Source organism: Syzygium oleosum, unplaced genomic scaffold (genome assembly GCF_021117445.2).
Source record: "Syzygium oleosum isolate NSW1041296 unplaced genomic scaffold, Sole_v2.1 Sole_v2.49, whole genome shotgun sequence".
Lineage (NCBI taxonomy): Eukaryota > Viridiplantae > Streptophyta > Magnoliopsida > Myrtales > Myrtaceae > Syzygium > Syzygium oleosum.
The window spans coordinates 965,341-1,036,460 of record NW_026607533.1 but is presented as its reverse complement, the minus strand read 5'-3'; the positions used below and the strand labels follow the sequence as shown (position 1 = coordinate 1,036,460).

The 71,120-nt window shown below is 39.2% G+C and overlaps 5 protein-coding genes and 1 pseudogene across 5 annotated transcripts; all 6 read left to right on the top strand.

Moving 5' to 3' along the window:
* Positions 1-12,371: 12,371 nt before the first annotated feature.
* On the top strand, positions 12,372-14,577 carry LOC115689571 (uncharacterized). The gene is made up of 6 exons (XM_030615658.2): positions 12,372-12,488; positions 12,696-12,825; positions 13,250-13,419; positions 13,513-13,786; positions 13,886-14,052; positions 14,320-14,577. The coding sequence occupies exons 1-6, from the start codon at positions 12,452-12,454 to the stop codon at positions 14,466-14,468; spliced, it is 927 nt and encodes a 308-aa protein (XP_030471518.2). The 5' UTR covers positions 12,372-12,451; the 3' UTR covers positions 14,469-14,577.
* A 6,447-nt stretch (positions 14,578-21,024) lies between these two features.
* Positions 21,025-23,188, top strand: LOC115662912 (MATH domain and coiled-coil domain-containing protein At3g58370-like; annotated as a pseudogene).
* A 3,176-nt stretch (positions 23,189-26,364) lies between these two features.
* LOC115668915 (uncharacterized) lies at positions 26,365-28,591 on the top strand. Its single transcript, XM_056307082.1, has 6 exons — positions 26,365-26,504; positions 26,710-26,839; positions 27,277-27,446; positions 27,539-27,812; positions 27,912-28,078; positions 28,346-28,591. Exons 1-6 carry the CDS (start codon positions 26,468-26,470, stop codon positions 28,492-28,494), a joined length of 927 nt encoding a protein of 308 aa, XP_056163057.1. The 5' UTR covers positions 26,365-26,467; the 3' UTR covers positions 28,495-28,591.
* A 1,884-nt stretch (positions 28,592-30,475) lies between these two features.
* Positions 30,476-31,999, top strand: LOC115668553 (BTB/POZ and MATH domain-containing protein 2-like). Its single transcript, XM_030589995.2, has 5 exons — positions 30,476-30,497; positions 30,624-30,753; positions 31,380-31,549; positions 31,638-31,784; positions 31,974-31,999. The coding sequence occupies exons 1-5, from the start codon at positions 30,476-30,478 to the stop codon at positions 31,997-31,999; spliced, it is 495 nt and encodes a 164-aa protein (XP_030445855.2).
* Positions 32,000-36,442: 4,443 nt separating this feature from the next.
* On the top strand, positions 36,443-38,247 carry LOC115668348 (uncharacterized). Its single transcript, XM_056307083.1, has 6 exons — positions 36,443-36,653; positions 36,786-36,915; positions 37,020-37,189; positions 37,276-37,552; positions 37,671-37,837; positions 37,950-38,247. The coding sequence occupies exons 1-6, from the start codon at positions 36,632-36,634 to the stop codon at positions 38,093-38,095; spliced, it is 912 nt and encodes a 303-aa protein (XP_056163058.1). The 5' UTR covers positions 36,443-36,631; the 3' UTR covers positions 38,096-38,247.
* A 1,688-nt stretch (positions 38,248-39,935) lies between these two features.
* LOC115665789 (ubiquitin C-terminal hydrolase 12-like) lies at positions 39,936-67,798 on the top strand. The gene is made up of 6 exons (XM_056306990.1): positions 39,936-40,128; positions 40,299-40,428; positions 40,701-40,870; positions 40,955-41,064; positions 47,489-47,667; positions 67,404-67,798. The coding sequence occupies exons 1-5, from the start codon at positions 39,936-39,938 to the stop codon at positions 47,594-47,596; spliced, it is 711 nt and encodes a 236-aa protein (XP_056162965.1). The 3' UTR covers positions 47,597-47,667; positions 67,404-67,798.
* The last annotated feature ends 3,322 nt before the right edge of the window (positions 67,799-71,120 follow it).

Genomic DNA, 71,120 nt, shown 5'->3' with positions numbered 1-71,120 from the left:
GCGTGTTGTTGCTTGTCTTGATGATCGCACGCGTCGCTTGTTACTATGCTTGATGTTATCATCCATGCTTGTTGATTTATAAGAGGATAGGATGTGGTGTTACGAGTTTGGCTCGAGTAGTGACCGTGTCTGTGATGCTCGATGTTTGCATGAATGCTTCTTGTTTTGCTCCATAATCGTGAGTCAAGACACGTACAAGTACGAAACGGGATGTCGTATGGTCTCGTACTCATGTTGTGGCGTCACGGGATGAGTTCGGCTTGGTGCGGATTTACATTGGGAGATGTAGATCCAGGCCAAGTTCGACTCCGAGCCGGCGCTTGGCATGGCGGACCGAACCCGTGCCCTCGACCGTGACCCGCATGTTAGGCAAATGTTCTAGAAATCATGATTACACAAGCACGGCACGCCTTTGGGCTTGATTGCATGGACTAATGAAATCAAGATAATAAACTGGCTTGTGTGACCCATGATGTGTGATCACTAAATAAAAGAAGAAGACCGTCGTCACATAGCATTGGCGGCGATGCCTCGGTAAACTAGCACCGGGATGCCCTAATTGAGCTAGGATGCCTGGGTTGAGCTTGGATGCCTCGGTAAACTAGTGCCCGGATGCCCTCGTTGAGCTAGGATGCCTTGGCTGAGCCCGGATGCCTCGGGTGAGCTAGCCCCGGGATGCCTCGATTGAGCCGAGACGCCTTGGTTGAGCCAAGATGCCTAGCATGAAGCTGGATGCCTCGATTGAGCCGGGATGCCCTTGATGAGCTAGGATAACGATACATGAATTTTTCTATGTATGCCGGTATGTGATAAATGAAGTTTATAGGTGTGCTGGTATGTGTGTTTATTGATAAGCCGAATTTGTGTGACCTGATAAAGGTGAGTTTTCATGTGAATATAGCAAGGGCAAGGTCAAAGCCTTTGCTATTGATTTGCCATCGACATAAGGCGAGGAAAGTATTTGTATGCGTTAGTACGACAGCGAGGCATCATCCTACACTAGTATTAGTGAATTTACTCATTGAGTCTCCCCGACTCATCCCCCGTTGTTTTCCTTTTCAGGTCCGTAAGATGGAGGATGACATAGAGGAGCTAGGATTAACCTCGACCTTCGCTTGTGATATGATTTGTACCTGGAACGGCCCGTGGAAAAAGGGCTTGTAACATATGTTTAAGTAAAATGGCAATAATGTGTCTTGCTTGTTATGCTTTCCCTTATTTCTAGCTGTTATTATATTTGGGAACTGTTTATACACGTTTCCGCATGTGTTTAATAATAAGATGTTACCTACTTGTAACGCCCCCACCTCGGGGTCATTAACGTGACATCTCGTTCATTATTATCTTTTTAATAAGCACAAGCAGAAACGTAAACTCGAGATAATCACATTCAGAACAACAGCAGAATTTAGACAAGCATCATCATGAGCAAACCTTATGTTTACAGTGCATGCAACCATATTTTAACAGGCCCTTCGGGCCATGGCAAACATCACATATTTCACACACATATTCTAGAGGCTCATCTGTTCCTAGCCGACTATGAATAGCAAAACTCGGCTTGAGTGATCCTATCCCCTCTACTTCATCTTCTCACTTCTAACTCCATCCACATCTCCTCCCCGTTTCCCGTATGCATGGCCAATCTACACTCCACCTGTGGCATGCTCCGGAGCCGGCCCGCCTCCACCGCCAAAAGGTCAATTGAACCCACATAGGGGTCCAACCCATTCTCCGTCAGTGTAGCCATGCCACGCTACGTACAGGTGAGGCACCAAGTCCGTTAGGCCCTCATTGACCATCACATATGTCGTGATCCGGTGGTAGGCTCGGCCTTCTCGGGCATCTATCACGGTGAGCACTTCGGCTCTTATTTCCATGAGGTTGCCGAACCGAGTCGGGGGAGACGCCATTCTTCGGACTTGAAAAGGAAACAACGGGGGATGAGTCGAGGAGACTCAGCAAGTAAACCTACTAATATCAAGCGAGGACGAGGGGATCGTCGTTAACATAAGTCGGCTCTTACCGCACCCGCATCAATGGCAGATCAATAGCAAAGTTCATACAAGAGAACACCACGCATGGCTATAACGTGTGCACTTTACTAGCCAAATCTCGGTTCTAGCTCAAGATAAACATCAAACATGAAACATGGTCAAATCAAGGGAATGAACCAACTACGACCAACCAAACGACCGAGAAACGGTCCAAGCAAACTGTGTCACAACGCATCACAACTTCCTTTCCCGATATTAGGAAGTTTACTTACTCAACGGTGATGCACCTAGGGGGACCGGCCGACCCGTTATGCGACTGGACGAATCGGCGGGTTTGAAGTCAACGATATCAGATTGAGCTCAAATTTGATCGGCTGAAGCGAAACGGCGTGCTGATCAATACTCACAGCCTTTGTCTGTGATTAACAATGGATTTTCGCGATTTGAGATTGTTTAGATGGATTTTTCTATTTTTTTAGTATTTTTTTATGGGTTAATTTAGTAGAGGGCAGTTTCGTAATTTTACGTTTTGATGTTTACTAATCCTAGTAGGGTTAGGTTTGGGGATATATAAGCTTGTTTTAGGGTTTCCTTTGAGTAGACTTTGAATATTTTGATTTGATAATCATATTTGGAGGACGAATTGTTCTTCTGTCGAATTTTCTTGTTCAGTCAAATTTTCTATCGCGTTTCGGCATCAAACGGTATAAAACAAGAACTAGAAAACGAAAGGCGTGTGATGGACACGAGGGCCTCGGCGAGTCTCGGGCGGTTCTTGGTGTGTGGCTTGAACACTATCACACGGCCCTTGAACGCGGACTTTATGTGGCCGAACACTAGAGAGGTATGGCGGGTCGGTGCGGTTCTTCCTCTCCCCTTCTCTCTATTTGGCGTGAACAAGAAGCAAGGAAGCAAGAAGCGAGATGGTGATGGCGTGAGAATGAAGAGGAAATGGCATGAGGGAGGAGGGCTTCACGTGAGGCTCTCTCTCTCTCTCTCTCTCTCTCCCTATTTATAGAAGTTTTTCCTTAGTCATCACTCAAGAATTTAATAAAGAATGGACAACGGCCATGATGAAGGGGTCTTCTAAGTCCAACTTCATTTAAGGCTTGTCATCATGAAGGGGGCTTCTAAGTCAAGGGCCATTTAATGAGTCATGATGAAGCTTAATAATGGAAGCTTGGAGGAGAAGTTTTGACCATGTCAAAGCCTTATCTTCTAGCCTCTTCTAAACTTTTCCAGACCGTGGACTCCCTAGAGCCTTCTGGATTTGCTGGTTTCTTGCGTAATTGATTCGGGCCAATCGGGTCATACGAAATAGACTCATTGGCACTAAAATCACAACCCACATCACGCTTAGTTCTCGAGATTTTCCGAGGGTTTTCCGCGACAAAACACGTATAATAATCTCGTTCAACCCGAGGTTTGGCGCGTGAATGTCCTCAAATATCACCAAAAGACATCAAGTTGAGATTCCAACGTTCTTATATAGAAAATGATGAATATTTGAAATCTGACAAAACCGGACAGTTTTGCACTGTTCACGAAATCGGACTTGAAAACATAGTAAATGGACTCCAAAAATTCTCAAATTTTAATGTCATAAACAAGGTCTTAACAAACATTTTTCATGAAGAACACGAAATCTGAATCTTTCTGTAAACACAATTTTTAGTAGCTCAAAGACAGACTAAAAACAGTTCTCAAAATTTTAATTTTGCTGGAACAGAATTCTTGTTTCTCAAAGTAAGCTCTTTCCAGAATCCAAATCATCTCGAAAAATTCCCAAATTTATATATGTTATAGAAAAAGAAGTTCTCAACAACTTTTGTGAAGGCTTGTAGAAAATAAAGAAAGTGTGAACATCACTGAAATACCCATTCTGGGCAGTTTTACACGGTCCGAAAATTAGGCTGTTGTACTACTCATATCAAGTCCAAAAATTCTACAATTAAAGTATGTAAAACTTCAAGATATTTGGAGAAACTTTCAAGAAGAAAGTGTTTGGAAATTCGGATCACAAAAGTCTCTACAAAAATAATAAAACGAAGGGGTACAAAAGATCCGAAACTGGGTTTTCCATAACAAGAGTAAAATTTGGTTCCAATTGAAAAACTACCAAACTTAAACCATAGCCATTTCCCAGGGACTGAAATTGAGGATGTTACACTACTAATACAAGGTTTGCTCATGATGCTTGTCATAACCCCGTTGTTTGTTTTGATTGTGATTGTCCCGAATTAATTGCTTCTGCTTGTGCTTAGTTAAAGATAATAACGAACGGGACGTAGCACTAATAACCCCGAGGTAAGGACGTTACATGTCGAGTGTTGTTTACATTGCCATCGTTGCTCTATTGGTGTCTCTCCTGATGACTAGCGCTGCTGCTCTCTCTTCTCAGCTGAACCTTGACAAGCTGCTATCTCCTGATGAAGCTATCGCTGCCATAGCCCTCTATTACGAGCCCAACAATGACAGTATTCCCTAGTTTGCGTCTGCTCCAATGTTGATGCTGCTCTTTGCACTGGTAGAGGCAATGTTATCCCTTCCTGCCGATGACTAGCCGCTGTTCATGTCATCACTCTTTGTTGAACCAAGAAGCTACCGCCACTAGCCGTGCACGTCTACGAATCTCCACTGTGATGCCGCTGCTGTTTCTTGCTTTCTTGCAAGTTTTCTTATGTCACTACTAGCCAGCCTAAGGCCGCGACTTGTTGCTGCTCCGATTCATGACCCGTCTTCGTCGCTGATCCTGATCGAAAAGCCCTGCTGCCGTTGTCGCATCTGGTCTTGCCCTTCACCGTGAGCTGAGCCACCAACGAGCACCTCACGACCAACCTTGCCATCACCACAAGCCGAGCACCACCAAGCACCCCTTATCGTCGGCTAGCCATCGTCGTTGCTGTGACTAGTCACACCACCGGCCGAGCCATCCCAAGCCTTGTTCAGTGCCGATTCAAATTTTGAAAATAATCTGCGAAATATGTGAGCAGCCTTATCTTGAATCAATTTGAATATTTTATTTCCTATTTCAGATGATTGTTATCTAACGTGAATATTCAAGATTTTAGGCATATCCCCAAAATTAGAAAATTTTCCTAATCCAACAACATGCATAGGTCAACAATCCAATCTTATGCCCGAGATACGATTCTCAACCGCACAAAAAATCGGACAATACAATCCTCATGCAGTTGGATACGATTGTCGGTTTATTTGTTTCCAAATTTAAGTGGATTTGATATCACTTGGTGATTTTTTAATTTGTTTACTATTCGAAAAAATACAAGAAAAAAAAGATTGCTTGTAGATCAGTATAGATTTTTTTCCTAGATAATCTTGCGAATTAGGATAGATTTTAGATAATCTTTCCTTAATAGATAAGATATTCTAGATAACCTTGCATGTTAGGATAAATTTTAGAATAAATTAGAATATATTTAGAGATGATTTCCTTGTTAATTTAGGATAGTTTGGGTAAATTGCATATTTAGATAGATTCTAGAAGATTAGGATAAGTTTTCTATTTAAATTAGGATTTGACTTAGTTTATTTCCTAGTTTAAATTAGATTATATCTTTATCTTGATAGTTTATTTTTAGTAATTTTTAATTATGAATTTAATAAAAAATACCAAAAACATCATATTAGGATAAATTAGATTCCTTTCCTAGATAAGATTGCATGTTTAAATAATTGTAATTTTTAATTTCGAATTTTAATAAAATACTAAAAATATCATATGCATATCATATAATTTTCATGTTAGGTTCATTTAATTAAAGATAACAAGAAAACACAAAAAATAATTGTTTGTTTGGTGTATTTGATTCCATTTTTTCTTGCAATGTATTGCATTGTTTTTCTTAAGTGTTACATTAATGATTGCACACCCGCATGATCACATCACAGGTTGGTGGCTAAGTTAAATTTAATCGAAGTTGCCTGCAAAAATATTTTTTCGAGAATAAAAAAACTAAGGTACCCGAAAGGCATTATAGAAATCTAGTGTAATCAAGTCTCTAAATCCATTTAATCTCTAGTTCGAAAAGTAAAGTACACTCCCTCACTTTACTTGGATTTCTAATCGACCCATAAAAAATTAATTAGTGGCGATTTTAAAAGGAAAATGACATGTTAAATTTTGAACATAAGTTTCGAATTGTTATGGGCTTGGGAGAGCATGGGCTAGGTGTAAACTTAGCAATCCATTAGCCAAGACCCGTAAGTGGTATACCTCACGAGAGGGTGCGATAATGCCAAGCCCTAGGTCTATCGAGGCCAAGCCTGAGACCTCGGCGCCCGGGCCTAAGTCCATAGAGGCTAGGCTCCTAATCCTGGTGCTCGTTCCCAGACCTGGTTGTCAAGGACCCAGGCTGGCTCAGGCGCCAGGGACTAGGCCTAGCCTTGATGGACCCTAGTGACCACTAGGGTACTAGGCCTAAACCCAAGTGCAAGTGTCACGGCCCGACCTTGATCGACATGAGTCTAAGCACCGGGGTCTTGGGTACGAGCTTGGCCTCAATGGACATGGGCCCAGGCGCCAAGGACCTGAGCTCGACCTCGATGGATTCGGGTGCTAAGGATGTGGGCTCGGCCTTAATGGACTTAAGCGTGGGCGTTAAGACCCGAGTGCTGGCATCGGGGTTCTGGGCTTGGTCTCAATGGACCCAGGCATGGTTGTTGTGGACCCAATCTCAAGCCTGACCTTGATGGACCTAGATGCGGGCATCGGGGACCGGACCCCAGCCTCAATGGACTTGGGCATTGGGGTCTTGGGCCCAACCTTGATGAACCAGAGCATAGGTATCGGGGACCAGGGCCCATTAGGCACGGGCACTGAGGTCTCGAGCCTAACCTTGATAGACTCGAGCACGGGCATTGAGGATCAAGGCCTAGCCTCAATGGACTCGGGCTCGGGCGGCCAAGGATTAGGGCCTGACCTCGATGGGCTTACGGTTGGGTATAGGGGAATGGGTCCTAGGCATTGGGCTCTGGGGCATGGCTTTGATGGATCTAGGCCCAAGCGCCGAGGACCTAGGCCCGGCCTCTATAGATCAGGGCCAGGGCATCAAGTTCTCGAGCCCATCTCGATGGACTTAAGACTTGTGCCCGTGCTCGTGCCCGGGAGTTGGGGATACCTTGGTGCCCATGCCGAGTTCTTTGGCTACTCATTCACAAGTTACTAGCGCTTGAATAATGTATATTTATTTAGGAAAATCAAATGAGATTTTCCTTATCAAACGATGGAAAATATTTTTTGATTCATTTTCAAATATTAGACAAACACGTGGAAATATTGTCATTTTCCTTGAAAATTATTTCAAGGAAAACATTTTATAGAAATGTCACATTTTTTGCAAAACAAACGCAAACTTAGAAAACAATATTTTATCATTTTTATTGTATTTTAACGCTAAAAGTTGCTTCACTAATTGGAAGTTGGGGAACTGGGGAAAATCTTTGGGCTCATAGTGTTTATACGGGATCGGTTGTGCATTCAAAGTGGATTGTTGGGAAAAAAACGTGGTTCATCATATCTGTTTTACAAAATCGGTTTTCGGTCATAAATTACAAACGTTAAAAAGGAAAATTACGGCTGATGAGTGAACGACACATAGGTTGTGCAAAGTGCAATGGAAAACTATGATCAGTTAGATATCTCACTAACAATGGCAAAAAAAAATTACTATATTCATGCCGTTAGCGACTCTAACCCAACCCATCAAACGGGTATCTTGTCAACGACACCTGCGCATCAGGGAGGAGGTTTTTGTCATCAAGGACGGAGGCATTGGCGAATGCTTGACATTGAAAGAGAGCACCACATCATCCATGCATCGCAACAAAAGAAATTTGATGTTTCTTCATTTGGTAGATTCAGCTTCTAAGCATAAACTTAACACGAGAGGTTACCCTTTCGGCTAATTATGTAGGGCAATCAGCCGGTGTTGTGCATCATTAGGCTACATGTAACTTCCTTATCTTACAATCACGCGATAACAAAAACCATGCATTTGCATCGCAAGTTAAAAAACTTTGACACGGACTACTTGATTGACGTTTTTCTCTTTCAATTTGTTAACTTATGTGGCACACTAATTTTTTCAATCTACTTATACTGTTCCGGCCATAACAAAGTATTAACCTATTTAGCATTTTCAACTTGAGTCTCCATGTGGCAGACCCAAAAGTGCAAGTTGTTGACAACTCAATTCACTCGCATCATACGATATCATCAGCATATCAAAGAATACAAGGATTAGGCACGCACCCAGTGCATTGCACCCGATGTGGGGTTTCTACAAAAGCCGAAAACTTGTTTACAAATTGAATCAAGCCCAACCAAAACAAACCCTCTATGACAAGTCAAAGTGACTCATTATTCAGTGAAACAACACGCATTGAAGAGACAAAACGGCTGATTTTTGAAAAAGTTATGCAGATGATAGACCTTCATCGAAGACTCCGATTGTTTTGCGAAAAATGAATGATTTGAAAAATATTTTTCTACAAATGATCCCTTGTATCCCTTGAAATAATTAGTTAGCGAAAAATATTTTTATTACCGATAATGATTTATATCTAAACATTTTCGTAAATGATAAAAATATTTATCGTTTATTCATTTGATTATTTTTTGAAAAATATTTTCCAAATCATTATTTTTTGCGAAGCAAACAAAGAATAAGTAATCTCTTCAAACCCAACAATTCAAAACTTTCCAAGCATCTTTAGAACAAACAGGCATAACTCCAAATCCTTGCATGTATTCCCACTCTAACGCCTAATATGTAGAGCCAATCAGAGTTAGCAAATGCATGCATATGTGGAGATTGGTTGAGTTGAGAGATTCGAATATCTTGCAGTTAAAAAAGGATCTTAGTACCAAGTGTCTTCGTAACATTGGTTAACCATACCTAAAGAAACATATTCATTTTATATGCTATGATTGTGCTTCACGTGAGAAAGACAGAGCTTTGAAAATGAGAATTTATTTTTTATTTGAATGTTTAACAAGTGCCTCTAAGCAGTCGCATCTGGTTAAGAATAGCACATCTATAGACTATTGCGACTACTCTATATCTAGTTTCTAAAAATGTAAGCGAAAAAGCAACACACAAATTTTATAATTGTACAGTAATTTTCATTTTATTTTTCCGGTCAAGAGAAAAAATTGGTGGGCAGAAAAGGAATTTGGGTCGCCAGACCCTTCTCTTCTCAATTTCATCACTATATCTCCTTTTCCGAAATTCGGAGCGACCGACCGACTCTTGGTAAAAGAAGAAGAAAGCTCTTTACATGTATTTCTTCTTCCATGTAGTACGGAACACCACTGATCAGAAACCATCAAGAATCATCAAAAGTCAAAGTTGAAGCAGCTAGAACTATCACCTAGAGGGGTTGAATGGTGATTTTAAAGAACTTGACAAATAAATGTGGAATTAAAAGTGTCAAGTAAATATGAATGTGACAGTGAAGAAACATAATGTTAATTTGATTAGGTTCCGATTATATCTAAAAGTGCAATCATGAATATGATCAGGGATAGAGAACAGTGTACTCAGAAGTGGTTCAGCTTAATTCAAGCTTACTTCCACTCTCTCAGTTAACAATTTACTGGCTAGATTCCACTAATCAATCGTTGAGAAGTTACAACTGTAAATGCTGCTTATAGCACTTCTTTTCAAAGTAGATGCTGCTTCTATCAAAGCAGAGAGAACTCACTATCTTACACCTAAGCACAAACTTTCACTTTGCCAACACTTCTCAAAGATTACAAATTTAAAGCGCTTAAAAGACAATCAAAATAATGTGAAGCTTTCTTGAAAAATGGAATTTTTAATTCTCGATCTCTCTTTTTCTTCGATGCCTTGGTCTTATTTTATACTCCTCAGCAGTCAAACTTTCTATTGGACAATCTTCAAGAGCATCAAACTCCAATCTAGCCGTTGTACAATTGTTGAGAAGGTTAGGTAGCCATTAAAGTCGATCAATTAAAATCCCCTTAGATATGGTCGCCCATATAATAATATCTTGGTTTCTGAATGGAGTAGCTTCAGTTATGGAAAGAAACTTGCCTTCGGGATGATTGACAATCAATCAAGATATCTCGCATGATCGAGCGTAGATAATCTTGGTCAATCAAAGTTATCTAAATAAGGAATTCATACTAGATCACAAGCTGTCAAATGATAAATTATCTCAAGATAATGTTCTTGATATTCATGAAAAAAAACAAGTTGTCATTGTAGGTTTACAAGTGCGCTGCTCATATTCACAGTCATCGCCTATATGTAGCTGATGTTGTCCAATGTATACTTTGCTGATATTAACTCAGTAATTTGCTTATATCCATGCAGTGCTCAGCTCATTTCCACACAGTACTCTGTTGATATTCATGCGATACTTGGTTTATGCCCATGCAATATTCTGTTGATATTCAAGCGATAAATATACATGGCTTCCTAGACATATTCAATTGTTCTGCTAGAGATACTTTGATTAAGATACTAATATAGATTATGTAGACTCAACACTTTGGTATATCCAATATTGAGTGTGCTCCACATGGATTCTTCAAGTCAATCAAAATCTTTTTACCAATTATATCAAAGTTCTTCAACACGAATACATCTTATCTATATTTTCTTATTTAGAATTAGATTTGCGTAAAAACATATGTAAAGATATGATTACGAGTATATGTCCGTGCAAAGCGCCGAGATATAATGTTCGCTTATGTGCTCGCATAAGACATTTTACTTTGCATCTGTGATTGCCATGTGGCAAGACACATGGCGTAGAGACGAATATGAGATGAGCAAAGATTTGGATAATGAAGCCTTTATGGTAGGATTGAACCTTCAAATTTTGGCCTTTTATACGAACACGGATTTGGATTTTCGAAAGGTTTCCTTCTGTTTTTGAAGGAGCAAGAATTTTGATTTGGATTTTCGATCATGAATTTCGTACTTTCTTTCTTTTTTTATTTTGGCTTTAAAGAGAATTTTCTTCTTCTTCTTCTTCTTCTTCTTATTATTATTATAAATAAATTTGGGTCCACTCTTGTAGATCATGGTACGAAGAAAAGGGGCAAAAGAACACTACAAGTGCCATAACTTGTGTACGGCGCTCACTTTAGTGCCATAAGTTTTTTTTGGATCACTTTAGTGCTAAAATTTTTGAAAAACGATCACTTAAGTGCTAAAATTTTTGAAAAACGATCACTTAAGTGCCAACTCCAGTGCCGTACACAATTTTTCGCCGGAAATCCGACGTGGCATTTTTTTTATTAATTTCTGAAGCTGACGTGTCTCGCCGGAGGCTCGCCGGAGATTGGCACTTAAGTGATCGTTTTTCAAAAATTTTAGCACTTAAATGATCGTTTTTAAAAGATTTCAGCACTTAAGTGATCGTTTTTCAAAAATTTTAGCACTGAAGTGATCCAAAAAAAACTTATGACACTTAAGTGATCGTTTTTCCTCCGACTTGGCACCAAAGTGATTCGAAAAAAAGTTATGGCACCAAAGTGATCTCCGTAGAAGTAAAGAATTTTGATTTGGATTTTCGATCATGAATTTCGTACTTTCTTTCTTTTTTTTATTTTGGCTTTAAAGAGAAGTTTCTTCTTCTTCTTCTTCTTATTATTATAAATAAATTTGGGTCCACTCTTGTAGATCACGGTACGAATAGAAAAGGGTTGATTGCTCTTTAGGTTGGACCGACGAAAAACTTTAGTGGAAAAATTGCCATGGAAAATAAGAAGGGAAAATTTTAGTGGTATGGACATAGAAATTCAGAGTAAAAAGCATGGCAAGCAGCTTTAATTTCTTTTTCTCCTAGTCTCGTGAGTAAATTTTGGGGGCCCGCCAATGAATAATCATCCTTACATATCAGGATTTTCTTTGATAGATAGTTAAATTGACGATCTTATAATTGATAATTTTCCTTAAACGAGCATGAGTTCCCATCTTTTCTACAAAATCACTTGCCCGTTGAAATTAATTCTCTCTTAATCTAACGGCTAAGATTGAACGGGACCGCCTTTTCCATACTGGACCATAGAATTTCCCTGCATAAGTACATCGAACTTTACTCGTATATACTTGCCTTTTTATCAAATATATATTAAAAGTCACAAGCCAAAAAGTTTCGTACTTCTATGTTTCTCTGGCCAGGTAAGAATCCAAGAATCTAGTGAATTGATACAGATGGAAAAAGCAAAGAATTTGGATAGAGTCAGACCGTTCTTCCCCTTGCCCTTCTCAACTCCCAAATGGTACCATTTCAGAATAAAGCAACCTGCAAAAAGCAAGAGAATGAAGCAACTGTACCTTGGAAACGAAGAACGAAAGCTGCCATTATAAATAATCTTCGTTGATTACCTCTAAAACCATCATTCAATCAACACTCGAAACTTCGGATCGAGTTGAAAATCTCGAACTTTGAAAATGACTTCTTCCGAGATACAAAGAGAAGCTGACCTCGGTATGTCCCCTCAAACATAACCCCATATAGTTCATGTGTTGCATGAGTTTCTCTCTTATTTGTGGTAAGAAGAATGTCAATGTAAATGGAAATTTTCAACAGCAACATGAATATAACTTGGAGTCTTGGATATAGTTTGCACTCGGTCTTGAATTAACTATAAGAACTCGTCGGTTGATTGGCTTTTTCTGGTTTTGGTCGACGCAGTAACGACGAAGGAGATTAGAGATGTTGCACCGGCGCATTATGTGCTCAAGATCGAGTCTTTCTCTTTGTTCGCAAAGAACAACAAGGAGAAGTATGAATCGAATGAGTTCGAAGCAGGATGCTATAAATGGTTCATTGCTCCTCTCTAGTCTCCCCCTCACCCTCTCACGTTCAGAGGAACTAAAAGACCTACATACAGTGGTTCAACATCGCTGGCCAAAAACATCGGTCAATTAATTTTTGAAGAGATTGTTCCTTATACGGAATCCTATGGCTATGCTCTAATTTTGGGCCTTTCTTCCAGAAGATGGTTTAAATACTTTACAGGCATTAAAAATTTCGGTTACTGCTTAAGAATCTGATGTTTGAACCGTTTGTAGATTTATTAAATCATACAGAATTAAGGTAATCTTGTTTATGATGAAGAGATTGTCACGAAAATAAATGTTGATTCAGCAATCAGAAGCTGTAGCACCTCGCAAATTCTAAGAATAATTATTGTCAATTCACAACTGGAAACTGTTCATGTACGTCCCATGCTCGAATTCCTGCAGGAAACTGATCCTCTATCCCAATGGTGACAAGAGCCGAAATGGAGAAGATCACATCTCTGTATATCTGGCGGTTTCTGGGACGAGTCCTTTCCAACTTGGTGGGGTGACTCACGTGGCCGTCAGGTTCTCTTTGTATGATCAAATCTGCGATAGATATTTAATTAAACAAGGTAAAAAGCTCAGTAATGATAACAAAAGGCAAGATATTGTCGCCTTCTGAAGACTAATATCGAATCGACGAATCTTCGCTTGTGAATATGAAGGGAGAGTCACGAGGTTTCACGCGTTGAGATCCGATTGGGGAGTTCCGAGATACATGCCGTTGAAAATTTTCGCCGACCCGTCAAACGGGTACCTTGTGGACGACACCTGTGTCTTCGGTGTGGAGGTTTTCGTCATCAAGAGTTCGGGAGTTGGCGAATGTGTGAGGACGCTAAAGGAGAGCACATCGTATACTCATGAATGGAAGATATCGAGGCTCGCAGACTGGTCGGAATATCAGTTCTCTGATGTATTCACCGTTGGAGTCTATAAATGGTAGCTCCTACTTACAAACTTCCTTTCAACGATAACTTTTGCTTTGGTTGATTTATTGTTTGTCCCATCTATTTATCACTATTTTCAATCTTTTCGCAGGAAGGTGTGGCTATGCCCGCGTGGTGATTTCGATAACAGGGGCCAAAACCTTTCGATGTATCTCTGGTTATTTGAGGCGGACAAATTGGCTTCTGGTCAGAAAGTGAACGTGAGATTCGTCATTCGGTTGAAAGGCCAAAACAACGTTGTACACCATCAGCCCGAAGGTGAGTGTTTGCTTTTCATAAGTGGACGAGCGCTACAGTTCAAGGGCATTGTAAATAGTATCCCAAACAGAAAGTCCAGAGTAATTCCAATTTCAATCACACGATGAGCTTCCTTCTCACCACAGTACAGCGCTAATTAAATTGCACCTGTCAGTGAGGACCGAATTCGATTTGTTCATGTTGTCCGTATGGTTAGAAACCGCTGAAATCTCTCATGTTTCCCAACTGTAATTTTCTGCACCCTTGCTTGTCTTTGCAATTTTGCAGCTTCTACTAAATGGTTCAGTAGCTCCATCTCGTACTGGGGTTGGCCGTCTTTCATGCCGCTGAAAACGGTTCAAGAACGTGTGAAGGATGATCCATGCGTTATTGAGGCCGAAGTCACAGTGCTCGGCACAACTAGGAAATTGCCATGACAGCGAATATATATGTACTGGATGTGTTCAGAAACAAACAATCACTAGCAATTCTTTCCTTATTACAATAATATATGGATTGGATGTGTTTGTTGACACCCGAATTTTAGTCGACAGATTGAACATGCATCTGTGTAGAAATGAAAAAAAATGATTATATAAATAACATATCGAACATGCATTTATGCACTTATGGCCACTAGAGTTTGCTCCAGTGGCTACCCTTCCTACCTAGGAAGGGGAAGGTGAGGAGTTTGAATCTCTATCTTTTTTGGAGGGGGAGGGAGGGGAGCTAGGGGTGAGGATGTGTAGTTTGAGATGTGGGTTTTACTCCAATGCTTTGCAAGAGGCAGGTTAAAAGTCTTAAAGTGAGTTGTGAGTTAGCGTAGGACAGACCCAAAAAAAAAAAAAAACAAAGGCTCAATTCGGTCTTGGTCCGATTTGCACAGCCCACAAAAGCGGCCTTTAGCCCAATCACAGCCCAGATCCACCAAATCCATCAATTTCAACTCATTGAAGTGTCCAACGCGCCACCCGATTCACATAGCTCGGTTTTGATTTGTTCCAACACTGCCCAGCCCATCAAATTTAAAATCAATCACGGCCCATATCCACCAAACCTTTAGGGTGCGTTTTTATGAGAGAAAGTGTTTTCCCATAATTAGTTTTTCGAACTTTCACCCTTTTAGTTCGCCGAAAATGATTAATCAACCGAAAACACTTTTTGGTCAAAGAAAATATTCAGGCATAAAATTACGAAAGTAAATTTCTAAATCTAAGAAGGTGAAAACACTTTCTAAGTCAGCCCTCGCTAGTGGCTTGTCGCGGCCGTTGCCGAGGCCGGACGACCGGCGGAGGTGGAAAAAAGAAAAAAAAGAAAAGAAAAACAAGAAAAAAGGAAAAGAAAGATAAAAAGAAAAAAAGAAAAAGAAAAGAAAAGAAGTAAATAAAAAATTATCTAAAAATTCAATTTTTTTTTCTTGAGATAAAATCATGAAATTGAAATCATTTTCCAAATGAGATCCAAGCACCACAAAACTTTTTAATCACATATCACAAAATAAAGGAAAACTAACAATCTTCCCGAAAAAAGATTTCACGGAAAATATTTTCATTTATCGTGAAGTTTTCTTCCAAACAAATGCATCCTAACCTTCAGCCATAACTCAGTTTGGTCCAGGGCCCAAACCCATGAGAGAAACCGATCACCAAATGTTTGTAAAAATGCTTGAATGAATTTGCATACACAACTAAGAGGCATCTTCCTGAGCCTGAACCTGAACCTGCTCAAACCACGGTGTAATTGTTGATTTCATCCATTCTATCTCCGGTCACAGCGGTTTAGACTATGGCCGAAACCTACAAATGCTCTGCTTGCCTCGTTTTTCATCTGATCTCATGCGCACAATTTAGTCTTCAACCCTGATTCACTTCGTTCCCTTCTCTGCTGTATATAGATGAAAGTATAAAGCACGAATCTCTTTCATAGACTAATGTTGTGTAACCAAATGAGTTTTTGCGTATTTATGCTAGATTAAAATTTGTGATTGTTGTATGCATCTCAAAAAAAAAAAGAAAAAAAAAACTGAGAAGAGTAGTCGCCGAGGGTGTCGCTCATCATACCTGTTTTTTTGTGGTGATCGAAGGATGGTCGCCGGTGATAAAAATTGGAGAACTGGAGTTCTCAGGTCGCCGGAAAAATCCATGGAAAGCAGAGTGCACATGCTGTATGTATGTCGATGGGTTGAAGATAATGAAAGTGATGGCTGGCTGCGAATGGTCCAAATAAAATCGTTGCAGCTTTGATTAGATTTTGCTCGGATGTTGTTCAATGCTTTCGTAGAGGCATCAGTGAAGGGGAAGCCTGAGAGAGATTAGAGAGTTGAGAAGGCTCATGGATTCTGGGAAAGGAGGACCGAAGAAGAAAGAAGAAAAATAGACAAATAAAAAAAATACTAAGATATGTATGACGATGATGAATGCGGAAAAAAATAATAACAAAAAAATAAATGATTGGAAAAATGCAGGCCTCAATTAGTTAGTTATGTCTTAGGATTAGATTTAGTTGAGCTTCTTTTAATTTATGTTCATATAGTTTAGGAAATTGCATTTCATGATTTTTAGGGCAATTTTAGTTTTAGATGATTTTTCTCTACATGAAACAGATAGTAGGATAAAAAAGTTGTGTTATAAAAGTTTAAAAAAATATAAGGATGAAAAGAAAAAAAATCTAATTAGCGTTTATATTTAAGATTACTTTTAGGGCCTAATAGCCTAAAAAACCTCCAACTTTAGCTATTGTCCAAATTTTACCTTTTGTCTCTTAAAAAACCTCTAACTTTAGATTATGTCCCAATTCTACCATAAACTTTTTTTTATCTCATTAAAGTCCCCTCAACTTTAGGTTTAGTACCAATTCTACCTTAATTTTTTTTGTCTCATTAAAAAGCATCAGCTTTAGGTCTAGTTTCAATTTCACTCTAATTATTTTGTCTTGAAAAAGATCACCAACTTCTTCCTGAGTCCCAAATATGCTCTTTATTAACCTTCCGTCAAAGTCGCCCTTAGGGATTTTGCGCTCGTCAATCTCTCGTTCTTAAGAATGTTCCATTTCTTGCGGTCGGAGAGTTTGTGCTTGGGATGCTCGAATAGCTCGTGCTTGGTAGTTTTTCATTTCTCAGTTGTTAACGAGAAATCTTGGACGGAGTGTTAATAGGGGAAGATTTGTGACTTAAGTAAAAGTTTGTGATTTTTTATAAAACTGTAAAAAATCTTACGATGGACCGTAAAAATTTTACGGTAAAATTGGGACTAGATGATAAAATTCGGATAAGACCTAAAATTGTGGGTTTTTTTTATAGGACAAACAAAAGTTTATGGTAGAATTGAGATATGATATAAAGTTGAGGGTTTTTTATGCGACAAAAAAATTTGTATGGTAAAATTGAGACTTGACCTAAAGTTCGAGGTTTTTTATGAGATAAAAAGTAAAATTGGGACAAAAGCTAAAGGTGGAAATTTTTTAAGATATTGGATCTTACTTCTGGGGATTAGTTCGTTGATTTTCGTCTTTAATATCATTAGCAAGATTTTTAGTAGGAAATTCTTTTATTGTAGTTGAAATTGGTCTTTGATTTCGATTAAGAGAATTAGCTCAGGGGAACATGTCCTGTGGCTCAATAATAAGGTAATGTCTATCATTTGTCCGACTCATATCGGGTTCGATATTGCAATCAGAAATTTTACAACATTTATTGAAACGAATACATCTTATCTATATTTTCTTATTTAGAATTAGATTTGTGTAAAAACATATGTAAAGATATGATTATGAGTATATGTCCGTGCAAAGTGCCGAGAATAATGTTCGCTTATGTGCTTGTGTGACATCTCGAAATTTCGCATAACTGATTAGTGGTGTTATGTGAATTGAGATCAGTGATGGCCAAGGTTTGATTATGCAATTGTTGAAAACATTTAAGAATTTCGGTAAATACGTACTTGGTATACTTGTGATTCGAAAATTTTGGAAATTCATTGGACAATTGAGGAGGTTTATTTTCGGCCATATATGTGTACAATGTACATGTATAGTGATTATTTAAGATGATTAGGGACAATGGCCATTAATATATATTTCATGTGGATATTAGGTGCACTTAAATTATACAAAATAGGTCACAAATTGTGCTCTAACACCCCACGTGCAGCCGGCCAGAATTATTTTGCATGAAAATTAAGTCAATTTTGGGGTATAATCATGGTTGATTTCCCCTCAACCAATAAGATTTCATGCACAATGACAAAACTTGCATGATACTCCTCCTTGGGGCTAATGATAAAGCTTCAATGACACTTCCTCTCCCCCTTAAACTCTCACGGCAGTTCACTCTCTCTCTTTCCCTTCATTTCACATTTTCCCCTCATCTCTCACTCTCTCTCTTGGCAACTCACCCTCTCTCTCGGTAGCTCACTCTCACTCCCTCTTTCTGCCGCTTCTATCTTCATCTTCAGCTCAATTCTCTCCCATTTCCGCGCTTGATGATGGTGGCCAGCGCCCACGTGAGGAGAGTTTCGGTTCTAGCTAGCCTAAGGCAAGGAGATAGGGCTAGTTTCTAAGCCAATTGATCTTCCTATGCCCTTGGTTTTTCTTGTATGGTGCTGTGGGTTGATGTTTTGGGCTTGCATGTGAGATTTTTGATGTCATATGGGCGTGCATGTGGGTGACCAGACCTGGAATGTGTGTGCATGTGTATTTAGTGAGTTGTAGAGTGCATGCATGTGTGTCTTTTAGCCATCGATGGCTTTGCATGTAAGTATTAAACACTTGTATTGACTCGCATGAAAGATGGGTTTTTATTGTTGAATGGAGGTGGAAATGGCTGTTGCATGTCTATTTAGACCTCTGGATTTGAGTTTTGTGGAACAAGGTTTCGTCGGTATCAACTAGGGTTTGAATTCTTGAAGTTTGGTTTTGAAACCCAGATTCGTAGTTACTGTACCTCTTCTGTTTGCTATTTTTGTGGAAGTTTTTGTGAGTAAAATTTGGGGATATGTTCCTCACTAAAGTTGTTCACCACATCTTCAGTATTAATATACTTTAAATCTGGAATTTTTGGAGTTGATTTGGGTTGTACAAAGATCCACTTTCAAACCGGGTTTACACTGCCCAGAACTGCAGATTTTGTGACCCTTACATCTTCTCGATTTTCCATAAATTTTTCCGGTACAATTATTAACAAATTTCTTTCACAAAAGTTTCTGAGGACTTCTTTTTCTATGTCATATAAAAATTTCAAAGCGTTTTGAGAAGGTAGAGGTTGTGAAATGGGTATCTTTTGAGAAGCAAACATTCTGTTCAAGGTGACTGATTTTGGTCTGTCTTTGAGTGACAAAAATACGTGGTTGCAGATTGATCTAGGCTTTGCACTCTGCATGAGAAATATCATTTAAGATCTTTTCTATGACATATTCAAATCTAAGAATTTTTCGAGGTCATTTACTATGGTTTTAGCTCTGATTTCATTTACTGTACAAAACTGCCCAGTTTCGGTCTTCGTGCTTGTGGACGGTCGGCTGGTTGAACCGATCCCCTACCCTGATGGCAGCAGTTCAGACGATGGAGATGATGGAGGGGAGTAGTTATTTAGGGACGACGTAAGTTGATAGGGAGCCATTTCATAGTTTCCACGGTCTCTTCTTTTTGGTCTAAACTACGATGACGGGTTTTGGTGGTAGTGATGGATGTATAGTGTCACTTGGTTGTCGACGGGAAGTTGGGAAGTTTTATATCTTTTTGGTCCTACCAGTTGTAGTTTTTGGTCGGTGCCATCCGTGTACGTAAATAGGATAATGAAATGGAAGTAAGATATCCCCGTTCAACTACATTGTATGTGTTTGCTTATGTTAATTCATGTTATTAATGTTGAACTTAAATGTTATATGTGTTTGCTTATGTTAATTCATGTTATTAATGTTGAACTTAAATGATATCTTCCGCTTGTGCTATAAGTAAAAAGACTAAAAAACGCATGTGACGCTATGGAACGTCACAGCTCACATGTGACATTTTACTTTGCGTATGTGATTGCCATGTGGCAAGACATGTCCAGAGCGTCACAGCTCACATGTGACATTTTACTTTGCGTATCTGATTGCCATGTGGCGCATAGACGAATATGAGATGAGCAAAGATTTGGATGATGAAGCCTTTACGGTAGGATTGAACCTTATAGTTTTCATTTTTTATACGAACACAGATGGGTGATGAAGTGAGTGAAGAGAAAGGTTTCCTTCTGTTTTTGAAGTAGAAAGACTTTTGATTTGGATTTTCGATCTTGAATTTCGTATTTCTTTCTTTTTTTATTATGGCTTTAAAGAGAAGTTTCTTCTTCTTCTTCTTCTCGTATTTCTTTCTTTTTTTTATTTTGGCTTTAAAGAGAAGTTTCTTCTTCTTCTGCTTCTTCTCCTTCTCCTTCTTCTTATTATTATTTTAAATAAATTTGGGGCCACTCTTGTAGATCACGGTACGAAGAAAAGGGTTGATTGCTCTTTAGGTTGGACCGACGAAAAACTTTAATGGAAAAAATAGCCAAGGAAAATAAGAATGGAAAATTTTAGTGGTATGGACATGAAAATTGATAGTAAAAAGCATGGCAAGCAGCTTTAATTCTCTCTTAATCTAACGGCTAAGATTGAACCGGACAGCTGCCGTGCCTTTCCATGCTGGACCCTAGAATTTCCCTGAATAAGGACATGGAACTTTACTCGTATATACTTTCCTTTCTATCAAATATATATTGGAAGTCACGAGCTAAAAAGTTTCGTCCTTCTATGTTTCTCTGGCCAGGTAAGAATCCAAGAATCTAGTGAATTGATAAAGATGGAAAAAGCAAAGAATTTGGATAGAGTCAAGCCGTTCTTCTCCTTGCCCATCTCAACTCCCAAATGGTACAATTTCAGAATAAAGCAACCTGCAAAAAGCAAGAGAATGAAGCAACTGCACCATGGAAACGAAGAACAAAAGCTGTCATTATAAATAATCTTTGTTGATTCCCTCTAAAACCATCATTCAATCAACACTCGAAACTTCGGATCGAGCTGAAAATCTCGAACTTTGAAAATGACTTCTTTCAAGATATACAGAGAAGCCAGCCCCGGTATGTCCCTTCAAATTTAATTCCATATAGTTTCATGCGTTGCATGAGTTTCTCTCTTACTTGTTGTAAGAAGAATGCAGTGTACATGGAAATTTTCAATTGCTACATGAATAACTTGGAGTCTTGGACATAGTTTGCAATCGGGCTCGAAGTAACTATTAGAACTCGTTGGTTGATTGGTTTTTTCTGGTTTTGGTCAATGCAGTTACAACGGAGGAGATAAGAGATGTTGCACCAGCGCATTATGTGCTCAAGATTGAGTCTTTCTCTTTGTTCGCCAAGAACAACGAGGAGAAGTATGAATCGAACGAGTTCGAAGCAGGAGGCTATAAATGGTTCATTTCTCCTCTCTCTAGTATCCCCCTCACACTCTCACTGTAGAGGCATTAAAAGAACTGCGTACGGTGGTTCGACATCGCTGGCCAAAAACATCGGTCAATTAATTTTTAAGAGATTGTTCCTTGTACGGATTCCTATGGCTATGCTCTAAATTTGGACCTTTCTTCCAGAAGATGGTTTAAATACTTTACAGGCATTAAATTTCTCTTACTGCTTAAGAGTCTGATGTTTGAACCCTTTGTAGTCCTGTAAATTAATACAGAATAAGGTAATCTTTTTTATGATGAAGAGATTGTTGTGAAAATAAATGTTGATTCAGCAATCAGAAGCTGTAGCACTTCACAAATTCTAAGAATAATCATTGTCAACTCAAATTGGAAACTTTTCATGTACGTTCCGTGCTCGAATTCACGGAAGCATCTTGATTCTGCAGGAAACTGATCCTCTATCCCGATGGAGACAAGAGCCGAAATGGAGAAGATCACATCTCTGTATATCTGGCGGTTTCTGGGACGAGTCCTTTCCAACTTGGTGGGGCGATTCATGCGACCGTCAGTTTCTCTTTGTATGATCAAATCTGCAATAAATATTTAACTAAACAAGGTAAAAGCTCAGTAATGACAGCAAAAGGTAAGATACTGTCACCTTCTGAACACTAATGTCGAATCAACAAATCTTCGCTTGTGAATTGAAGGGAGAGTCACGATGTTTCACACGTTGAAAGCCGAATGGAGTTCCAAGATACATGCCGCTGACAATTTTCACCGACCCGTCAAATGGGTACCTTGTGGACGACACCTGTGTCTTCGGTGTGGAGGTTCTTGTCATCAAGAGTTCGGGAGTTGGCGAATGTGTGACGCAACCAAAGGTGAGCACATCGTATACTCATGAATGGAAGATATCAAGGCTGTCAAGCTTGGGCGATGAATCTCTTCTCTCTGATGAATTCAATGTCGAAGGCTATAAATGGTAGCTCTCACTTACAAACTCCCTTTCCATGATAACTTTTGTGTTTGTTGATTTATTGTTTTTTTTTGGTAAGGTTTGTTGATTTTATTGTTTGTCCTATCTATTATCACTATTTTCAATCTTTTCGCAGGAGCGTGTTGCTATGCCCGAGGGGTACTTTGGCTAACAGGGGCCAAAACCTTTCAACGTTTCTCTGGTTAAACGAGGCGGACAAATTGGCTTCTGGTCAGAAAGTGAACGTGAGATTCGTCATTCGGTTGAAAGGCCAAAACAACGTTGTACACTATCAGCCCGAAGGTGAGTGTTTTCCTTAAGTGGATGAGCGCTACACTTCAAGGCCATTGTAAACAGAAAGTCCGGAGTAATTCCAATTTCAATTACACGATGAGCTTCCTTCTTACCACAGTACAGCTCTAATTAAATTGCACCTGTTAGCAAGGACCGAATTTGATTTGTTCATGTAGTCCGTATTGTTAGAAACCACTAAAGTCTCATATTTCCTAATTTTCTGCTCTCTTTGCTTTGTCTTTGCTACTTTGCAGCTTATACTGTATGGTTCAGTAGCTCCACCAAGGTTAAAGGTTGGCCATCTTTCATGCCGCTGAAAACGGTTCGGGAACGCGTGAAGGATGATCCATGTGTCATTGAGGCTGAAGTCACGGTGCTTGGCACAACTAGCAAATTGCCATGACAGCAAATATATAGATACACTGGATGTGTTCATAAACAGACAATCACCGGCAATTCTTTCCTCATGACAATAATACATGGATTGGATGTGTTTGTTGACACATGAATTTTAGTCGACAGATCGAATGTACATTTATGTAGACATGAAAATAATGAATAAATAAATAAAGAGTAAAAAGATCCAAGGCTCGACTCGGTCTTGGTCCGAATACTATGCCTGCCTCGTTTTCATCTAATCTCACGAGCACATTTAGTCTTCGATCCGGATTCACTTCATCAACTTCTCTGCCATGTATAGATCGATGTGTAAAGCACAAATCTCTGTCATCAAGTAATGTTGTGTGACCAAATGAGTTCTTGAGTATCTTTGCTAGATTAAAATTCGTGATTGTAGTTTGCATCTCAAAAAAAGAAAGAAAAAAAAAAACCGAGAAGAGTAGTTACCGAGGGTGTCACTCAACATAATGTTTCTCGTGTTTTCTGCTACGTGAGTATTTGTGGTGATCGGAGGATGGTTGCCGGTGATAAAAATTGGAGAACTGGAGTTCTCGGGTTGCCGGAAAAATCCATGGAAAGCAGAGTGCTCATGCTGTAAGTATGTCGATGGTTTGAAGATAATGAAAGTGATGGCTGGCTGCGAATGGTCCAAACAATATCGTTGCAGCTTTGATTAGATTTTGGTCGGATGTTGTTCAATGCTTTCATAGAGGCATTCAGTGAAGGGAAGCATGAAAGAGATTAGAGAGCTGAGAAAGCTACGAAAATAAGATATGTATGATGATGATGAATACGAAAAACAATAATGACAAAAAAAAATAAATTATAGGAAAATGCAGGCCTCAATTAGTTAGTTATGTCTTAGGATTAGATTTAGTTGAGCTTCATTTAATTGATGTTCATATAGTTTAGGAAATTGCATTTCATGATTTTTAGGGCAATTTTTGTTTTAGATGATTTTTCTCTACATGAAACAGATAGTAGGATAATTTTTTTTTATAAAAGTGTAAAAAATATAAGAATGGAAAGAAAAAAAAAACTAATTGGCGTTTATATTTAAGATTACTTCTAGGGCCTAATAGCCTAAAAAACCTCCAACTTTAGCTATTGCCCAAAATTTACCTTTTGTCTAAAAAAAAACCTCCAACTTTAGGTCATGTCCCAATTCTACCATAATTTTTTTTTGTCCCATAGAAACCCTCAAATTTTAAGTCTAATCCTAATTCTACCCTAAACTTCTTTTATCTCATAAAAACCCCTCAACTTTAGGTCTAGTACCAATTATACCTTAAAAAAAATTTTGTCTCATAAAAAGACCTCAGCTTTAGATCCAGTTTCAATTTCACTCTAATTTTTTTGTCTTGTAAAAGATCACCAACTTTTACTTGAGTTCCAAATATGCTCCTTATTAACCTTCCGTCAAAATTGCCCTTAGTGATTTGCGCTTGTCAATCTCTCATGCTTAAGAATGTTCCATTTCTCGCGGTCTGAGAGCTTGCACTTGGGACGCACCAACAGCTCATGCTTGGTAGTTTTCCATTTCTCAGTTGTTAATGAAAAATTTTAGATGAAGTATTAATAGGGCTAGATTTGTGACTCAAGTAAAAGTTTGTGATTTTTTATTAAACTGAAAAAATTTTAGGGTAAAATTGAGACTGGACGGTAAAATTTAGATAAAACCTAAAGTTAGGGGTTTTTAGGAAAAAAAAAATTTATATTGGAATTGAGACATGACCTAAAATTGAGGGTTTTTTATTGGACAAATTTTTTTTTTTATGGTAGAATTGGGACTTGACCTAAAGTTTGAGGTTTTTTATGAGATAAAAGGCAAAATTAGGACAAAAGTTAAAGTTGGAGGTTTTTTAGGGTATTGAACCTTACTCTAGGGGTTAGTTTGTTGATTTTTGTCTTTAATATCATTAGCAAGATTTTTAGTAGGAAATTCTTTTATTTTAGTTGAAATTGGTCTTTGATTTCGATTTAGAGAATTAGCTCAGGGGGAACATGTCCTGGGGCTCAATAATAAGGTAATGTATATCATTTGTCCGACTCGTATCGGGTTCGGTATTGTAATTAGAAATTGTACAACATTTATTGAAATGAATATAGCTTATCTATATTTTCTTATTTAGAATTAGATTCGTTTAAAAACATATGTAAAGATATGATTACTATATGTCCGTGCAAAGCGCCGAGATATAATGTTGGCTTATGTGCTCGCATGACATTTTACTTTGCATCCATGATTGCCATGTGGCAAGACAAGTGGTGTAGAGACGAATATGAGATGAGCAAAGATTTGGATGATGAAGCCTTCATGGTAGGATTGAACCTTAAAATTTTAGCTTTTTATACGAACACGGATTTGGATTTTCAAAAGGTTTCCTTCTGTTTTTGAAGTAGCAAGAATTTTGATTTGGATTTTCGATCTTGAATTTCTTATTTCTTTCTTTTTTTTTATTATGGCTTTAAAGAGAAGTTTCTTCTTCTTCTTCTTCTTCTTCTTCTTCTTCTTCTTCTTCTTATAATAATAATAAATAAAAAAATTTGGGTCCACTCTTGCAGATCACGGTAAGAAGAAAAGGGTTGATTGCTCTTTAGGTTGGACCGACGAAAAACTTTAGTGGAAAAAATAGCCATGGAAAATAAGAAGGGAAAATTTTAGTGGTATGGACATAGAAATTGAGAGTAAAAAGCATGGCAAGCAGCTTTAATTTCTTTTTCTCCTAGTCTCGTGATTAAATTTCGGGGCCCTTTCAATGAATAATCATCCTTATATATCGCGATTTTCTTTGATCGATAGTGAAATCGACGATCTTATAATTGATAATTTTCCTCAAACGTGCATGAGTTCCCATCTTTTCTACAAAATCACTTGCCCATCAAAATTAATTCTCTCTTAATCTAACGGCTAAGATTGAACGGGACTGCCGCCGTGCTTTTCCATACTGGACCATAGAATTTCCCTGAATAAGTACATCGAACTTTACTCATATATACTTACCTTTTTATCAAATATATATTGAAAGTCACAAGCTACAAAGTTTCGTCCTTCTTTGTTTCTTTGGCCAGGTAAGAATCCAAGAATCTAGTGAATTGATACAGATGGAAAAAGCAAAGAATTTGGATAGAGTCAGACCGTTCTTCCCCTTGCCCTTCTCAACTCCCAAATGGTACAATTTCAGAATAAAGCAACCTGCAATAAGCAAGAGAATGAAGCAACTGCACCATGGAAACGAAGAACGCAAGCTGTCACTATAAATAATCTTCGTTGATTACCTCTAAAACCATCATTCAATCAACACTCGAAACTTCGGATCGAGTTGAAAATCTCCAACTTTGAAAATGACTTCTTCCGAGATATACAGAGAAGCCGGCCTCGGTATGTCCCCTCAAATATAACCCCATATAGTTCATGTGTTGCATGAGTTTCTCTCTTATTTGTGGTAAGAAGAATGTCAATGTACATGGAAATTTTCAATTGCTATATGAATAACTTGGTGTCTTGGATATAGTTTGCACTCGGGCTCCAAGGAACTATTAGAACTCATCGGTTGATTGGTTTTTTCTGGTTTTGGTCGATGCAGTAATGACGAAGGAGATCAGAGATGTTGCACCGGCGCATTATGTGCTCAAGATTGAGTCTTTCTCTTTGTTCGCGAAGAACAACAAGGAGAAGTATGAATCAAACGAGTTTGAAGCAGGAGGCTATAACTGGTTCATTCCTCTTCTCTCTAGTCTCCCCCTCCCCTTCTCACATTCAGAGGCATTAAAAAAACTACATACAGTGGTTCGACATCTCTGGCCATAAACATCGATCAATTTATTCTTGAAGAGATTGTTCCTTATACGGAATCCTACGGCTATGCTCCAAATTTAGGCCTTTCTTCCAGAAGATGGTTTAAATACTTTACAGGCATTAAATTTTGTTACTGCTTAAGAATCCAATGTTTGAACCCTTTTTAGTTTTGTAAATTCATACAGAATAAGGTAATCTTTTTTATGATGAAGAGATTGTTGTGCAAATAGTGTTGATTCAGCATTCAGAAGCTGTAGCAGTTCACAAATTCCAAGAATAATTATTGTTGACTCAAATTGGAAACTTTTCATGTATGTTCCGTGCTCGAATTCACGGAAGCATCTCGATTCTGCAGGAAACTGATCCTCTATCCCAATGGAGACAAGAGCCGAAACGGAGAAGATCACATCTCCATATATCTGGCGGTTTCTGGGACGAGTCCTTTCCAACTTGATAGGGCGATTCACGTGGCCGTCAGGTTCTCTTTGTATGATCATATCTGCGATAGATATTTAACTGAACAAGGTAAAAGCTCAGTAATGATAGCAAGAGGTAAGATATTGTCACCTTCTGAAGACTAATATCGAATCGACGAATCTTTGCTTGTGAATTTGAAGGGAGAGTCACGAGGTTTCACGCGTTGAAAGCCGAATGGGGAGTTCCGAGATACATGCCGTTGAAAATTTTCGCCGACCCGTCAAACGGATACCTTGTGGACGACACCTGTGTCTTCGGTGTGGATGTTTTCATCATCAAGAGTTTGGGAGTTGGCGAATGTGTGAGGACGCTAAAGGAGAGCACATCGTATACTTATGAATGGAAGATATCGAGGCTCTCAGGCCGGTCAGACTATCTTTACTCTGATGAATTCACCGTTGGAGTCCATAAATGGTAGCTCCTATTTACAAACTTCCTTTCAATGATAACTCTTCTTTTTGTTGATTTATCGTTTGTACTATCTATTTATCACTATTTTCAATCCTTTCGCAGGTATGTGTGGCTATTCCCGCGTGGTGATTCGGCTAACAAGGGCCAAAACCTTTCGATGTTTCTCCATTTATACGAGGCGTACAATTTGGCTTCTGGTCAGAAAGTGAACGCGAGATTCGTCATTCGGTTAAAAGGCCCAAACAACGTTGTACACCATCAGCCCGAAGGTGAGTGTTTGTCCTCGTAAGTGGACGAGCGCTACAGTTCAAGGGCATTGTAAATAGTAGCCCAAAAAGAAAGTCCAGAGTAATTCCAATTTCAATCCCACGAGGAGCTTCCTTCTCACCACAGCACACTGCTAAACAAATTGCACCCGTTAATAAGGACCAAATTCGATTTGTTCATGTGGTCCGTATGGTTAGAAACCGCTGAAATCTCTCATATTTCCCAACTGTAATTTTCTGCTAATTTGCTTTGTCTTTGCTACTTTGCAGCTTGTACTAAATGGTTCAGTCGCTCCGACGTGGACTTTGGTTGGCCGTCTTTCCTGCCGCTGAAAACGGTTTGGGAACGCGTGAAGGATGATCCATGTGTCATTGAGGCTGAAGTCACGGTGCTCGGCACAGTTAGCAAACTGCCATGACAGCAAATATATGTATTGGATGTGTTCATAAGCAGACAATCACCGGCAATTCTTTCCTCGTGACAAATAATACATGGATTGGATGTGTTTGTTGACACCTTATCGCGGCCCGATTCACACAGCCCGGTTTTGATTTGTTCCAACACTGCCCATGCCCATCGAATTTAAAATCGATCTAAGCTTCAGCCGTTACTCATTCGGTCCAGGGCCCAAGCCCGGGAGAGAAATTGATCACCAAGTGTTTGTGAAAATGCTTGAGTGAGATTGCATACGCAGCTAAGAAGCATCTTCCTGAACCTGAACCTGCTTAAATCATGATGTACATGCTGATTGCATCCATTCTATCTCCGGTCTCAGCGGTTTAGACTATGGCCGAAACCTCCAAATACTATGCCTGCCTCGTTTTCATCTGATCTCACGCGCACATATAGTCTTCAATCTGGATTCACTTCGTTAACTTATCTGCCGTATATAGATCAATGTATAAAGCATGAATCTCTGTCATTGAGTCATGTTGTGTAACCAAATGAGCTTTTGAGTATTTTTGCTAGATTAACACTCGTGATTGTTGTTTGCATCTCAAAAAAAGGAAAAGAACCGAGAAGAGTAGTTACCGAGGGTGTCGCTCGACATAAATGTTTCCTGTGTTTTCTGCTACGTACGTATTTGTGGTGATCGGAGGATTAGATTTAGTTGAGTTTCATTTAATTGATGTTCATATAGTTTAGGAAACGGTTAGGATTAGATTTAGCCATTTGTTTAATTTTTAGATATAGGTGTAGGATTTTTTTTATTAAAGATAAATGTAGAATTAAAACATTATTTTTGGTATATTTTCTTAATCTATTCACTGTGCTGCATATCAAAGAATAGAAGGATTAGTCATGCACCCGGTGCATCGCACCCGATGCCGGGTTGCTACAAAATCCAAAAACTTAAATATCAAATCGAATCAAAGCCCAACCAAAACAAAATCCTCTACGACGAATCAAAGGGACTCGTTATTCACTAAAACAGCACATCGATGAGACAAAAACGGTTGAGTTTTTGAAAAAAGTTTTGCGGATGATAGGCCGTCATCTAAGGAGTCTCTTTAGGCCCAACAATGCAAAACATTCCAATGATCCTTCGGAATGAAAAGGCATATTTCCAAATCCTTGATTTTAGAGCCAATCAGAGTTAGCAAACGCGTGCATCCGTGGAGATTGGTCGAGCCGAGAGATTTGTTATAAATAGAGTCTTGGTAACTATAACATTGGTTAATCGTACCTTATAAAAAGATATTTTCCTTTTTTTTTCATACTAATTGTGCATGTTGTGAGAAAGACGGCGCCTTGGAAATTTGAAAATTTTCTTTATGATGTTTAACTTGTGCCTTCGGACAGTCTTACCTGATTAAAAATAGCACATGCAACTTCTTCGGATCTGGCGCCTAAAAATGTAAGCCAAAAGGCAACAGTTCACCTTGGTAGAGCAATTTTCATTTTATTTTTCCGGTCAAAAGAAAAATTGGTGGGCTAGCGGGAGTTAATGCATTTTTCGACTAAGCAGAGAAAAAAAATAGGAGGAAATTTTATCGCCACACCCTTCTCTTCTCAATTTCATCACTATATCTCTTTTCTCAAAATTGGAGCGACGGTGTTAAGAATGGTGCGAAAGAGAGGAATTTGGAGAGTTTTCTGTTCGATGTATGTGAGCCTATTTATCGGCTTTATTGGATAGCTACTTAAGGTAACAAGATAAACATAATATCAAATCCAAATCAATCAATGATATGTACTATCAAATGAGATTATGCATAATCCTCAAATATATGTAGAATCAAGTAAATATCACGCTAACATAATCTTGGTAAAAGAAGAAGAAGAAGAAGCAGCATCTCTCTTTATATATTTCTTCTTCCATCTAGTACGTAACCCCAAACCATCAAGAATCATTAAAAGTCGAAGTCCCAGAAACAGAACAAGAAGGAACTACTAAAATGTACGACGAAGCTGACCATGGTATGTAGTTTCGCTCCTAGTTTCTCCAAGCCTGGACTTAAAAGTATCTCAGACAATTTTGTGGTTTTTGGGCATAAACATGTCAGTTGATTTCTCTGTGTTTATTGGGTTGTTTTACCTAAGCAGGAATAACTACGGAGTACACGGATGTCTCACCTGCACATTACGTGTTCAAGATAGAGTCCTTCTCCCTGTTTTCGGAGAACGACATGGACATGTATGAAACTAATGAGTTCGAATCTGGAGGCCACAAATGGTGCTCTCTCTCTCTCTCTGTGTGTGGGACTCAATGTGTGTGTTGATTTGTCTGATATTTCCCATTGAATGAGATCTCCTTAATCTTTATTAGTTGAAAGGTTGTTTTTGTTTATTAAATAATTTTCGAAATTATGAAAATTCGGAATTTTATTTATATATATTTTTTATTTTATTTTATTCCGAATTTTACATGTGTCTTTTCAAGACAACTTTCGGAGATTATACTTGTTCAGTTTTCAACCTTTTACGAAGGGTTGCATTTGTTCGCTTTCCTAGCCTCTCCGAAGGAATACTTGTGGACTTTCGTGAAGAGTTGCCTATGAAGAGACTTTATATTGAAAAATCATAATTCTAAGCTTTCATTTATTAGTATTTCATTTGAGACTTTGTGTATGAGGTTTTTGCGAACCAATTGTGGGGCAAATAAATCTAAAACACACAAAGTAGCACTTAAACACAATTAAATGTGGATTTGTCTGATTAATGAGATCCGTTTAACATGATTCCAGCCTGGGTCATAGATTAGGGTTCGAATTTTAACCCTTTTATAATTATGTAAAGTTACACAGTGGCTTGTTATGAGATCCACTTTTATAATTACGTAAAGTTCTCTTATTGTTGCAGGAGAATGATTCTCTATCCCAATGGAGACGAGAGCAGAAATGGACAAGGTCATGTGTCTATATATCTGGCAGTTTCCGAGACCAGTCCTTTGAAGGTCGGCTCGGACGTGAATGCAATCGTTAGATTTTTTGTGTTTGATCAAATTCGCCACATATACTTGGTAAAACAAGGTAACCATTTCCGCATATTAATTTTAAGGAAAATGCTAAATGCAACTTTGGTTATGACTTTTAAAAAAGTTACACTTATGATATTAAGGGATCAGCACGAGGCTTCGCGCGATGAGTTCCAAGTGGGGTATTCCAAGATATGTGCCTCTAGAAATTTTTAAGGATCGGTCGTACGGATTCCTTGTCGACTGCATTTTTGGAGTGGAGGTCTTTGTCATCAAGAACTCGGGCATAGGTGAATGTCTAACACTAAAAAAGGGTACATCCTCACGTAGACACGAATGGAAGATACCAAATTTCTCAAGTTTGGTAGCACAGTCATGCCATTCCAAAATATTTTTTGCTGGAGATCGGAAATGGTAACTTAAATTTGTTGAATCTGTTAAATTTCTGCAGGAGTGATATCTTTCGTTTCTGTTTGTAGATTTTTCTGCTTCCTATGATCTTTAATGGTTATGCCACTATTCCTCTGCTCAGGAAGGTGCATCTCTATCCAAGGGGCGATTCGAGATCAAAGGACAAAAGCCTTTCGATATTTCTTTGTATGGTAGATTCAGAGAAACTAGCTCCTCAGCAGAAAGTTAACGCAAGGTGCCGCTTTTCACTGAGAGGCCAAGATGGTGCTGTCTATGAGGGCCCCAAAGGTATTATCATGACAAACTAGGAATCATAAATTCCCTGTTCTACAAAGGCCTTCGTTCACTCTTTCCATATGTAGTTTGTATCAACTAATGTTGCTAACAGTTCGTTCTGCAGGCTCACAATGGTTCAGTAGGTCAAGCTCTTCGTGGGGGTGGTGTCGTTTCTTGCCGCTAAAAAACATTCAAGATTTCTTAGTTGATGATGAATGCACCGTTGAGGCCAAAGTCACCGTCCTAGGCGCTGCTGGTACACTGACATGACAAATACGATGCGAGTTCATGATCAGATGATTTCTACCGCTGTTTCCTCCGTATACTATGCTAGTAGTTTTAAGACCTTAAACTTGTGGAATTGCTCTTCTGCAACTAGTTGAATGATGTTTCTCTCTTTTGATCTACAGTTGTTTGCAGCAAAGTAAGTTTTTGATCCTAAACTCCTGTCTGTTCATGTTCGCTACTATTACCCGACCCGACCGCAGAAGAGCTAAATTCCAGCAACGCAATGTCCTGATGCATGTTGCTTTTGCGGCATCCTTTCGCTGCCACATACATCGTATTGGATAACAGAAAATTAATTCGATTCATACGAGGCTAAGATATTCCAAAAAAAAGTTGTAGTCCATATCATCAAAAAACAAATGCCGTGGTGCCACATTTATTCGAAGGATCACATTGCCAAGAATATCAAAAAACACTCCCTTGAAATCCTTATATAGTGCTGTAGTATGTGACCTTCAAATTGGATTTTGCCCCGTTAAATATTTCATAAACTGTAAATAAGTCATATTATGGGCAAATTGCCCTCTCAAAAAAAGAAATAAAAAATTGTAAATTAAATTAACAAAATATTGCTTTTTATCGGACTTTTGATGTCTTTATTTCTAGAGAAAATATAGTTGATTTCTTTGTAGTCACGCATCATATGTGCCCTAGCTAAGAAAAGAATTATGAATACGTCCCCGATTCCCAATTTTGACTCTATAAACCTACAAAACTTGAGAAGGCTCCCTTATAAAATGCACCTCTTTAACAACAAATATCGATTTAAATATTTTTTTTGGGATAATCGCTCAAAATCTCCTTTAAAGTTTGAACTTTAGCAATGTTTCACAATAGACCGTTAAAAACTACAAATTTATCTCCCTTAACGTTGACACATTTGCTCCTGAACTCTAAATTTTTGTCGTGGTCGCTGATTTTTCTATTTACTTAGTAATTAATGAGGAGGAAACCTCTACTACATGATTAATGAAGTTAAAAAACAATTAGAGAGGGACGCATTGTCAATGAAGCTAAAAAAATCAGCAAAAATATTTTGGTGAGAGAAAACGAGCTAATTCATCTATAGTAACATTTAGGGAAAAAACCACCAAAAACCCCAAACTTTGCCATCTGTGACACATTTACCCCGAACTTTTTTTTGTGACACCAAAAACCCTGAACTTTACTTTTTTGTGACACATTTACCCCAATGTATTTAGTCCATGGGCATTTTCGTCTTTTGCTTTTTCTTTTTTTTTTTTTTTTTTTTTTCCTTTCCGGCGAGGGGCCTTGCCGTGCCCGGGCGAGGGCCGCCCTCGCCGGATCCGCGAGGGGGCCCTAGCCCGCGTCGAGCGAGGGTGGCCCTCGCCAGATCCGGCGAGGCGGCCCTCGCTCGCCCTCGGGCGAGGTTTGCCCTCGCCTTGGGCGAGCGAGGCGGCCCTCGCCCGACTCGTGCGAGGTCGACCCTCGCCGGCGTCTGGGCGAGGGCCGCCTCGCTCGCCTGTGTGAGGGCGAACCTTGCCCGACGCCGCCGAGGGCCGCCCTCGCTCGACGCCGGCGAGGGCCCCCTAGCTGGATCCGGCGAGGGCAACCTCGCTCGACGCAGCGAGGCCCCCTCACGGAAGGAAACAAAAAGAAAAAGTAAAAAAGACGAAAATGCCCATGGACTAAATACATTTGGGTAAATGTGTCACAAAAAGCAAAGTTCGGGGTTTTTGGTGTCACAAAAAAAAGTTCGGGGTAAATGTGTCACAGATTGCAAAGTTTGGGGTTTTTGGTGGTTTTTTCCCTAACATTTAATAGCTACGAAGAGACAAAAATAAATCAGCAAATCTAATGAAAATAAAAAGTTCACGAGGTGATTTCAAAAACTAATAAAGATTGTGCAATGATGTCTAAAATCAAGGAAATAATCTGTAACTTTGCAAAAAGTCGAGATTACGATGGAAATGGTGGCAAAGTTGAGAAACAAAATAACAAAAAAGGAGTCTTTCTTCTTCCAGATCTCTCCCACCTCCAAAGACTATCAGAGCGAGTGACGATGACGCCGGGCCTACGACGCCCCGCCCGACCGAGCGAGTGACGATGACGCCGGTAGCTCCTCCCCCCTCCTTGCAAGATGCATGGCCCAATCGACCCACCCTCCTGGCGTTAGGCCAACTTGTCATATCAAAACGACATCGAGCACCACCTGAACCGGACACTGACCGGACGATCGTGACAGAGTACCAGAGGAGTGACCGAAATACTTACCACTCTTTTGATCTTCAGCGAAAATTGCACAACAGGAATAGATATGATCAAAGATTATTTTAAAAGCTTTTGGCCTATTTTCTAATGTGGCGCCTAACAGCTCAACATGTCTCCAAATTACGTTTAAAAACGCCAAGTTTTCCAATTAACGTAGAAATTTAATTACATCAATTTGAGAAATTTTAGGATTTGATTGCACTTTTTGCAAATTCTAGAACTCAATTGTACATTCTCAACGAGTTTTAGGATTTTTTGTGTACTTATCCGTCGAAACAATATAAACTTCTTTCTTGAAATTTCCAATCCTCTAATTTCTATAATATTTTGAAAAGTGCTATTCCTAGTATCCACAAAGCTTCACGGAGAAGTTTGAAGGTAACTTCTCGAGGTTATTTAACTTAAACATCGTGAGGAAGGTTGCTTATCCTAGAGCACTTCCTAGCCACTTTGAGAAAGCTAAAAAGTACGATGGCCCGGAAAAAAAGAACATGATGGCCCCATAATCTTTTTCCCGTACGAACTAAAATTGTATTATCAAGAAAACATAAATAAAGAAGACACTTCGGTGCCAATTAGTAATGTCCCCCTCATCTTGATGACAAGAGAGTGACTTTATCGATAGTCTGTCAATTTTTTCTCCCTGGACTACCACTTGATAAACCATATGTCGTAATCGTTCCACGTGGCTCATGTTCGACCAATTAGTATTAGTTCGGTATTTTCGTCCTCAAACATCTATCACTTATTAAATTTATATTAAAAAACGTATTAAAAGAAAATATTTTCAAATATGTTCTTAATTTTCAGTGTGCTGCATATCAAAGAGTAGAAGGATTAGTCATGCACCCGGTGCATTTGCACCCAATGCAGGGTTACTACAAAATTCGAAAACTTGTATATTAAATCGAATCAAGCCCAAGCAAAACAAGACCCTCTACGACGGGTCAAAGGGACTCATTATTCCGTAAAACAGCACGCATCGATGAGACAAAAAGGGTCAAATTTTGAAAAAAAGCTTTGCGGTTGATAGAACGTCATCTAATGTGTCTCTTCGGCCCAACATTTCAAAACTTTCCAACAATCCTTCGAGATAAAAGGCATATTTCCAAATCCTTGGTTTTAGAGCCAATCAGAGTTCGCAAATGCATGTATCCGTGGAGATTGGTCGAGTTGAGAGATTCGAATTATTTTTAGGTAAGTGTAACATTGGTTAATTGTACCTTATAAAGAAAAATTTTCTTTTTCTATATAATGATTGTACATAACTTGAGAAAGAAGGCGCTTTGGAAATGAGAAATTTTTCTTTATTTGGATGTTTAACAAGTGCCTCGAGACAATCTTTTACGTGATTAAGAATTGCACATTGGTACTTTCAATAAAAAAAGCTTGTATTAGTACATTAGTTTTTTATTTTATTTTGAATTAATACCATGAAAAACCACAGACTGGTACACCTGTGATAAATCTAATTTAACGGAAAACTATCGACCAAAAAACAAAATTTAACGGAAAACTAACGGAGGTTAAATTCATCACAAATGTACCAGTTTGAGGTTTTTTACGGTCAAAAAATTAGTCTAGGATAAATTTGTCACATGTGTATCAATTTATGATTTTTCGTGATATTAACCATCTTATTTTTCCAGTCAAAAGAAAAATTGATGGTCTAACGGGGGCAAATACATTTTGCCCTAAGCACAGAAAAAGAAAAGGAAATTGGAAAGCCACACCCTTCTCTTCTCAATTTCATCACTAAATCTCCTTTCCCAAAGGACTGAATCTTGGTAAAAGAAGAAGAAGAAGAAAAGCTCTCTTTATATATTTCTTCCTCCATTCAGTACGTAACTCCACTGACCAGAAACCATCAAGAATCATCAAAAATCGAAGTCCCAGAAACAGAGCAAAGAGGAACTACTAAAACAGTGAAATGGACGACGAAGCTGATGATGGTATGTAGTTTCGCTCCTAGTTTCTCTAAGCCTTGACTTCCAAGTATCTCAGACAATTTTTTGATTCTTGGGCATGAACCCATCAGTTGATTTCTCTCTATTTGTTCATTGGGGTTGATTTTAACTGAGCAGGAATAACTACGGAGTACACAGATGTCTCACCTGCACATTATGTGTTCAAGATAGAGTCCTTCTCTCTGTTTTCAGAGAACGACATGGACATGTATGAAACTATTGAGTTTGAATCTGGAGGCCACAAATGGTGCGCTCTCTCTGTCTCTCTCTCTCTCTCTCAATGTGTGTATGATTTATCTGATTGAATGAGATCCGCAGTTATAACTACGTAAAGTTCTCTGATTGTTGCAGGAGACTGATTCTCTATCCTAATGGAGACAAGAGCGGAAATGGACAAGGTCATGTGTCTATATATCTGGCAGTTTCCGAGACCAGTCCTTTGAAGGTCGGTTCGGACGTGAATGCAATCGTTAGATTCTTTGTGTTTGATCAAATTCGTGACACATACTTGGTAAAACAAGGTAACCATTTCCACATATTAATTTCGAGAAAAACAAGGTAACCATTTCCGCATAAGTTTTAAAAAAGTTACACTTATGATATTAAGGGAGTACCAGGAGGTTTCGCGCCATGAGGTCCAAGTGGGGTATTCCAAGATTTGTGCCTCTAGAAATTTTTAAGGATCAGTTGAACGGGTACCTTGTTGACGACACCTGCATTTTTGGAGTGGAGGTTTTTGTCATCAAGAACTCGGGCATAGGCGAATGTCTAACACTAAAAAAGGGTACTTTCTCGCGGACACATGAATGGAAGATACCAAATTTCTCAAGTTTGGTAGAACAGTCATGCTATTCCGATATATTTTTTGCTGGAGATCAGAAATGGTAACTTGAATTTCATGAATCTGTTAAATTTCTGTAGGAATGATATCTTTGGTGTCCGCTTGTAGATTTTTCTGCTTTCTAGGATCTTTAATGGTTATGCGACTATTCATCTGTTCAGGAAGGTGCATCTCTATCCAAGGGGCGATTCGAGATCAAAGAACAAAAGCCTTTCGATATTTCTTTTTCTGGTAGATTCAGAGAAACTAGCCCCTCAGCAGAAAGTTAACGCAAGGTACCGCTTTTCATTGAGAGGCCAAGATGGTGCTGTCTATGAGGGCCCCAAAGGTATGATCATGACAAATTAGGAATCATAAATTCCCTGTTCTCCAAAGGCCTTCGCTCGGTCGTTCCATATGTAGTTTGTATCAATTAATGTGGCCAAATGTTCACTTTGCAGGTTCACGATGGTTCAGTAGTTCAACCTATTCATGGGGGTGGTCTAATTTTATTCTGCTAAAAAGCATTCGAGATTTCCTAGTCAATGATGAATGCGTTGTTGAGGCCGAAGTCACCGTCCTAGGCATTGCTGGTAAACTGACATGACGAATACGATGCAGTTTCATGATCAGACTTTTTCTATTGCTGTTTCCTCCGTGTACTATGCTGATAGTTTTAAGACAGTATACTTGTGGAATTGTTCTTCTGCAACTAGTTGATTGATGTTTCTCTCTTTTGATCTATTGTTGTTTGCAGCACACTAAGTTTTTGATCCTATACTCCTATCTGTTCATGTTCGCTAATGTTACCTGACCGCAGAAGAGCTAAATTCCAGCAACGCAATGTCCTGATGCATGTTGCTTTCGCGGCATCCTTTCGCTGCCACAGACATCGCATCGGATAACAGAAAATTAATTCGATTCATACGAGGCCAAGATATTCCAAAAAAAGTTGCAGTCCATATCATAAAAAAACAAAGGGTTAATCTCACGAAAAATCCCAAACTAGTATACCCGTGACAATTTTATCTCGAACTAATTTTTTGACCACGAAAAACCCCAAACTGGTACACCTGTGACAAATTTATCCCGAACTATTTTTTTGACTACCAAAAACCCTACACTGGTGCACTTGTGACAATTTTACTCCAAACTAATTTTTTGACCACAAAAAACACAAAACTAATTTTTTGACTACCAAAAATCTCAAACTTGTACATTTATGACAAATTTACCCTTTATTAGCATCCGTTAAATTGGATTAATATCATAAAAAATCACAAATTGATAAACTTGTGACAAATAGAGGGGAAAAACCTTAAATTGGTACACCAATTAACTACCACGTGTCATCAAACTTAACAATTTGACAATAAAATTTAACAGAAACTAACGAAGGGTAAATTTGTCACAAGTGTACCAGTTTAGGATTTTTTTGTGATTCAAAAATTAGTTTAGGGTAAAATTATCATAAGTGTACTAGTTTGGGATTTTTGGTGATAAAAAAACTAGTTCGGGGTAAAATTGTCACAGGTGTACCAATTTGGGGTTTTTTGCAATCAAAAAAATAGTTTAGGGTAAATTTGTCACAGATGTACCAGTTTGGAGTTTTTCATGGTATTAACCCAAAAACAAATGCCGTGGTGCCACTTGATCACATTGCCACAAATTTCAAAAGTCCTTAAATAGTGCTGCACTATGTGACCTTTAAATTGGATTTTGCCCCGCTCATAAACTATAAATAAGTCATATTATGGGCAAATTGCCCTCTCAAAACAAATAAAAAATTATAAATTGAATTAACAAAATATTTCTTTTTATGGGACTTTTGATGTTTTTATTTCCAAAACAAATGTAGTTGATTTCTTTGTAGTCACGCATCATATGTGCCCTAGCTAAGAAAAAATTATGAATATATTTTTTTTGGGATAAAATGTCATCTCTTTAACTACAAGTATCGATTTAAATATTATTTTTTTGGGGATAATCGCTTAAAATCCCCTTTAAAGTTTGAACTTTAGCAATGTTTCATAATAGACCGTCAAAAACTACAGATTTATCTCTCTCAACTTTGACACATCTGCATTATAGCTCCTGTACTATAAATTTTTGTTGTAGTCGCTGATTTTTCTATTTGCATAGTAATTACTGACGAGGAAACCTCTATTACATGATTAATGAAGGTTAAAAATACAAATAATTGAGAGGGATGCATTGTCAATGGAGCGAGCTAAAAAATTCAACGAAGATTATTATGGTAAGAAAAAACGAGGTAATTCATCTATAGTAACATTTAATAGCTACGGAGAGAAAAAAAAAATCAGCAAATCTAATGAAAATAAAAAGTTCACGAGGTGATTTCAAAAACTAAGAAAGATTGTGCAATGATGCCTAAAATCAAGGAAATAATCTGTAGACTTTTCAAAAAAGTCGGGATTACGATGCAAATGGGGGCAAGGTTGAGAAACAAAATAAGAAAAAACAGTCTTTCTTCTTCCACACCTCTCCCGCCACCAAAGACCATCAGAGCCATCAAGCATCATCTGTACCGTAGCTACTTGAAGCACCATACGATTCCAAAGAGAAAAAGAACAGCAACGGATTCAAATGCCGCTGAAGTGGGCGGCGACGAACAGGATGGTACCATTTCCCCCTTTGGGTTTCTCCCAAGAACTGCAAACCAAGGAAGAACTCGTGGAAATTTATTGCGTGACGATGTGTCTATTGATCTTCTTCAGTTGATCCCTTTTGTCAGTTTCTGCGGTTGTTGTTTCACTGTTTGTGATTTTGGGGGGGTATTAACTGAGCAGAGATAACTACGGAGACCAGAGAGATCTTGCCGGCGCATTATGTGCTCAAGATCGAGTCTTTCTCTCAATTATCAAGGGACGGCATCACCATGTATGAGACAAACGAGTTCAGAGTTGGCGACCAGAAGTGGTATATCTATAATGTCTCTTCGAGTCTTCTTGGTTTTATTGTTTCTTGGCATTGACAGCGTAAGATTGTGGCAGCAACACGATTACTAATTATGCATAGTGTTGCGGTCCTTCGTTGAAAGTAACAGAGGCTCCAATTGTGTTCGGTGAGGATGGAAAGTTTGCTCAAACGTCACAAAATTGAAGAATGGACTAATCTATCGTTACTCAGCTCGTGGCAGATACTCTTCGTGGGTATATGCTTCTCGAATCTGATGTTTTGTCATTGTGTAGGAAATTGATTCTCTATCCTAATGGAGACAAGAGCAAGAAGGGAGAAGATCACGTGTCCCTATATCTGGCTGTTTCTGAGGCCAATCCTCTGAAGGTTGGCTGGGAGATAAATGCAACTGTTAGGTTCTTCGTGTTCGATCAAATTCGCGATGAATATTTGGTAAAAGAAGGTACGTTTGTTCCCTAAATCTTTATAAAGAAAAAGTGATCTACACCTTTGGTTGCCTGGAGAACTCTTGCTTTATATGTTGCAGGGAAAAACAGGAGGTTTCATGCAATGAAGTCCAAATGGGGCATTCCAAGATTTATGCCGCTAAAAACTTTCGCCGATCCGTCAAACGGCTACCTTGTTGATGACACTTGTGTTGGGATTTTGGCATCTAAATCCTATAGAATTGAATGACAAGTGTGTGGTTGAAAGTGTCCCACATTGAATAGAAGAGAGATGGGAGATGGGTTCAAATAGTTGAGCCTCACAAATGGGTTTGGGCCCCAAGGGGTACCCCACTTTTGTGGAAGAGAGAGGACCTACGCCAAGCTAGGTCTGTCCCCCCGCCGCCGTCCGTTCGGTCGGTTCGGTTCGGTTCCGGGTCCACCCTCTATCGGTTTTTATTTTTTCCGAATAGACACATTGTTTAGAATTTATTTATTTATTTATTTTTGGACAAACAAACATGTTTGTTCGTGAGGTTCGGTTCGCCCGAACGAAAATCGAAGCCCTCCGCGACTGTTCACGAACCTAACCGGTTCAAGTGAACCTTCACTGCTGTTCACGAACCCTTGTAACTCTTCATTTTCGCCACTAAGATATGACAGAACAGTTAGTTCGGAAAGTGACTCTTCGTGGCTTTTTATATATTCCCGCGAGACATTTTCCCGACGCACTCTAGACATTTTTCACTTCATCATTTTGTGCAATTGTTCTGCAAAATTGCGTTCGAAGGAGTCCTCCGGATACGTACCGCTTCGGAGGAACGAGATCCGTTCTATCCTGGGAGACGATTGTCCAATATCCTCGGGTACTGATTGAGGGGTCAAATTCGTCTTAAGGATACGACGTTTTTTCTTTGGGCTCGGATCAACATTTTGCTTGTTTGTTTGCACTGCTTTCAGGTTAGTTTCCTTGACATTTGATTTCAATTTCTAGTATGCGAACATAGCTGACAACAATCTTAAGACGAATTTACTTCGGTTCTGTTCGTATATTCTTATGCGTTGTTCATTGAGCTTTTCTATCGAATATCAGATTGCCGTTTCTTTAATTTGAACTTTTGTATAGTTCGTATGTTCCTTGTCATAGTCGTATAGAATACGATTCTGTTTGTACATTCTGGTCACACATTCTGTTCGTTAACAAATTTTTCGTTCTGTTCATATTAGAAATTTTCAATTCTGTTCGTGAACAAATTTTTCATTTCTGTTCGTATTGAAATTCTCAATTCTGTTCATGACCAATCGATTCTGTTCGTAGTCATATATTTCCGATTCTGTTCGTGAATATGTTCTGTGTTTATATTTCAGAAATGGCTTCGGCTTCGACTCCGGTTAATCCTATTCCGAATCACGGAGAAAAGCCAGAAAAGTTCAATGGTACGGATTTCAAGAGATGGCAACAAAAGATGTTGTTCTATCTCACGACCTTGAACTTGGCTAGATTCCTCAATGAGGATGGTCCTAAATTGGACGTTGGAGAGACAAATAAAGAAAAGCTTGCTGCTGTGGATGCATGGAATCATTCTGACTTCCTGTGTCGCAACTATGTCCTCAACGGTCTGGACAATACTCTCTATAACGTATATAGTCCGCTAAAAACGGCTAAAGAGTTATGGGATAGTCTGGACAAGAAATACAAAACCGAAGATGCCGGATTGAAGAAATTCATTGTCGGTAAATTTCTGGACTTCAAGATGGTTGATTCAAAGACCGTCTTAAGTCAGGTTCAAGAGCTTCAAGTGATTATGCATGATATTCATGCTGAAGGAATGACTCTAAGTGAGACATTTCAAGTGGCTGCATTCATTGAAAAATTGCACCATCCTGGAGAGATTTCAAAAATTATCTCAAACACAAGAGAAATGAGTTGTCACTTGAAGACTTAATTGTTCGGTTGAGGATTGAGGAAGACAATAGGAATTCCGAGAAGAAAGTTGGCAGCAATCTGGCGGTCTCAAGGGCCAATGTTGTTGAAGAAGGATCAAAACCCAACAAGAAGAGGAAAATGCCTAGCAAGTCCGGAGAGGGATTCACCCAAGGCCCGAAGAAGTTCGTTGGCAAGTGCTTCAACTGTGGCAAGTCTGGATATCGAGCCAAAGACTGCAGAGCCAAGAAAAGACAGAAAACTCAGGCTAATGTGGTGGAAGAAATTTCCAATGGTGTTGATGATATCAATTTAACTGCTATGATATCCGAGTGTAATATGGTGGGAAACCCCAAGGAGTGGTGGATTGATACTGGAGCAACTCGTCATATCTGTGCAAACAGATCGATGTTCTCGACCTACACAACTGTGGGGGGTGATGAAAAACTTTATATGGGTAATTCATCAACTTCTAAGGTTGAAGGTCTCGGAAAGATTGCTCTAAAGATGACATCTGGAAAGATTGTGACACTAAATAATGTTCTGCATGTGCCAGATGTTCGTAAGAATTTAGTGTCTGGATCTCTCCTTAGCAAGAATGGCTTCAAGTTGGTGTTTGTGTCTGATAAGTTTGTACTCTCCAAGAATGAGATGTATGTAGGAAATGGTTACCTTAGTGATGGTCTTTTCAAGTTGAATGTAATGACTGTTGTACCCAATGATATTATGAATAAAGTTGTTTCTGTTTATGTGCTTGAGTATCCTAATTTATGGCATGCTAGATTAGGACACGTTAACTATAAGTCGATAAGAAATTAATGAATATGGGACTGTTGCCGAAATTTGATTGTTCAAGTGAGAAATGCCAAGTGTGTGTTGAATCTAAATTTTCTAAGCCTCCTTTTCATTCTGTAGACAATAGAGACTCAGAACCTTTAGATTTGATACACACAGATATATGCGATATGAAATCAATACCGTCAAGAGGTGGTAATAAGTATTTTATCACATTTATAGATGACTGCTCGAGGTATTATTATGTTTATTTGCTTAGTAGCAAAGATGAGGCTGTGAATGCTTTTAGAATTTATAAGTCCGAAGTTGAAACTCAGTTGAATAAGAAAGTTAAAATGATAAGAAGTGACAGAGGAGGTGAATATGAATTTCCTTTTGAGGAAATTTGTACTGAGTTTGGTATCGTTCACCAAATGACTCCTCCTTATACGCCGCAATCTAATGGAGTGGTGGAAAGGAAACACCGATCTTTAAAGGAAACAATGAATGCATTGTTGAATAGTTCCGGTTTACCACAGAATTTGTGGGGGGAAGCTGTTTTGACGGCGAATTTTATTTTAAATAGAGTACCTCACAGAAAGACACAACAAACTCCTTATGAGAAATGGAAAGGCAGAATGCCTAACTTGAATTATCTCAAAGTGTGGGGGTGTTTGGCTAAAGTTGCGGTTCCTAAGCCTAAAAAGGTTAAGATAGGACCAAAGACTGTTGACTGTGTCTTTATTGGATATGCTCAGAATAGCAATGCATATCGTTTTCTTGTTCACAAGTCAGAGATCCCAGATATACATGTTAATATGATCATTGAATCAAGGGACGCTTCGTTCTTTGAAAATATATTTCCGTATAACATAGTATATGAGCCAATTGATAATAACAAGAGGCCTCGAGATACTATATCTAGAAGTGATCCAATGGAGGATGAACCTAGACGTAGTAAAAGACAAAGGACTTCCACGTCTTTTGGACCTGATTTTTTAACGTATCTGTTAGAGAATGAGCCTCGGACATTCAAAGAAGCTGTGACTTCGCCAGAAGCCGTGACTTTGCCAGAAGCCTCGTTCTGGAAAGAAGCTATCAATAGTGAAGTTGAATCCATATTGTCAAACCATACATGGGAATTGGTTGACCTTCCTCCTGGTAATAAACCACTACAATGTAAGTGGATTTTCAAGAGGAAAATGAAAGCGGATGGTGCTATTGATAAATATAAGGCTAGGCTTGTAGTAAAAGGATACAAGCAACGAGAAGGTCTTGATTATTTTGATACTTATTCACCTGTTACTAGAATTACATCTATAAGGATGCTAATTGCCATAGCAGCGGTGTATAAGCTTGAAATCCATCAAATGGATGTTAAGACGGCCTTCTTAAACGGGGATTTGGAAGAAGAAATATATTTGGAACAACCCGAAGGGTTCATTGTTCCAGGACAAGAGAAGAAAGTATGTCGGCTTATCAAGTCACTCTATGGATTGAAACAAGCACCGAAACAATGGCATGCTAAATTCGACCAAGTTATGTTGTCGAATGATTTTAAGATTAATGAGTGTGATAAATGTGTATATGTTAAGAACACTCATAATGGTTTTGCCATTTTGTGCTTATATGTAGACGGCATGCTTATAATGGGCAGCAATAGTGAGGTTGTTAATGCGACCAAACGCATGCTCACAAGTAAATTTGATATGAAAGATATGCGGGTTGCATATGTTATTTTAGGAGTTAAAATCCATAAGACATCTGGAGGATTAGCTCTATCACAATCCCATTATATCGAGACGATTCTTGGAAAGTACAAGAATATAGATATTGTACTGGTAAAGACTCCGATAGATGTTAATTTACATCTTTCAAAGAATACTGGTGAAAGTAAGGCTCAAAATGAGTATGCTAGTATACTAGGCAGTTTAATGTATGTCATGAACTGTACTAGGCCGAACATAGCTTGTGCGGTTAGCAAGCTAAGTCGATTTACAGTTAGTCCAAATGAAAATCATTGGAAAGCTATGAAACGTTTATTGGGCTACTTAAAGCATACTCAAGATTATGCTTTGCATTACACAGAATATCCAGTGGTACTTGAAGGATATTGTGATGCAAATTGGATAATCGGCACTAAAGACACAAAATCGACAAGTGGATATGTATTCACACTTGGAGGAGCGGCAGTGTCTTGGAAATCATCCAAACAAACTTGTATTGCTAGATCCACTATGGAATCAAAATTTATTGCTTTGGATAAAGCCGGTGAAGAAGTAGAGTGGCTTCGAAATTTCTTGGAAGATATTCCTAATTGGCCTAAACCAGTGCCCGCTGTTTGTATACATTGTGATAGTCAAGCGGCAATAGGAAGGGCAAGGAATGTCATGTATAACGGTAAGTCTCGACACATATGTCGAAGACATGACACAATAAGACAACTTCTTTCTAGTAGAATTATCACCATTGACCATGTGAAGTCAAAAGATAATGTTGCGGATCCATTGACAAAAGGCCTAACTAGAGAGATGGTTGCGAAAACATCAAGGGGAATGGGTTTAAGGCCTATAAACAAGTCATCATAGCGGAAACCCTTCCTAGTTGACTGGAGATTCCAAGATCTAGGTTCAAAGGGACAACTAAGTTATGAAGACAAAGTAGAGATCTTGTCAAATTTTTTTACTCATTCCCGGATGAAGACAAAGATTAATATGTAAAGGTTAAGCAAAAGCTTTTAATGATTCTGACTTGAGTATGTGATATACTATATGTTCAGAAATCACCTATGTGAGTGTGAAGTGAGGGCCGCTTCTGTGAGAATTGAAAATGCCGAATTCTCTAAAACACTCATGAGACCAGGCGCTGTTCATGGCCAAAACGAACACAACAGTGAGAACCAATTTTGTTCGAGAAACAGTTGTGTGATTTCTATTGTCTAGGCTTACACCAAAGGTCGACAGTTCAAAGACATCAAGTCTACTGATTGACTGAGTAAGTCCGATAGGTTTCACTAAGGAAAGTTCAAAGTCTCAGACTACTTATCCTGATGCAACGTTTTCTCATGGAATAATCGCACTTTGCATCTCACGCATACACGAAGAGTCATGATATCAAAACTTTTCATTTATATGGGGGATTGTTGGGATTTTGGCATCTAAATCCCATAGAATTGAATGACAAGTGTGTGGTTGAAAGTGTCCCAAATTGAATAGAAGAGAGATGGGAGATGGGTTCAAATAGTTGAGCCTCACAAATGGGTTTGGGCCTCAAGGGGTACCCCACTTTTGTGGAAGAGAGAGGACCTACGCCAAGCTAGGTCGGTCCCGCCGCCGCCGTCCGTTCGGTCGGTTCGGTTCGGTTCCGGGTCCACTCTCTATCGGTTTTTATTTTTTCCGAACAGACACATTATTTAGAATTTATTTATTTATTTATTTTTGGACAAACAAACATGTCTGTTCGTGAGGTTCGGTTCGCCCGAACGAAAATCGAAGTCCTTCGCGACTGTTCACGAACCTAACCGGTTCAAGTGAACCTTCGCTGCTGTTCACGAACCCTTCTAACTCTTCATTTTCGCCACTAAGATATGACAGAACAGTTAGTTCGGAAAGTGACTCTTCGTGGCATTTTATATATTCCCGCGAGACATTTTCCCGACGCACTCTAGACATTTTTCACTTCATCATTTTGTGCGATTGTTCTGCAAAATTGCGTTCGAAGGAGTCCTCCGGATACGTACCGCTTCGGAGGAACGAGATCCGTTCTATCCTGGGAGACGATTGTCCAATATCCTCGGGTACTAATTGAGGGGCCAAATTCGTCTTAAGGACACGACGTTATTTCGTTGGGCTCGGATCAACATTTTGCTTATTTGTTTGCACTGCTTTCAGGTTAGTTTCCTTGACATTTGATTTCAATTTCTAGTATGCGAACATAGCCGACAACAACTTGTGTGTTCGGAGCGGAGGTTTATGTCGTCAAAAGTTTAGGTCTGGGTGAAAGCTTGACACTAAAGGCGAGTCCGGAGTCTGTTAGTCACGAATGATAGATATCAAACTTCTCTACTTTGGTGAATGATTGCTACTCTAAAGTTTTCACTGCGGGGAATCACAACTGGTAGCTCTTATATTACCCGTAGCTTCTTTTCTTTTTTGCTTTTGTATATTCCTTTTTTTGTGATTTTTTATCGTTGCTTGGTTGCGTTTCTCCTTGTGTTCAGGAGGTTAAATCTATTTCCAAGGGGTGAGGAGGGGCATAACAGGGACAAAAACCTTTCGGTGTATCTATTTTCAGTAGATTCAGGTGAGCTGAAAATCAGAGCCACTTGTACCATTCGGTTAAAAGGGAAGGCTGGCAAGACTTATCCGCCGATGGCAGGTAACTGCTGATCTAAAATGGATGGCGAGCACAAAATCTTTAGCTAAGCTTAATTAGATCAAAATGAATGGAAAGATAGCTGGAATGTCGATCATAATGAAACATGTTATAGTTCTGATCCTCTTTTCTCACTGTGGCGTAATCACACCATAAACTCTTCATGCCCAAACAGAAAGTCCAGAGTAATTCCAATTTCGATCATACGATGAGCTTCTTTCTCCCCACGGTGCACCGATTTGTTAGTGTAGTCCGTATGGTTAGAAACCGCTGAAATCTCCCATATTTCCCAACTGTAATTTGCTGCTCTCTTGCTTTGGCTTTGCTACTTTGCAGCTTTTACTACATGGTTCAGTAGCTCCATCAAGTACTGGGGTTGGCCGTCTTTCGTGCCTCTGGAAACGGTTCGGGAATGCCTGACCGATGATGATTCATGTGTCATTGAGGCCGAAGTCACGGTGCACAGCACAGTTAGCAAATTGCCATGACAGCAAATATATGTACCGTATGTTTTCATAAACAGACAATCAAAGACACTTGAGGTATACTGCACCTTACCCGACTCGTTTCGGGTTCTTTTATCGCACTTTTCTTTTATCGCATTAGAGTGACGTGAGGTTTTGATTTTAGCTCATGGGGATCATGTCCCGGGACTTATGGCAAGCCACGTAATATTTTTTGCCCAACTTGTATCAAGTTTACATTTTGTACTTTACTCGTCTTTTTTTTTTTTAACTCATTGATGTGTTGTTTTGAATTCCTTATATGATTTTCATGTTTGGATTTCTTTAGGAGCAACTCAAATTGAATAACCATGCATGAACACTTAGCGGAAAGAGCTTTAGGATTCCATAATTTGACAAGACCTCACAAACAACTTTGTAGGCAAACCAATCGAGTTTAGGTACTGAAATGGCACTAATTCGATTATTTGTGTAATCAAGTCTCCGGACGTAGGAGCTCTGGTTCGTATGAAGTAAAACGTACTCCAATGTTCCACTTGGCTCTTAACCAACCCCAATAAGTAGTGGTGACTTTCTTATAGGATAGAATCCTATCTTTAGATCAATTGAATCTGAATTTCTTAAGCGAGATAAGGATTAGGGAGAACCCACACAGAACAAGATTGAGCAAACATCGAGTGGAGGTGATGCTAGTTCAAGCTCGATAAATTGCTAAACTCGCTCTCCCGAACCCGGCTTCGGGAGGGTCGCGATAGTGTTCATGCAATAAGTTCTCTGCAGGCATCTCTGCCTCTAGTCGGGTTCTCGAAGACATTATCATAAATATTGTCGATACTCCTTATTGAACAAGTTGCAACAGATAGCACTTTCGACCTGAGTCTCCACATGGCAGAGCGGAAAGTGCCACTACAAAAAAACATGTTTTTTGCGACGGATTTTGCGACAAAAAAATCGCAAAAATCCGTCGCAAATCGTTTTTGCGACGAATTTAGCGACGGAAAAAATTCCGTCGCTACTAGGTCGTCGCAAATTTTTGCGACGGAAAAAAAATTCGTCGCAAATAATTCGTCGCAAACTAGCCACGAACACTATCCGTCGCAAAGTTCGTCGCAAAATTCGTCGCAAATTTCGTCGCAAAATCCGTCGCAAAATCCGTCGCAAAATGTATTGGATGGAAATTAGGCACGAACTTGATTCGTCGCAAATTAGCCACGAACTGTAATGGTCGCAAAATTCGTATATAAATATTCATCGCAAATTTTACAGCATTTCGGCCGTCAAATCTTGTCCATATCAATTGCTACGCATTAATGAACATCATGTAATACATTGAAAACAATCAAAGGACACGAGAAAACCATAGATTCCGCTTCAGAAACAGAAAACGAACAAACCAGACACAATGCCATATAATTGAAAAATGTAACTGAAGGAAAGATGCTAGTCCGCAAAACATAATGATATATGCAAAGTTGCAAAGCCTGACACGATAATATTTGATATCAAATCTTATAATACATTCAAAACATTCATAGGAGGCGGGACAACCATAGATTCTGCTTAGAAAACGAAAAATCGACAAACCAGACACAAGATTGGGCAGCTGTGGTACTCGGCAGGACACCAAAAGCAGTCACTTTTGTCGACACCTGATGAAATGTAGATACATAAATAAAGATATTCAATCAGTCAAGAATATAAAAGAAGTGCTTATGCATGGATGTGGAACTAGGTATAAAAAAACAAGTAAGAGGGTTAACAAAAAAACGTTTCAGGACGAACATCAATGTTCTTACATATGAGTATGAGTCAACTTTGACATCCACTGTAGTTTTTTCACCCTTGTAAACCGTATTTCTGTCACATAGGAAAAATTAGATCGTTGAACCTGTCAGTAAGAAAGTTGTGCACAAAAAGTAATTGTAGGGCATGAACAAATTGGGTGAAACTGCACTTATGTCATATAAGATTGTGAAGCAAGCTTACCCCCGATTTTGGCAATTTTAACTAGAAATGACCGAGAAAATCATCAGCATCATCATCAATGTCAGCATCATTGTGTCGCTCATCATTGTGCTCATCACCTATTGGATTGGCAGGGGGTACAGGAGGAACCTCACCGCGATTGATGTTGAGGTGTCGCATAACGATTTGCATTTGCTGTTTCAAGTCATTTAATTCTTTGTCCCTCTCTACAATTATATTTTTCAGTTGGTTCACTTCTTGGGTCAATTGATCGTCATGTCGTGTCCTCCTTCGACCAGTCGCATTGGATGATGAAGTTCCAGCTTGATTCGGCATGAACATCCTTGACAAGGATCCCATCCCAAATATTTTTCCTTTTTTCACCCCACCCGTTGCCTCCACCCATAATGGCATACTGTCAACTGCTAGCTCAGACGCACTTGCAGAACCATCACTACCACTAGCATTGCCCATTAAAAGTTCATCATATTTTTCCTACATTAACAATATAGATGAAAATAAAATAACTTCATATATATATATATATATATACCATAAATATTAAAAGCATTCACGGTTTTCATTCTAGTTTTCATAAAGCCCAAAGTATAACCTTACATACCTTGATAGCTTTTGCTCGATCGCAAATCCACGTCTTATCTTTCTTTTGAAATGTGCGTTCAAATGTAGCTGCAAATGTCGGTTCCGTCCCCAATTCTTGTGCCTACAAAATGTAAACATGAGTAATTGAATTAAATTAACTTATAACTTATTTAACAGACTTACTAGTCGTTTGCGATGCTCCCCAATGTTGATACAGCCCTCAACATATGTGGCAGACCCTTCACTAGAACTGGAAGATCGATTCTTTTTATTCTGCTGACTGACTTGCTGACTCTTCTCAGTTTCCCAAATTCTGTTAATTTCTGCCCAATTGTCAGCTGTAATGAAAGCCGGCTTCACTTTCCTGCTCTTCGCTCTATTCATCACATTTCGTATGTGATCACTGACTTTCTTCTGAAAAATTCTTCTCACTTCATTCTCTTGCTGGTCATCCCACCTGAACTTCCGCTGCAATCATTACAAGCAAAACTGAAAGTTATTATGATGGTCACATATCCATTACCATGCACCAGACAATTCGGCGATAGACTTTGTTAAGTTCATATCGGGGAAAATATCTGGTCCCTTTAGTACCGAAAAGTAAAGAGCTGTTATGGTCCCTTTACATCATTCTTGACCATCAATATACTACACCGAACTTAGTTGGTAAGAAAATAGAATATCTAAAACTTACCTTGAACTCATTTCACCACAAATCTTTCACCTCTTGTGGAACACTTCTATAATTGACATGCTCCCACATCCAATAGTTTTTGACTATTTTATTCAGTTCCCTCACAACAAACGTAGCATCCATGAATCTGCAAACATACGGATATTGTGCAACATCGACAATTCAGTTGACATCCATATCGAAAGCCATAAATATTACATATATTAAAAAAAAATTGAAGTACTTACGAATCTCCAAATGGGCATATCAGGAATCGGTTATCTTCTTCACCTTCATTTCCGTCATTATGCGAATGTTGCGCTGAATAATAAGGTGGAACGGAAGGAGAGGGAGCCAAAGGAGATGGAACTGGAGGAGATTGAGTTGGCATGTGGCCAAGTCCCATAACATATTCTTGAGCATTGGAGGAAGGACCAACGTGTCCATATTGTCCATCAGCATATTGTGGTTGCGGGTTAGATGAATCGACAGGAGACGAGGAAAGGGCTGGGGACGACCCCGTTGAAGAGGCTAGTCTTCTATGCATGTAACCTCCACGTTTATACTGACAAGTAGGAATTTTAGACAAATATGTAAAAAAATATGAACACGTATTACGGACACATAATGACGTACATGACGAAGCTTATCATTTTGGTTGACAAGCAGAAAATGTTCCCTCTTAATTAGCCAATACCGAGTGTTTATGACGTGCAATTACCTACGAACAAATATACTATGAATCGCACTCAATTTGATATCAAACATCAATATATGAGCACGATATGCCATGGTAAACCGACATTAGCCATAATTAACCACACAATCCACTTTCAAACCACACAATAATTCATCAAGTACAAGAACAACCATGAAACATCAATTTCAGCCACATGATCTTCGTTCTCGGCCACACGATCATCAATCAAAGTGGCTGGCCGCAGGCATTATAAGCCATTAATTTTTTGGGCATCTAAAAAAATTTAAATTTCACTCAAAGTGGGTAGCCACAGGTATTCTAAGACATTATGTAAAGTTTTGAAATTTTGTTATTTCATTATTTTTTAATTTTTTTGGGCACCTAAAAAAATGTAAATTTCACTAAAAGTGGGTGGTCACATGTATTATAAGCCATTCTGTGAATTTTTCAAATTTTTGATTTTTTTACTTTTTTTTGGGTACATAAAAAAATTGAAATTTCACTCAAAGTGGCTGGCCACAAGTATTCTAAGCCATTCCGTGAAGTTTTATAATAAAATTAATTTTATTATTTTTGCAATTTTTTGGGCACCTAAAAATGTATAAATGTCACTTATGTGTGTGGCCATGGGTATTCTAAGCCATTATGTAAAGTTTTGAAATTTTTTTTTTGCATTTTTTAATTTTTTTGGCGACATAAAAAAAAATTAAATTTCACTCAAAGTGGGTGGCCACAGGTATTATAAGCAATTCTGTGAAGTTTTCAAAATTTTTAAATATTTAATTTTTTTTTTGCCACCTAAAAAAATTATTTTTCAATCAAAGTCGATGGCCACATGTATTCTAAGCCATTCTGTGAAGTTTTGCAATTGTTTATTTTATTATTATTTTTACATTTTTTGTGCACCTAAACAATTTACAATTTCTCTCAAAATGGGTAGCCAAAGGTATTTTAAGCTATTTTATAATTTTTTGAAAATTTTGAATTTTTTATTATTATTCCATTTTCGGACACCTAAAAAAAATTAAATTTCACTCAAATTGGGTGGCCACAGTTATTTTTTGCCATTTTGTGATATTTTGAAATTTTGGCTTTTTTAATTTTAAAAAAATATTCACCAAATTTAATATTTTCCCAAAATATGACTTTATTAACTTTTCACGAAATTTTTCGAAATTTTTCCAAAATTGTTTGCATTTTCTGAATAAACGCTTAATCAATCACCCGATGATCATTAAACGCTTAATCGGCGATATAATGGACAAATTAATCAGTCGAACATCGATCAAAGCCACATGCAATCCTGAAATCGACCCCTAACTTAGCCAACTAATCAGACACTAAACAATCCGTAAACAAGTCCGATTAATACTCATTATAGTAGGTAGGATTTAGAGAGTTGCTTACTTGGTTCAAGGCCAAGGAAAACCCAACAATAATTAGATTTTGGCCTGGTTAATAGTGACAGCCTCGGCACGGGCGTCGGCCGGCGGCTGGGTGGTGGCGACGGCGGCGGCAGGGCGGCGGTGGCTGGGCGGCGGTTGGACTGCAGCCGAGCTGGACGGTGACGGCCTCGGGTGGCGGCGACGGCGGGCTCGGCAAGGTTGGGCGGTTGCTAGGCGGCAACGGGACCGGGGGCGGCTAGACGGCGGCGAGCCGGGCGGCGACGGCCTTGGGCGGCGGCGGGCGGCGCGACGGCGAGCTTGACGAGGCCGGGCGGCTGCGGGCGACGACGGACTAGGCGGCGGCCGAGGGGGGACTGCGAGCTCGCGAGGCCGGGGCGGCTGTTGGGCGGCGATGAACTGGGCGGCGACTGGGTGGGGACAGCAAGCTCGGCGAGGTTGGGCGGCGACGGGGAGCTCGGCGAGGCTAGGCGGCTGCTGGGCTGCGACGGTTGGTCGGCGGCTGGGCGGCGACGACGAGCTTGGCGAGGCTGGGCGACGACGGCTTCAGGCGGCTGCGAGGCGGGTAGGCGAGGCGTGCGGGCGAGCGAGGAGACGGCGAGCAGCGACCCCATGCGTAGGCAGACGAGGACGAGGACGATGGCGACGGCGATGGGGGCGATGGCGATGGCGACGGCGGCGGTGGATCAGTGCACTCGGCGAAGACAACCCGCAAGAAGACGAAGAAGAAGAAGAAGAAGAGGAGGGAGACAACAAAAATTGTTAGAGAAGAAAAGCTGATGGGAGAACGTGCGCGTGCAAGCGGGAAAGCAAATTTGCGACGAACATTTTTCGTCCATCGCAAATTTGGGAGGGAGTTTTTTTTCCCGTCCCAAATTTGCGACGGACGTTAAATAGTCCTTCGCAAATTTGGGAGGGAATTTTTTCCCGTCCCAAATTTGCGACGGACTTTTTTTGTCCGTCGCAAATTTGCGAGGGAATTTTTTTTCCCGTCCCAAATATTCGACGGACTTTTTTTGGTCCGTCGCAAATTTGCGACGGACATTATTTTGATCTGTCGCAAATTTGCGACGGACTTTGTTGTGTCCGTCGCAAATTTTCGACGGACATTATGTTGGTCCGTCGCAAATTTGCGACGGACATTATGTTGGTCGCAAATTTGCGACGGACTTTTTTGTCCGTCGCAAATTTCCGTCGGGAATTTTTTCCCGTCCCAAATTTGCAACGAACTTTGTTGTGTCGCAAATTTGCGACGGACATTATGTTGGTCCGTCGCAAATTTGCGACGGACTTTGTTGTGTTCGTCGTAAATTTGCGACGAACTTTTTTGGTCCGTCGCAAATTTGCGACGGACTTTGTTATGTCCATCGCAAATTTGCGACAGACAGTATTTGTCCGTCACAAATTTGCGACGGACATAAAAGTCCGTGGGAAATTTGCGACTTATTTTTTTCCCATCCATAATTTTGGGACAGACAATATTTTTCCGTCGCAAATTTCCAACGGATTTTTTTCGAATTCCAAAAATAAAGGACATTTTCGAATCCATCGCAAATTTTGCGACGGATTCGAACAATTGCCATGAATTTTTTGGTCCGTCAATAATTCTTCGATGTACAGTAACCACGAATAAGTTGTTGTCGTAAAATGAGCGACGAAATTAGCGACGATCCAAATCCAATGAAAAATATAATATCGCAAATGTCATCGCACGAATAATATTTGACTTGTCGTCATTTAGCGATAAATTTTCCGACGATCAATTAAATTAAAAAGAATAAGCGACAACAACAGTAACAACAACAACAATAATATTAATAACAATAACAATAATAACAAGAACAATAATAATAATTATGACAACCAAAATAACACTTGTCGCAATAATAATTACACATTATTAGTGTTTTGTCACAAAAATTTTAATCTTCGTCTTCGTCTTCATCTTCCAATTCGTCTTCCAATTCGTCTTCATCATTTGTCTCAAAATCAGATTCTGAACAGTCTTGTACATTTAATTCGCAAATTTCTGTTGGATCCACATCTATCATAGCTCCACATGGATCTCGTAAAGTTGGAATGTTATATTCCTCAGTTTCAACCGTGTTACAAACTTCCTCTTGTTGATAGGCTCTATCCTTCCAGTGTTCCTCGATTTTTCTCCGTGCTTTGATTTTACATACAGCCCACCAATCAGCTTTATCACGTTTCAAACTAGGATATGATGCATAACATACTTGAATTGCTTGTTGTGCCAAGATAAATGGTTCATATTTCATATACATTTTCTTGTAATTTATTTCAACCAAATTAAACTTCGTATGCACCTTCATTCCTTTGACGGGGTCGAACCACTTGCACTTAAATAACACAACCCGCATCATTAATCGTCCAGGGTACTCTATCTCTATGATTTCATCCAACAATCCATAAAAATCATCTTTTGAACTACCACCATTGGATGACCGAACAGACACACCACTATTCATTGTGGCTTTTCCCATTCCATATTCTTGAGTGTGAAAATTATATCCATTTATGAAATATGCTGGCCAATTCCGCACTCTTAACTGTGGACCCCATGACAGATAATATAGCAATCCTTGCTCTCCGTCTCTTGCACTGCACGTGCGGCTCAAAATAGTATGATGCAAATGTTGTTACTTCTTCCACAATATATGCATTACAAATTGAAGCTTCAACACGTGCCTTATTCTTCACTTTTTTCTTCAAATGATATAAGAATCTAGTTGTAATAGAAAGAAGTTTATCGGAACATAATATATAATAAAGTAATTTGAACTTTATTTTAAAAAAAATTTACCTCTCAAATGGATACATCCATCGAAATTGTACGGGACCTGCAACTTTGGCCTCATAAGGGAAGTGAACTAAGAGATGCTCTATCGAATCAAAAAATGATGGAGGAAATATCCTTTCTAAGTTGCAAAGAATAATTGGAATATCTCTCTCTAGTTTGTCAATGTGCGATGCTTTTAACACTGTCGAGCAAATATCAAGTAGGAAATTGCTCAACTCTGTAATGGAGCCCCAAACAAAATTCGGTAGAACTTTCTTGAAAGCTATTTGAATTAGTCTTTCCATCAATATGTGACAATCATGACTCTTCAAACCTGTCAACTTGCATTCATTCAAATCAACATATCTTCCGAGGTTCGAAGCATATCCATCAGGAAACCGCACAGATTTCAACCATTGACAAACAACTCGCATCTGCTCCTTATCCAATGTATAAACTGCTTTTGGTTTTGGTCCCCTGCTGCTTGCATCCACATCTAGTGTTGGTCGATCACAAATATCTCTCATATCTTTTCTTGCGTTCAAGTTATCTTTTGTTTTTCCGGTGACATCTATCACAGTATTTATGACATTGTCGAAAACATTCTTTTCTATGTGCATGACGTCAAGATTATGATGAATAAGATGGGCCTTCCAATATGGTAGATCCCAAAATATACTGCGTTTTGTCCACTTATGTGTACTTCCGTACGCAAAAGTCGTGTCGTGAGGGTTCTGAACAACAGTTGGAAAGTCCTGCACCCGCTCCCAAATTTGATCGCCGGTCAACCTCAATGGTGGATGTGTTTCTTTCAGTCCTATTCTTCATGAACTCTTTTTTATTCCTTCTGAATGTATGATTTATCGGTAAAAATTGTCCGTGACAGTCAAAATAGTTGGGCTTCTTTCCATGTTTAATCTAAATGACTTTGATCTCTCCAAACATATCGGACATCCTAAGATCCCAGCTGTACTCCATCCAGATAATATTCCGTAAGCTGGAAAGTCATTTATCGTCCAAAGAAGAACAGCTTTCATTACAAATGTTTGATCGGTAGAAACATCATATGTAAGGACACCTTCCTCCCATAGCCATTGTAACTCTTCAATCAATGGTTGCATATAAATATCTATTAACTTTTTTGGATTTTGCGGGCCAGGCACGATCAATGTCAAAAACATATAAGGTGTCTTCATGCACATACCAGGTGGAAGATTGTACGGCGTTAAGATAACTGGCCAACATGAATAACTTTTTCCCGATTTCCCAAATGGGGCAAATCCATCAAACACAGAGACCTAACCTCGATGTTTCGAGGCTCTATCGCAAACTCGAGGTACGTTCTATCAAAATGCTTCCATGCCTCTGCATCTGAAGGATGACACATTAGATCCTCTTCTGTTTCATGATTTGCGTGCCAAGTCATGTGTTCAACTGTGACTTGAGACGCATAAAGCCTTTGCAATCTGGGGATTAAGGGCAGATACAACATTTGCTTGCATGGTCTACGCTTCTGATTACAATCCTGCCTCCTGTTAATCTTGTACCTAGGTTGGCTACAAAATTTGCAAGATTCTGCATTTTCATCATCTCTCCAATATAACATACAACTCCTACTACATACTTACAACCGGAAGACCTAAGTTATCCACTAGCTTTTTCATATCGTAACAATCACTTGGCATGCTGTTATCACGAGGCATTGTTTCCCGCATTACTTCAACAAAAGAGTTGAAGCAATCTTGCGACACATTATGCTTTGCCTTGATATTTAACAGTCTTGCTGTCACTGATAACTTAGTATGGTTGTCACAACCTGGCCATAAAGGTTCATCTGCTGCTTTCAACACTTCCCAGAACTGATTATATGAAAAAGCTCCATTACACACATTCTCATCAAAACCCGTTACTCTTATCTCTTCCATTTGTGATGCATGACTAGTACCCACTTATTCATGTGTAGGAGTAAAACTAGTACTTGCATGGTTCGAATCTGAAACAAAATTCTGACCAGCTGCATCAATCACCATCCTCTCATATGGGTTCAATTGGTCATAATAGCTACATTCTTCCCTAACTAAAAATTGGTCACTTCTTCGATATCCTTCATCAGATATAAATGGTTCACCATGGCAAGTCCAATTATAATAATTCGGAGTAAACCCAAATCTACAAAGATGTTCTCCAACTGTATCACGCACATGAAATTTACCATTACTGCACTTTCTACACGGACACCTTAACTTATTTCCATCCATGAACTCATATTTACTACTAGCAAAGTCTAAAAATAGTTCCAACCCAGTACGAAACTCATCGGTCAATCCTTGACGTCCAGGTAAGTTCTTATTATACATCCAAGCCCTGTTTCTTTGCATTGTGTCTGTATTAAAATAAAAAAATCTCGTAAAATATTTAAAATATCATATCTACTGTTGTTAATTAAAAAAAATTATGAAAATTAAAATTTTGTTTTTCACGCAACAATTACTTGGAAATTTTAAAAAATGAAAAAATTACCATGTAAAGAAGACTTACCCAGATATTTGACTGAAATCTTGGTAGCAGAAAGTGGTCAATTTGAAGAGAATTGCAAAGTTCACTTGGATTGCGAGACCTTCAATTGGACACGTATCTAAATAAAAGCAAAATCACTTAACATTCATTTTTAAATAATTTTTTATTTTTTCCAAATTTTAAAAAAAAATTTCTTACAATTTTCTCCGGTCGCTGGTCCGGCGACCAGCTGACGCAGGTGAGGCCGCTCGGCCTCGCCATGGCCACTCGGTCCGGCTGATCCGGGCGAGGCCGAGCGGCCTCGGCCATGGCCGCCCGGTCGACCTCGCCGTCGCCCGGGCGGGCGACGGCGAGGTCGACCCGCGGCCATGGCCACCCCGCGCGGCCTCGCCGGCCATGGGTCGAGGCCAGTCAGCCTTGCCCAGATCTGGAGGAGGCCGCGCGGCCTCGCCATGGCCGCCGGTCGACCTCGCCGTCGCCCAGATCTGGGCGAGGCCGCCATGGCGGCGAGGTCGACCGGCACCTCGCCCAGGTGTGTCCGTCGCAAATTTGCGACGGACCAATTTTGTCCGTTGCAAATTTGCGACGGACGGTCTTTGTCCGTCGCAAATTGGTGACCGGTCGCCGAAACAACAAAAACGGAAAAAAATATCAATAAAAAAAAAATTCGCATCCAACGATGAATCAGAAGGACAGGACCACATTAGTTGCATGTTTAGTCACGAAATTAGCTACGATATTTACCGATGGAAAAGCTTTATCGAGATTGATTTCTGGACGCACGAATTATTGAGAGAAATGATAGAAGGAGAAGGTGAGAGAAAAGCGGGCGACCTGACGAATCACTACTGAGAGAGAGAGAGAGAGAGAAATTGACGGGTGGGGTGGGGTGCATATCAAAAAATTAATTTTCCGTCACAAATTAGCGACGAACCCTTTTTTGTCGCAAAATCCGTCGCAAATTGCGACGGATAAAATATTCGTTGCGACGGAAAATAAATCCGTCGCAAATTTGCGACGGAAAATTAGTCGTCGCAAATTTGCGATGGAACTAGCGACGAGCAACTTTCCGTCGCAAATTTGCGACGGAATTTCCGATGGAAAATAATTCCGTCGCAAGTTTGCGACGGATTTATCATGCAAGTTGTTGACAACTCGATTCATTTACACCGTGAGATATCATTGGCATATCAAAGAATACATGGATTAATGTGGCTAATTTTTCACTTGTATACCAAATCAAATCGAGCCCAACCAAAACATACCCTCTAAGACGAGTAGTTGGGACTCGTAAGTTTGTGAAACAGCGCGCATCCAAGAGATAAAATGGTTTGACTTTTGAAAGAATTTGTGGATGACAGGCCGTTTTCTAAGCAGATCCTCTGAACCCAACAAGCCAAAACTTTCCAAGCATCCATCAAAATTATGAAGGGCATAATTTCAAATCCTTGCATGGATTCCAACTCTAAAACCTAAGGTAAAGCCAATCAAAATTAGCAAATGCGTGCAGCCGTAGAGATTGGTCAAGTCGAGATATTCAAATTTCTTGTGATGTTAAATGAAAAGCACAATTAATTAGATCACTTATGACAAGATATAAAAATGGTCTTGGTAACGAATGTCTCCAGGGCATTAATTAACCATAACTTATAAAGAAATGTTTTCATTTTTAGTGCAGTGATTGTGTATAACGCAAGAAAGACGGTGCTTTGGTAAGGAGAAATTTTCTATTATTTGGATGTTTAGCAAGGGTCCATAGGGCAATGGTATCTCATTAAGAATGGCAAATCTATAAACTATCGCGACTTCTCAAGATCATGGTGCAAAAAGATAAAAGCCAAAAAGCAACACATAAAGTTTAGATTGGTACAGTAACTTTCATTTTATTTGCCCGGTCAAGAATTAATATTGGTGGGCTAGTGGGGATTAATGCAATTTCGCCTCAGCACAGGAAAAGAAAAGGAATTTGGATCGCCACATCCTTCTCTTCTTAATTTCATCACTAATTTATTTTCCCAAAAACGAAGCGACTGAATCTTGGAAAAAAGTTCGACCAACAAAAAGAATTAAAATCTTGGTCTCTTTATATATTTCTTCTTCCATTTAGTACGTAACACCGTTGACCAGAAACCATCAGGAATCATAAAAAGTTGGAAGTCCTAGAAACAGAAGAGAAAGGAAATATTCAACAGTGAAATGGATGACAAAGCTGATGATGGTATGTAGTTTTGCATTATATATAATAATGGGCGAGGCTATTTTCACCCCATACACGACTAAATACACCGCCGTTTTCACTCAAAAGACAAAATTGTCCTCCATCATTCAATCACAATTGAAAGTGGAGGGCTTGGTGGCCGCCAATCCTTCTCTTTCTCTTTATTTATTTCTATTTTTATTTAGGATCTAGTTAATATAATTATGCATTACACATGTATTGTTTTTGCTTATTGCAGGTATCTCATATATATTTAAGTCACTATATTTTCTTTTCTCTTTTTACACTTTACTCCGTCGAATAATTCTTGTCGAAAAGAGAAATTTTCAAGAAAATATATATTTAGTCTTCTAATTACCACATCAAAGAATATCTTTTTTCCTCACTATTGGCAAGATATCTCTACACAAAGCAAGTAAGACGTCATAGGAGTATCTAAGAATACACTAAAAATGTTGATACGAAAAAGTTATTCATAATGAGATATATTGATTTTTTTTTGTAATCACTTCATGGTTGATATCAATTTGGCATTTTAGAAAAAAATTATGCAATATTTTTATATTATTAAATTTCATCTTTTAAAGTTTCACCTTGGAAAATGTAACTATGATTTTATTTTGAAAAATCTTTAAAGAAGGTTCCTTGAGGTTTTTTCAAAGTTTTTCTTTTCAATAAAAATAATTTCTATGAAAGTAAAATCTAACATTAAAAAAGAAAGCATAGTGCCAGCAATAAACAAAAACAAAACGTGTGAAATTCTTAATTATAACAACTAGGTCCTAAATGAAAATTAAAAAAAAAAACTAAAAAAAGAAGAAAAGTGAATAAATTTAGGGCATGATGCCCTAAAAAACCTCCAACTTTAACTTTTGTCTCAATTTTACTTTCTGTCTCATAAAACCTTCAACTTTAGGTTATGTCTCAATACTATCATAAACTTTTTTTTCCCATAATAAATCCTCAACTCTAGATCCCGTCCCAATTATGCTAACCTTTTTTTGTCCTATGAAAAACCCTCAACTTTAGGTTTTGTCCTAATTTTACCATTCAATCTCAATTTTACCCTAAAATTTTACAGTCTTAGAAAAAACATCAAATTTTTACAAGAGTCACTAATCTACCCCATTAACCCTTCGTCCAAAATTTCTCGTTGACAACCGAGAGATAGAAAACTCCCAAGCACGAGCTGTTCGAGTGTCCGGAGCGTGAGCTCTTTGATCGTGAGAGATGGAACATTCCAAAGCATGAGATTGATGAGCGTAAAGTCACTAAGAGCGATTTTGATGGAGGATTAATGGAGAGAGATTTTGGGCTCAAGTAGAAGTTGATGATCTTTTATGAGACAAAAAAATTAGAGTGAAATTGAAACTTGACCTAAAGCTGAGATTTTTTTATAAGACAAAAAAAGTTTAGAATAAAATTGATACTGGATCTAAAGTTGAGGGTTTTTTATGAGACAAAAAAAGTTTAGGGTAGAATTAGGATATAACCTAAAGTTGAAGGTTTTTTATAAAATAAAAGGTACAAATGACATGAGAGTTAAAGTTAGAGGTTTTTTAAGATAGAATTCGCCACTTAAATTGTGATAGAATAATATGAGAATCAGCACAGACAAAAGAAGAGAACTTTGAACATGAATCGATCCAAACCACAGTTTCAGTTCTCTCTCTGCCTCGTCAATGATGATTTCCTCGGAACGAAGCGACTGATTTGGGGAAACCAAAAAAAAGCGGTCTTTTTTCTTCCATTTCTCTCACACCACTAAGGACCATCAGGATCATCAAGCATCATCTGTACTGTAGCTACTTGAAGAATTATACAATGCCAAAGAGAAAAAGAGAAGCAACGAATTCAAAGGCTGCTGCAGTGGGCGACGAACATGATGGTACCATTTCCCTCTTTGAGTATCTCCCAAAAACAAAAGAATAAAAATGAACTCGTGGAATTTTATGGCTTGACGATGCGTCTATTGGTCTTCTTCAGTTGATCTCTTTATCCCTTTCTGGGGTTATTGTTGTTTCACTGTTTGTGATTTTGCGGGGTCTTAACTGAGCAGAGATAACAACGGAGACTAGAGAGATCTCGCCGGCGCATTATGTGCTCAAGATCGAGTCTTTCTCTCTATTATCAAACGATGACATCACCATGTATGAGACAAACGAGTTCGAAGTGGGCGACCAGAAGTGGTATATCTATAATCTCTTTTTGCAAGCACAAATTCTTGTGTTACTCCATGCTCGCTGTCTTCTGGGTTTTATTGTTTCTTAACATTGACAGTGAAGATTAGGGTATATATAATGTCAGAAAAAGGCTTGAGGGTGTCTTTTAGGTTGTGTTGTTCTTTCTGATCGAATCGACATTTTAGGAGGCTCAGATGAATCTAGTGTATGCGGGTATCCAAATAATGGGGTTAAGGTGGGTTGTTTCATGCGATTATTGTGACATCTCGAATTTCGGCCCATAGTTGGGATTTATAAAACGTGTAATTCGTCAGTATGCTTATAGTAAAAATCTCGCCCGGGAACTGATCACTCCCGGTTATTATTTTAAAATTGAGATTTCGCTAGAATGAGATTACCTGGAATATGTGAAAAGTGAATTTTTAATTGAGTGCGAATTTATACTAATAAATCTCTCTCGAAATAATTTGATTTAATTAATTTGACCTTTGTCCCTTATTATATTTTAGGATTAATTTAAACCGCTAGAGCATTTTCGATTTTAAATATCGGCATTGAATCGCAATAATTATTTGAACGAAGTTTATGTTTTTCTCTCTCTTTCTCTTTCTCTCTCCCTCTCCCTCCCTCTTTCTTTCTCTCTCTCCTCCCCCTCTGCCGAGCACGATGGCCCCCCTCTCTCTCTCCTCTCTCCTCTCTGCCGCGTTGCTTCTGTGCACGCGTTTTTCCCCTCCTCTGTCAGACTCTCTCTCCTCCTCTTCTCTCTCTCTCTCTTCCTTTTTCTCTTTTTCTTCTTCTTCTTCTCTTCCTTCTCTTCCCCGACGCCATGGCTTCTGATTCTTCTTCTTCTGCTGCCCGACCTGCTTGCCGACTGGACCGCCTCGCCGCGCGCCGCCGCTGCTCGTCGGGCCGCCGCGTCGCCGTTCGGCCGTCAGGCTCCGCGCACCGCCCAGCTGCCCGTCTCCGCCCTGCCACCGCTGCCTCGCCGGGCCTCCCCTCCACCGACCAGCCCCCTCGCGCCGTGTTCATCGTGACCCGGTGCTGCTCAGTTCGCCGATCAGCCCAACTCCGCCGTCCAGCTCGCTACCGCTGTCGCGGGTCACCGTCGCCCCAGCCCTGCCCAGTCGCACGTTGCCGTCGCCCCAGCCAGATAGCTCGCGACCGCGCGTGCAGCTCGCCGGTGCTGCTCAGCCGCTTGCCGGCCGGCCCTGCGTCGCCAGCAGCAGCCGCCGTGCCGCCCCGTCGCCGCCGACCCGAGGCTCGCCATCCCCAGCTCTCTCTCTCTCCTCTCTCTCGCCACCACCACTCCGGCCGACTTCCCTCTCCCCTCCGCGTGTCGCCGTCGCCGAGCTCGTCGCCGCCGTCGCCCAGCCGGCGCCGTCTTCGCCCCCGGCCGTGCCGTCGCCGGCCAACCAGCCCAATCCAGCCCGTGGCCAAGGCGCCCAGGCCACTGACCAGCCGCTGCCCGGGCCATGGCCGAGCCCGTTGCCCACGCGTCCCGGCCGTTTGCCCGCGCCCGTGCCCGCGCTTGCCCGTGCCCAGCCGTGACCGAGAATTTTGCCCGTGGCCGAGCCCATGGCCGAGCCCCGCGCTCGTCGCGCCCTCGGCCGCGTCGAGACACCGCCGTTCCGACCGGGCCATTTCGGGCCATAGCCGATTTTTCCCGGGCCAAAAACCTAGCAAGTGACCTCCTATTCATTATTTAGGACTATGGGTATTTTTAGACTTGTTTAGGACGTGCTTGATACTAGGGTTATGAGTTAAATTAGGCGTGAGGCTAATTTGACTGATTGTGCTCAATTTGTGAATTATTGTGGCGGTAATTGTGTGGCTAATTTAGTGATTGAGATCGAGGTAAATAGCATGACTGAATTGTCGTGACGCTGGGTGAATTGGATTAATTGAATGTGTTGACTTGAATGTCGGAATCGTGAGCTTGTGATTTAAAATTGGGATGATTGTGGGTGCATATTTGTGGCTATTGTGGTGAGTCAATGATTGGCTTATCGTGGCGGTTGTGAGTGGAATTGATAGTGAATGTGACCGACTTGAAGGTCGGGTTGGTGGAATATTGTGGTGAGCATGCCTTGAGTTTGATTGGTACGACTTGTGAGAATTTCGAATTGTGTTGTGGTGCATGTGCATGAGACAAGCCCGGATTGATCGGAGGGCTACGGACTTGGGACGTGTTGGCGGCGGTCCGTGTGAAGGCATGAATGGCCGGTGTGCCAAATGGATGTGGGCTTGAGACGTGTTGACGGTGGCTCGTTAAAGGTGTGTTGGACCGGGACGTGTTTACGTCGGTCATTAGAATTGAGCCCGGATTGATCGGAGGGCTATGGACTTGGGACGTGTTGACGGCGGTCCGTGTGAAAGCATGAATGGCCGGTGTGCCAAATGGGCCCGAGGCGCGGTAGCGCGGCGGAGAATGGACCCGAGGCGCAGGGGCGCGGGTCATGAGAAAGATGTTCGGCCACGCATACGATTTGAGTGTGATTGAATTGGCTGGTTGAGCATGTGATTGAATTGGCTGGTTGAATGTGTGGTCAAATTAGTAAGATGAATTGCGTGCAAGTGTGGTTGGCGTTTGAGCAATTGCGAGGTGCTATTTAGTTACTATTACTGCATTACCATGTTATGACTAACATGCAGTGTTAGCATGGGTTCGATGGTGAGGTAAGTATAAGGATGCGATTTTATTTTATATGTTATGGGGTATATTGCATGTACGACTTGTCCGGGTACGCATTGACCTATGTGGGGGAATAGGGGTTGCTTATTGAGACTCGTTCTCACGGTTATTATATAATCATTTTCGATCCGCGACCGTGATTGATTGGAGACGCCACCAGGTTATCTCGGGGATGGAGGACGGGTCAAGTTACCTCATATTTTGTTAGCGAAGTAGGATATCCCACCACTGTTCCTTTTGATGTTGTGTATTTGAATTATTGTTTCGTGTTATTGCTACCCCTTGTTATTATTAATTGTCCGGATTGTTTTATTTCGCTTCCGCTTGCGTAATTCGTTTGGGTCGGCGACGCGTCCTGGGACGTCGCGTTCAATACGACCGTGGAAGGGATGTCGCGAGCCCGTTGGGGTTCGGGGCGTGATAATTATTGGTAAATTTCATGCGATTATCTGTAACTACACGATTGCTAATTATGCATAGTGATGCGGTCCTTCGTTGAAAGAAACAGGCTCCAATTGTGTTCGGTGAGGACAGAAAGTTTGCTCAAAGGTCTCAAAATTGAAGATCTTTTAATGGGCAAATCAGCTAACAACGGAAGCTCTTCATAGGTATATGTTTCTCGATTCTGATGTTTTGTCATTGTATAGGAGATTGATCCTCTATCCTAATGGAGACAAGAGCAAGAAGGGAGAAGATCACGTATCCCTATATCTGGCTGTTTCTGAGGCAATCCTTTGAAAGTTGGCTGGGAGACAAATGCAACTGTTACATTCTTTGTGTTTGATCAAATTCACGATGAATACTTGGTAAAAGAAGGTACGTTCTGTTCCCGAAATTTTTTTAAAGGAAAAGTGATTTACACCTTTGGTTGCTTGGAGAACTCTCACTTTATATGTTGCAGCGAAAAACCAGGAGGTTTCATATAATGAAGTCCAAATGGGGCATTCCAAGATTTATGCCGCTAAAAACTTTTGTCGATCCGTCAAACAGCTACCTTGTTGATGACACATGTGTGTTCGGGGTGGAGGTTTCTGTTGTCAAATGTTTAGGTCTGGGTGAATGCTCGACACTGAAAGCGAGTCCGAAGTCTGTTAGTCACGAATGGAAGATATCAAACTTCTCTACTTTGGTGAATGATTGCTGCTCTGAAGTATTCACAACTGGTAGCTCTCATACTACCCGTAGCTTTTTTTTGCTTTTGCATATTCCTTTTTTCTGATTTTTTTATCATTGCTTGGTTGTGTTTCTCCTTATGTTCAGGAAGTTACATCTGCATCCAAGGGGTGACATGCATAACTGGGACAAAAACCTTTCGGTGTATCTTTGTTTAATAGATTCAGGTGATCAGAAAGTCGAAGTCACTTATACCACTCGGTTAAAAAAGAACGCTGGCAGGACGCATCAGATGACGACACCAGGTAACTTCTGATCTAGAATGGATGGTGATCACAAAATCTTTAGCTAAGCGTAATTATATCAAAATGAATGGAAAGATAACTGGAATATCATTATTATGAAACATGCTATAGTTCTTATCCCGCTTTCTCGCTGTGGCATAATCACACCATATACTAAGTATTTAATCTGATTTATTTGGTTTGCCACCATTCTTCTCGAGTTTAAGATTAATACAAGCTAATTCTTCTTTTGCAGGTCCCGATTGGTTCGATGGTCAAATTAAAGAGGGGTTGGGAGTCCTTTTTGCCGCTGAAAACTGTTCAAGATTACTTAGTTGGTGACGTGTGTGTCGTGGAGGCTGAAGTGAAAGTTCTTGGCACAGTGAGTAAACTGCCATGATTTGTTGCCGAGTTCATGATCGATCACTAACTAATGTTTCTTCCGTGGGTCGAGCATGTTTTATTATCTCTTAAGTTTGGACCTCCCTTGTTGGATAACTTCTGGGTTAATTAGTCTATTTCGATAGAGTTTGATCGCCAAAGGTTGGGGATCCTCTTTTAACTAGAAAGGCAAGGTGGGCAATATAACTGCAAACTCTTTTGTCCGCCTCACCTCTCAAGGATTGCGATTGCCATGCTTATATATGTCTATGCTTTCTTGCGTTGCGTTGCAGTCAAAACTTAAAAAGCTGCTCAGTCGTTTTGCCTGTATAGTTCTTTTTGCTTTACCCTTCAGATTCAAAGCCTGAAAGTCGGTGTCACTTTTAGAACCAAAATGACTAACTGAGTCTTCGTTACTACATTTGCGGATCTACAATTCAAGTAGGTAGAGCTTTTATACGATCGACAGGGAAAAAGCATTAGATACTGAGTTTGTAAACAAGAATCCAGTTCTCATCCTAAAGAGTCAGAACAGGTTCACAAGATTTTCAAAACGGTTCTCGATTTTTAAATGTAAAAGTTGGAAAGTACTCTGGGGCACTTGTTAAGCCTTATTCAAAATCTCAATTGGAATTGATAAGCGACCATGTTAAAATTATAATCCTCTAGTTACTAGAATATTTTGAAAAGTGTTGTTTCTAATTTCTCGAGTATTATAGGACAACTCCATGGAGAAGTTTAAAGGTAACTTCTTGAGGAAATTTTTCATAATTTTTCTAAGGAGGGGTAATTGTTCTAGAATACTTCCTTGCTACTCTGAGAAAGCTAACCAATCCACGGCAGAAAAAAAGAACACGATGGCCCCGTAATTCTTTTCCCCCACAAACTAAATGTATTTTGCAAGGAAACATGAATAAAGAAGACGGTCTCATGCTAATTAGTGATTCTCCCTGTTGAAAATTTCCAAAACAAGAAGATTTGGTTTTTTTTCTTGCAAAATCTTTTTTTCCCCCCCAAAGAAAAAAAAATTTATTTTTTTTTTTTAAATTTTTTTTTAAATAAATAAACATATCTTAAATGTATTTTGCAAGGAAACATGAATAAAGAAGACGGTCTCATGCTAATTAGTGATTCTCCCTGTTGAAGTATCAAAGCCCATGCTATCTATTTCGTGATTGTGCGTCCACCCCCCATCAGTGAAATTCCATGTGCCGTGGTCAAAATTTCACGGGCCTCTCATAATCCGATTTGCACATGAAAGGGGGTGTTGAAGTATTGTCCTAAATATTCTTTATATTCATGCGATCTCCTTCTATCTATCATTTTATTCTTTTTAAAAAGTTTGTTGTGGTTCCATCAAATTTCACATGATATCAGAGCTGGCGGTCTTGAGTTCGAATTTTTCCGTGTCCCATTTGTCTCCCTAATTAAATATTTTTTTCACACTTAGTACTAGACAAAATGACCGGACTAAGCGTGATCTTAAGCTTTTTAAGTAGTCAGCAGGGGTCCTACTCCCCATATCTATAGTTAACGTCGGAACTAATAGAATGTTTGCTCGCTCGACACATGGAACTTAACTTTACCTCTGTGATTGTAATGTGGCAAGACATAGGTCATAATTGTTCCACATGGCTCATATTCAACCAATTAGCATTAATTTAGCATTTTCATCCTCAAACTTCTATCACTTATTAGATTTAAATTTAAAAACGAATTTAAAGAAAGTATCCTCGCATACCACCAATGAAATAAATAATAAAATATTTTTCGACTAATCTCCGTGATTTTAAATTTGAAACAAAAACAGGGAACAGATATAGATAAAGTATCTTCAAATATACAGTTTATCCATTAAGTTTGAAATAAAGTAAAAAAGGAAAAGTATATCTTATTACTCGAGTAATAATCTAATTTGAAGAATTTTTTTTGTTATCTATGGGAATCGACACATTATATATTCATTCAATTTAAAAATTAATCAAAGCAATTAGAAGGATAAATTTTATTATTATTTGAATAAATGTCACTTAGTATTAACTAAATTTAAAACACTAAAATAAAATTACAAATATTGCAACTTAGTTGAGACACGCATCTTCACATTTCATTTAGTTTAAATTATTTTCTTTTTCTTCTAAAAATTCACTTATTTTAAATGCAGCATATGTCATCTCAAGCAAATTTGTTTAGCAAAAAATGCACATGATTTTCGTTTGAAATAGATCGAATATTAATTTATCAAAAATGCCTATTGAGTTCAAGTACGAGGATCTCTTCCTCTCTATAAATGGAAGACTCCTCTATTTGTTTTGACACCCTTGACAGGCGTAGACATATGAAATGTCAAGAGAATTATTGGAGGATTAAATATTAATGAGGTTCGACTTGAATTAAACCATTAATGCCCTTGAATTGTGCTCAAGAGAAGAAAGAATCGTAACATTTTTATAGTTCGATATTGCAATTAGAACTACGTGTATTAAAACGGTTACAGTTCATCCACATTTTCTGATCTGGAATTTGATTTATGTATAAACATATGTATTGAAAAGAAAGTATCTTATATGATGTTATTTTATTTGATTCAACCAAATCTTTGCGGCTATGAATGTAATAAGCAATCTGATTTATTTCAATTAACAATATCTATCATACTAAGAATAAAGTAATTCATGAATAATATGATTTTTCAATGATATATTTTCTTTAATGCAACCGAAATTATTTAACTACGAAGGAAACAAATGATATTGTTAATTTAATTTATAAAACCTTTAAGAAAACTATTTAACCAGGAGTGAAATAAGAGATACCGTTCATTCAATTCAACAAACTCTAAGAAAATCAAATTATAATTTTTTTGTATTATACATATTTAAATTTCATTTATTTTTATTTTCTTCTTTCGTAGTTGACTTATTTAAATATAGCATATCTAATTTAAAACAAATTTATTTAGATGGTAATGAATAAGTTTATCTAAACTCCACTTAATTCGAAATTGAGTTGAAAAAAGATAAGATTGAATTTACACGATATGATTTTTCTAATTCCATCATATATATTTTACTAAGAATGAATGAAGGATACTGTTTATTTAATTCCGAAAAAAATTAAGAAAATATAATTATTACTTATTTGAAATCACATATTACATCTCATTAAATTATATTTTCTACTTTTGAGATTCTCTTAT

Excerpts from the sequence above, each read along its gene's own strand:
- LOC115668348 (XM_056307083.1), top strand. The coding sequence starts at position 36,632 with ATGGACGACGAAGCTGATGATG. Across the intron at positions 37,190-37,275 it reads CACATACTTGGTAAAACAAG|GGAGTACCAGGAGGTTTCGC; the intron begins GTAACCATTTCC and ends TATGATATTAAG. Across the intron at positions 37,553-37,670 it reads TTTGCTGGAGATCAGAAATG|GAAGGTGCATCTCTATCCAA; the intron begins GTAACTTGAATT and ends TCATCTGTTCAG.
- LOC115665789 (XM_056306990.1), top strand. The coding sequence starts at position 39,936 with ATGGGGGCAAGGTTGAGAAACAAAATAAGAAAAAACAGTCTTTCTTCT. Across the intron at positions 40,129-40,298 it reads GGGCGGCGACGAACAGGATG|AGATAACTACGGAGACCAGA; the intron begins GTACCATTTCCC and ends TTAACTGAGCAG. Across the intron at positions 41,065-47,488 it reads ACCTTGTTGATGACACTTGT|CCGACAACAACTTGTGTGTT; the intron begins GTTGGGATTTTG and ends ATGCGAACATAG.
- LOC115668553 (XM_030589995.2), top strand. The coding sequence starts at position 30,476 with ATGTACGACGAAGCTGACCATG. Across the intron at positions 30,498-30,623 it reads GTACGACGAAGCTGACCATG|GAATAACTACGGAGTACACG; the intron begins GTATGTAGTTTC and ends TTACCTAAGCAG. Across the intron at positions 31,550-31,637 it reads CATATACTTGGTAAAACAAG|GGATCAGCACGAGGCTTCGC; the intron begins GTAACCATTTCC and ends TATGATATTAAG.
- LOC115689571 (XM_030615658.2), top strand. The coding sequence starts at position 12,452 with ATGACTTCTTCCGAGATACAAAGAGAAGCTGACCTCG. Across the intron at positions 12,826-13,249 it reads GAAGCAGGATGCTATAAATG|GAAACTGATCCTCTATCCCA; the intron begins GTTCATTGCTCC and ends GAATTCCTGCAG. Across the intron at positions 13,787-13,885 it reads ACCGTTGGAGTCTATAAATG|GAAGGTGTGGCTATGCCCGC; the intron begins GTAGCTCCTACT and ends ATCTTTTCGCAG.
- LOC115668915 (XM_056307082.1), top strand. The coding sequence starts at position 26,468 with ATGACTTCTTCCGAGATATACAGAGAAGCCGGCCTCG. Across the intron at positions 27,813-27,911 it reads ACCGTTGGAGTCCATAAATG|GTATGTGTGGCTATTCCCGC; the intron begins GTAGCTCCTATT and ends ATCCTTTCGCAG. Across the intron at positions 28,079-28,345 it reads TGTACACCATCAGCCCGAAG|CTTGTACTAAATGGTTCAGT; the intron begins GTGAGTGTTTGT and ends GCTACTTTGCAG.